General features: G+C 44.0%; 1 protein-coding gene across 1 annotated transcript; it reads left to right on the forward strand.

Annotated features, from left to right (window-relative positions):
- The first annotated feature begins 2,814 nt into the window (after positions 1–2,814).
- SLC14A2 (solute carrier family 14 member 2) lies at positions 2,815–58,596 on the forward strand. The gene is made up of 19 exons (XM_033837946.2): positions 2,815–2,976; positions 11,964–12,144; positions 13,115–13,304; positions 15,808–15,936; positions 20,321–20,513; positions 24,394–24,541; positions 25,820–25,954; positions 27,488–27,537; positions 28,033–28,207; positions 43,374–43,496; positions 45,867–45,949; positions 47,005–47,164; positions 47,953–48,142; positions 48,462–48,590; positions 49,460–49,652; positions 52,555–52,702; positions 53,338–53,472; positions 54,540–54,589; positions 57,548–58,596. Exons 1-19 carry the CDS (start codon positions 2,821–2,823, stop codon positions 57,746–57,748), a joined length of 2,769 nt encoding a protein of 922 aa, XP_033693837.2. The 5' UTR covers positions 2,815–2,820; the 3' UTR covers positions 57,749–58,596.
- Positions 58,597–72,089: the final 13,493 nt, after the last annotated feature.

Raw genomic sequence — 72,089 nt, forward strand, 5'->3', positions numbered from 1 at the left:
ATATTATCTGCATACAGGAGGGACTCAAAGGAAGAGAAGATGGAGCCTTTTTGGAGACACTCTGGAGAGTATTTCCGTTGTGCAATCATTCATTCTTTCCATAATCATTAAACATATATTGAGGGTTTATTATGTGTCAGGCTTTCTGCTGAGCAATGCAAATACAGAAATCAACAAGGTAACAGGCCCTGTTCTTAAAGGGCTCATAATATACACACACATTTTTCATCAAAAAAATATATAAATGTTTGAAGTCCCGTAGTTAGAAAACAATTCCTACTCCTGAGTATTCCTGAGCCGCATCACTATGATTTTTATCATGTTTCCTTGATTATATAATATACATCTTTCTCATATTTTAACATTTCTTAACTCAGGGTGCAACCTGCAATTTTAATTGCCAGCATTTTCTTCTTTCTTGGTTATATATGAAACAATGATACATCTTACAGTTGATAACATCTTAGATTCAATGAAATATGTTTGGGGAAAAAACTTATTTTTCAACTGGATTTTTAATGTAATTCACAGCCACTGAATTTAATACACGATTTTTCCAGAACATTTCTAGTTCATTCAGATATATAGTGTCATGCAGATCGTGTGTCTAGATATCTCACTGCCCCTCACGTTGTCAACTAGGTGACTTGGAAGGAATCGTACCAACAGGCTGGGATGCTGTATCACCTCTTGGCCACCAGAGGGAGAGAGTGCATTGGGAAGGGACAGATTCTCAGGCTTGCGGGCTTTCCCTCTCCTAAACCTTTCCAGGGTGCCCCCTCCAGGGCAGTCTGAAACTCACTGAAACGCCACCTGCAAACTCAGAATAGAGGAAAGGCCCTCTTTCAGAGCCATGGCAGAACGAGAAAGAGGAGTTGGTTGGATCTGAATGATGTTTGCTGACCCATGCTAAAAATCACCCATGGTTCAAATGAGCTCTTCCTGGGAATGAGAACAAGTGCTAGACACAGCAGAGTTTTGCCTCAAAGTGCAGAGCTGGTGGGCAGGCCCACACCTTCTTAAACCATTCAACACCTGAGACCCACAGTGATTTGTAAACTTCCCCCACTCTAGCAGTTACCTGTAGCTTTCCACCCTTCCTTCCCCCTTTTCTTCCTTCCCTCCTTCTCCTTCACTGAACTACTTATTTATCGAATACCTACTATGTGCCAGGCTCTGTGCTAGGAGCTGGGATACAGCAGTATAAGGAAAAATACTGGGTCCCATGAGGACATGTGACAGGAGACCATCAGGGAACGCATCACTGATAGGTGATAATTGACACAAAGGGAAAAGTAGGAGTCACCCAGGTAAAGAATGAGGGAGAAGCCTTCCAGGCAGATGGACCAGCGTTTACAGAGACCCTGAGGTAGAAAGTGCTAGAAGGAGGCCAGTGTGGAGCCCAGTGGCTTTCCCTCCGTAGCCACTGAAGGGATTTAATCAGGAAACAGACATGAGTAGTCTTGAGTGTTAATACGACAACTCTGACTGCCTGTGGAGCACGGCTTGGAGGAGAAATTTGAGAAGAGGTAGAGGTGATCATTTGAGAGGTTATTGGAGAAGTGACAAGAAGTAATGACAACTAAGTGGTGATACTGTACATTAAGGTGTATCTTAGAGATAGAATTACTGGATTTGGAGAGTGGAAGAGAAGGGAGCATGAAGTTTGACTCCTGAGTTGTCTGAAGGAGCAGCTTGGAAGGGGGAGGGGACTTTTCCTGGGATGGGCCCCTTTGAGGGAGGAGGACAGGACTTGGGAAGGGAACATTATGAGTTGTCTCAGTGTATTAAGTTTAAGCTGCTTCTGGAACATCCACATGCAAGTATGAAGTAAAGAATTAAATCTATGAATCTAGTGCTCAAAACTGGGCTGGAAATGTTAGATTTGGGAGTTACAGGTATGTAGATGGAAGGTTAACCCATGGCAGCACGGACCAATGAGGAAAACTCTAGCTCATACTGAGATGAGACTGTGTGCAGATCCAAAACCACCTCCCAAAGAAGCAATAAAGTCAAAGTCAAGGAAGACGTAATTGAGCTGGAAGAGGCCAAGGAAGAATGGCTGAGACAGGAAGAGGAGAAGTACAGAACTACGAGGGGGCAGGCAGACTAAACTGGAAACTAAGGACGCTGGGCAGAGGTTGTTTAAAACCAAGTCCTGGCATAAGCCCTGGCCCAGTGGTGAAAGGAAAAGGAGCCCCACATAGAGGGACCGGTGCACATAGCCTCCAAGAGATCATACCAGAGCTGCTTACTGCTCCTGGGGAAGGGAAGGGGGGAGGAGCTGGAAAGGGCACTGAGGGCAGAGGGGAGAGAGGGGGCACTGCAGGCCAACTGTCAGCAATATAAGCTGCACAGCAACTAAGAAAACAAATCTCTCTTAGACCCCCATTTTGTTGGAAGACCCAGATCCACATGTATGTATCAAGGGGAAAATATATGTACAACTAATTACCACAATAAGAGAGTACAATAGACGATATGAAAGGTAGAGAAAAAATATTTTAGTGATCAGAAAAAAAAAAAAAGAGATCTAGTCTAACTGGGTGGTCAGGGAAATCTGCACAGCAGAAATGGACTTTCTTCTGGGCTTGGAAGAATGGGGGGATTTTGAAAGGTACAGGTCACGTGGGTTGAGGAATGGCTTCAGGCCCCTCTGGAGACTGGAGGAGTAGGTCCCTTGTGTCAGGACAGACCTCAGTCCTCCTGGGGCCTCCATCCAGCCTTGGTCAAGTCCCTGAGGCCCCATCCTGACTCACCTGTTCTTTCCCTTTCCTTTCACCAGTCACATGATCCATGAGTGACCGCCGCATGGAAGAGATGTCTGACACTCACATTCACAGCAGTCCTCTCCTGCCAGAGCCTCTTTCCAGCAGACACAAACTCTATGAGTCAGAGCTTACCAGCCCTAGCTGGCCCTCAAGCCCCCAGGATACACATCCGGCTCTGCCCCTCCTGGAAATGCCTGAAGAAAAGGTGAGGAACGTCCCTCCCAGGGTGTTTCCCAGGTGGATAGTAGGAGAAAGAGTGTAGAAAGATGCTGCCTCCCAGCACATGTGACCTAATGCCATGGAAGTGTCACCGCTGGGGAGATTCTGCCCCCCATACGTGCTCACACCCACAAGCAGCCCTACTTGGCCTTAGATGGAAAATGTGGCTCTGTGTGCGACATGATTTTTAAGGACAAGTAGAGAATGCACACACACACATACCAGTCTTCCAACCAGTCCCCAAAATCTTTCCCCTTACACCTGCACCCTTGAATTACTCTACTATCTCCAAAAGGAAGCCCTCATTCAAACACAGGCCTTCAGCACTCCTTGGACCCAGAAGCACCAAGGCAGCCTGGCTAGCTACAGATTCAGTGGAAGAGAACCCAAGACTGCTTAGGTTTTTTTAACGAGATGTAATTCACGTACCGTAAAATTCACGCCTTTCAAGTATACATTACAGTTTTCTAGCATATTTACAAAGCTGTGCAAACATCATCATTATCTAATGCCAGAATATTTTTATCACCTCAAAAAGAAAATCCGTACTCATTAGCAGTCGGTCCTCATTCCATCCTCCCCCCAACCCCTGGCAACCACCAATCTACTTTCTGTCCCTATGGATTTGCCTACTCTGTACATTTCACATAAATGGAATCATATAATTTGTGGCCTTTTGTGGTTGGTTTCATTCATTTAGCATAATGTTTTTGGGTTCTTTCAGTAGATCATTCCTTTTTATGGCCAAATAATATTTCATTGTATGAATATACTGTATTTTATTTATCCATCAGCTGATGGACATTTGGGTTGTTTCTGCTTTGAGGCTGTATAAGTAGTAATCCTACTATAAGCATCTGTGTAGAAGTTTTTGTGTGGACACGTTTCTATTTTTCTTGGGTATATACCTAGAAGTGGTATTTCTGGGTCATATGGTAAGTCTATGTTTAATATTTTAACAAACTGCCAAACTCTTTTTCCAAAGTGGCTGCATTAGTGTATATTCTCACCAGCAATGTGCACATCGTGCCACTACACCTCCTCATCAAAATGTGTTGTTGTCTTTTTTGTTACAGCCTAGGTGAATGTGAAATGGCATCTCATTGTGATTTTGATTAGCATTTCCCTAATGGCAAATGATGTCGAACATCTTTTCATGTTCTTACTGGCCACTTGTATATCTTCTTTGGAAAAATGTCTTTTCACACCTTTTGCCCAGTTTTTAAATTGGGTTATTGGTCTTTTTATTGTGGAGTTGTAATCATTCTTTTTATATTCTTGATATTAGACCCTGTCCAGATATATAATTTGCAAATAATTTCTCCCACTCTGTAGGTTATCTTTTCACTTTCTTGATCATGTCCTAGAAGCAGAGTTTTTCAATCTGATTAAGTCCAATTTATCTATTTTTTCTTTGATTGCTTATGCTTTTGGTGTCATATGCAAGAAAACATTTTCTTATCCAAGGTCACAAAGATTTACTCCAATGTTTTAATCTAAGGGTTTTATAGTTTTAGCTCTTACATGTAAGTCTTTTATCCATTTTGAGTTCCCTTCTGTATATGATATTAAATAGGGGTCCAATTTTAATACTTTACCAAGTGGATGTCCACTTGTCCCAGAATCATTTGTTAAAAAGATTATCCTTCCTCCACTGAATTGTCTTGATATTCCTATCAACAATCAATTGACTATAAATGTATGGGTTTGTTTCTGGACTCTCATTTCTATTGAACTGATTTATATGTTTATCCTTATGGCAATACCACGCCACCTTGATCACTGTAGCTTTGCAGTAAGTTTTGAAATCAGAAAGTATGAGTTCTCCAACTTTGTTCTTCTTTTCCAAGATTGTTGTATCTATTCTGAGATCCTTAAATTTCCATATGAATTTTAGGATGCAACTTTCAATTTCTGAAAAAAAATAAAAAGGCAACTGGCATTTTGATAGGGATTGTGTTAAATCTATAGATCAATTTGGAGAATATTGTCATCTTAACAATATTAAGTCTTTCAGTCCTTGGACATAGGTTATCTTTCCTTTTATTGAGTCTTTAATTTCTTTCAATGATGTTTCGTAGTTTTTAAGTGTACAGTCTTGCACCTCTTTTGTTAAATTCATTCCAAAATATTTGATTCTTTTTCATGCTGCATAAATAGAATTGTTTTCTTAATCTTATTTTTCAATTGTTCATTGCCAATGTATAAAAATAAATTTGTTTTGTATATTGGTTGTCTATCCTGCAAACTTGCTGAACTCATTCATTATCTCTAATAGTTTTTTGTAGATTCCTTAAGGATTTTATGTATAAAAGGATGTTCCATCTTCAAATAGAGATAGTTTAAATTCTTTCTTTCCAATATGGGTCCCTTTTGTCTGTTTTTTTCTTACCTAATTCCTCTGGCTAGAACTTCCAGTACAATGTTGAATAGTAGTGACAAGAGCACACATCTTTCTCTTGTTCCTGATCTTAGAGGGAAAGCATCCAGTCTTTCACCATTAAGTTTGATATTAGCTGTGGGTTTTTATTATTAGGTTGAGGAACTTCCTTTCTATTCCTAGTCTGTTGATTGTTTTTTATCAGGAAAGGTTGCTTAATTTTTCAAATGTTTTTTCTGTGTTTATCAAGATAATCATGTGAGTTTTTTTCTTTATTCTATTAAACAATCTGTTGATAGTTTTTATAGGTTGAAACAGCCTCAAATTCTTAGAATTCTCTTTTGGTTATAATCTTTTTTATATCCTGCTTGGATTTGTTTTGCTAGTATTTTGTTAAGGATTTTTGCATCTATATTCATAAAGCATATTGGTCTGTAGTTTTCTATCTTGTGATTACTTTGTCTGGTTTTGGTATCAGGATAATAGTAGCCTCATAGAATGTGTTAAGAAGTGTTCCCTTCTCTTCTACTCTTTAGAAGATATTGGTATTAATTATTTAAACATTTGGTGCAATTCACAAGTGAAGCCACCAGGACTTGGGGTTTTGTGGGAAATTTTGGTTTGGTTTGGTTTGGTTTGGTTTTTAACTAATTCAGTTGCTTTACCTTGTTATATGTCAATTCAGATTTTCTATTTCTTCCTGAGTCAGTTTTGGTAGTTTGTGGCTTTCTAAGAATTTATACAGTTCATCTAGGTTATCTAATTTATTAGCATACAATTATTAATTTCTTTATAATCCACTTCCTTATAATCCTTTCTTTTTCTTTAAGGTTGGTAGTAATGCACCCTCTTTCATTTCTGATTCTAGTTATTTCAATCTGCTCTTTTTTTTCTTTGTAAAACTAGTTAAAAGTTTGTCAATTTTGATCTTTCCAAAGAACCAACTTTTCCTTCCTTCTACTTGCTTTGGGTTTAATTCGCTGTTATTTTTCTAGTTTCTTAAAGTGAAAGGTTAGGTTGTTGAGATATTTCTTCTTTTTTAACATAGGTATTTATATTTACAAATTTCACTCTACTCAGTGATTTAGCTGCATCCCATAAGTTTTGGTGTGTTGTGGTTTTGTTTTCATTCATCTCAATGAATGAAATATTTTCCAATTTCTCTTCTGATTTCCTCTCTGATCCATGGATTATTTAGGAGTGTGTTGTTTAATTTCCACATATTTTCCAAATATCCTTCTATGTTTGATTTCTGATTTCACTCCATTGTGACCAGAGAACATATTGTGAATGATTTCAATCCCTTTACTGATATTTTTATCAGTAAAAATGTTTCACTTATTTATGGCCTAGCATGGTCTATATTGGAGAAGGTTCCATGTGCACTATAAAAGGTATATTCTGCGATTGCTGAGTGAAGTGTTCTATAGATATGTATTAGGTCTAGTTAGTTTATAGTGTTGTTCAAGTCTTCTATTTCCTTGATCTTCTGTCTAGTTATTCTATCCATTTTTTCAAGTGGAGTATAGAAGTCTCCAATTATTATTATTGAGTTGACTTTTCCTCCCTTCAATTCTGCCAACTTCTGCTTCATGTATTTTGGGGCTTTGTTAGGCATGTTAGTGTTTATAATTCTTATATCTTCTTCATAGATTGATCCTTTTATCATTAAAATTGTTTTTCTTACTCTCCAGTAACAATTTTTGTCTTAGCAAAAGGTTTATTTTGCTGATCTTAGTATAGTCACTCCAGCTTTTTTTTTTTGGTAACGGTTTGCACAATATTATCTTTTTCCATCCTTACAATCTATTTACATATTTGAATATAAATTGTATCTCTTGTAGACAAGATATAGTTGTATAACTTTTTAAATTCCGTTCTGCCAATCTCTGTCTTTTAATTGAATTGTGAATCCATTTATATTTAATTTAGTTACTGATAAGGTAGGATTTATGCCTGCCATTTTGCTATTTGTTTTCTATGTCTTTTTTCTGTTTCTCTATTATTTCACTATGCCATCTTTTGTCTTAAACAGATATTTTCTAGTGTATCATTTTAATTCTTCTGTCATTGTTTTCTATATGTTTCTAGTTATTTTCTGAGTAGTTGCCCTGGATATTACAACTAAACATCTTAATTTATAACATTCTAGCTTGGATTAAAACCAACTTAATTACAATATTATCCAAAAGCTGTGTTCCTATGTAGCTCTATCCCCACCTCCTTTGTGCTGTTACTGTCATACAAATTATATCTTTATACACTGTATGCCCACCAACACAGACTTACAATTATTTTATGAAGTTGTCTTTACATCAGAAGGGGAAGAAGAGAATTACCAAAACTACATTTATACTGTCTATTATATTTACCTATGTAGTTACCTTTACCAATGCTCTTTATTTCTTCTTGAGATACTAGTGTCCTTCTTAATGTCCTTTCATATCAGCCTGAAGGACTCATTTTAATATTTCTCATAGGCAGGTCTACTAGCAATAAATTCTCTCGGTTTTCATTTATCTCAGAATGTGTTAATTTCTCCTTCATTTTTAAAAATCTGTTTTGCTGAATATAGAATTCTTGATTGACAGTCTTTCTTTCAGCACTTTCAATATGTCATTCCACTGCCTTCAGACTTCCATGGTTTCTGAAATTGGGTGTTAATTCTATTGAGAATTTCTTGTATGTAATGACTTGATTCACTCTTGCTGCTTTCAAGAGTCTATACAAAATTACTCTTGTCTTTGACTTTTAATAGTTTATGATATGTCTAGGTGAAGATCTCTTTGAGTTTATCCTACTGGAAGTTTGTTGAGCTACTTTGATGTGTCTATTACTGATTTTCATCAAATTTGGGAAGTTGTCCAATATTCCTGCCCCTTTCTCTCTCCTTCCCTTCTGGAATGCCCATTATGCATATGGTGGTACACTTGATGGGTCCCACAGGTCTCTGAGGCTATGTTCATTTTTCATCTTTCTGTTTTCTTTCTGTTCCTCAGATTGGATAATCTCAATTGACTTGCCTTTAGGTTTTCTGATTCTTTCTTTTTTGTTGTTTTTTTTGTTGTTTTTTTTGCGGTACGCAGGCCTCTCACTGTTGTAGTCTCTCTCGTTGTGGAGCACAGGCTCCGGACGCGCAGGCTCAGCAGCCATGGCTCACGGGCCCAGCTGCTCCGCGGCATGTGGGATCTTCCCAGACCGGGGCATGAACCTGTGTCCCCTGCATCGGCAGGCGGACTCTCAACCACTGCTCCACCAGGGAAGCCCTGATTCTTTCTTCTGAGTGCTCCAAGCTGCTGTTGAGCTCCTCTAACAAATTTTTCATTTCCATTTTTATACCTTTCAACTTCAGGATTTCTATTTGTTTCTTTTTTATAATTTCCTCTTTATTGATAATCTCTATTTAGTGAGATTGTTCTCATATTTCTCATACTCTCCTTTAGTTTTTAAACATGGTTTTCTTTTGTTCCCTGATGATATTTTAAGGCGATTTTAAATCTTTGTTGAATAAGTCTGGCCTTCCTCAGGGACAGTTCCTATTGATTGCTTTATTTCCCTTGTCTCATACTTTCTTGTTTCTTTGCATGTCTCATAATTGTTTGTTAAAAAACTGGATGTCTTAAATAATGTGACAACTCTGAAAATCAGATTCTTCCCTCTCCCCAGGTTTTGTCGTTGCTAGCTTCTTTGTTTAATGGCTTTTCTGGACTAGTTCTGGAAAGTCTTTATTCTTTTGTCATTTGTAGCCACTGAAATCTCTGCTCAGTCAGCTTAAAGTTTAGCTAATTATTGGCCAGAGATTTTCTTAAATGCCTGGGATCAGTAAGCTTCTCAGTCTTTGCCAAGGAGAGCTGTCTGTGTGTTGGGGCATCTTCAACACTCACCTAGGCAGTTTTCAACTCCACCTAGCCTTTAATTTCTGCTTTCATAGAGATTCAAACTAAGCCAGAGGTGAGAGCTTAGGGCATTCTCAGGTCTTTCTTGAGCATACATACTGTCCTGGGTATGTGCAAGCCCTACACATGCATGAGGTGTTCTAGATTCACAGCAATATGCCCAAGGCTTTTAAAGCCCCCTTTGGATATCTCATTCCCCAGTTTTTCCTTTTAAGCTTTTTGATGAGCTTCTTGTTTTCCTCAACTGTTATCCACCACCTCCAGCACATTTTTTTCCAATGTTCTCATTGCCTTAATGGAAGAGAGAATTTGAGGAGGTCCTCACTTCACCATTTCTACTGACATCTTCAAGACATTTAAGTTTTGATGCAGTGATGAGGTTAGAGAAAGCTGTAGACCATCAGTATACAATAGTAACATAATATGAGCCACACATGTAAGTTTAAATTTATATTAACTACATTTTAAAAAGTAAAAAGAAAAAGAAGTGGGCTTCCCTGGTGGCGCAGTGGTAGAGAGTCCGCCTGCCGATGCAGGGGATACGGGTTCGTGCCCCGGTCCGGGAAGATCCCACATACCGCGAAGCGACTGTGCCCGTGAGCCGTGGCCGCTGAGCCTGCGCGTCCGAAGCCTGTGCTCCGCAACGGGAGAGGCCACAGCAGTGAGAGGCCCGCGTACCGCAAAAAAAAAAAAAAAGAAGCAGGTGAAATTAATTTATTTTTTTATTGAAGTATGGTTGATTTACAATGTTGTGTTAGTTTCAGATATACAGCATAGTGATTCTGTTATATATATAACTATATATATATTATTGTTCAGTTTTATATATATATATATATATATATATATATATGTTCTTTTTCAGATTCTTTTCCCTTATAGGTTATTACAAAATATTGAGTGTAGTTCTCTGTGCTATATAGTAGGTCCTTGTTGGTTATCTATTTTATACATAGTAATGTATATATGTTAATCCAAACTAACCATCCCTCCCCCCACTTCCCCCTTGGTAACCATAAGTCTATTTTCTAAGTCTATGAGTCTATTTCTGTTTTGTATATAAGTTCCTTTGCATTATTTTTTCTTTAGATTCCACATATGAGCAATATCATATATTTGTCTTTCTCTGACTGACTTACCTCATCTAGTATGATAATCTCAAGGTCCATCCATGTTGCTGCAAATGGCATTATTTCATTCTTTCTTATGGCTGAGTAATATTCCATTGTATAAATATACCACATCTTCTTTGTCTATTCATCTGTTGATGGACACTTAGGTTGCTTCCATGTCTTGGCTATTGTAAATAGTGCTGCAATGAACATTGGGGTGCATGTATCTTTTTGAATTATGTTTTTCCCCGTATATATGCCTAGGATTGGGATTGAAGGATCATATGGTAGCTCTATTTTTAGTTTTTTCAGGAACCTCCATGCTGTTCTCCATAGTGGCTGCACCAATTTACATTCCCACCAACAGTGTAGGAGGGCTCCCTTTTCTCGACACCCTCTCCAGCATTTATTGTTTGTAGACTTTTTGATGATGGCCATTCTGACTGGTATGAGGTGATACCTCATTGTAGTTTTCATTTGCATTTCTCTTATAATTAGTGATGTTGAGCATACTTTATGTATCTTTTGGCTATCTGTATTAATCAGGTGAAATTAATTTTAATAATATATTTTATTTAGCCTAATATATATAAATACATATATTATTATTTTAATATTTAATCAATATAAAGTATCACTGAGAACTTTTACACATTCTTTTTTCGTACTAAACCTTCAAAACCTACTTCGAGCACATCTCAGTTCAGATTAGCCACATTTTAAGTGCCAAGAGCCATATGGATACTATATTGGAAAGCACAGTTTTAGAGCAAGGAGTCCTGACCCAGGCATCCATAGACAAGATTGATGGGGATATGAACTTGGATGGAAAAACTAATTTATCTTTATTTTCACTAACCTCCAATGAACTTTAACATTTACTTCAATTACAAATATAAGCAAAGAACAGCCGTATTAGTAGTACCTGAGATTTTTGTCATTGTCACATGATTGGGTTCCCTGAGAAGAGGAGAAGAGGAGATGGAGGGTTGGATGTAAGAAGTTTACTGGGGTGTATCCTTGGGGTCAATACTTGTAGAGAAGTAAAGGCAGCAGAATTAGGCAGAAGTTGGGCTGTGATGCAGTCACAATAAAGGCCTCAGGTGAGCCTACGGTGAGTTCTGGAGCTAGAATGGCCCTATAGAGTTGTCCTGAGTTGTTATCCCACATAGTCACTCATCAATGCTTTAAAATTATAATTGGTATTGGATCTGCTGCCCCTATATGCATAGCAGGTTTTTTTTTTAATACTGTGATAACTGCATTTCAATATAATTGGTTTTCATTGCAATCTTATTTATTTTATTCATTTACAAACATTCTGGAAGGAAGCCCACAGGCCTACCAAACTGCCAAAGGGGATCCATGGCACAAAAAGTTAAGAACCCTGCTATGAGGAATGTGTAGAAGTCCTGGGAAGAGCAGGCCTGCGTGGGGCACTCTAGACAGCATTGCACAATGGACATTTATTTGTCTCATGATCCTCTACCTTTATCAAAAAATCTGACAATCTTCCCTACCCCCAAATGCCCCTGCTCTCAAAAAGCTATATTATTTGATGTTTTGTCATGGCTTCTCCTTAAAGGATCTTCGGTCATCCAGCGAAGAAAGCCACATTGTGAAGATTGAAAAACCCAATGAAAAGGGTAGAAGAAGAGAAAGTGGGGCAGCCCCTCAGGGCTCTTTGGGCCAAGGGGGCATCAGCCTCTTTCAAGCTGTGGGCTACCTCACAGGCGAGATGAAGGAATGCAGGAACTGGCTGAAAGGTAGGCCAATGCCCAGGGAAGAAGCAGCCAGGCCAGGCCAGAGAGCCAGCCCTCCCTCTGGCTTGGACTGAGGAAGCTGCTCCCACACTCACCCATGGCAGGGCCCCCACATTTGAGGTCCCCCAGCTCAGGGCTGGCTCTGGGTGGCCGTAATGTATCCTACTACCTGAATTCCCATGGTTTCAGAATTCAGTGCATTCCACTGATTTTAGTTCTTTGCAAATTCTTCACTCCTACATGGAATAGATATAGAACAACCACATTAGCAACGTAGAAGTCATTTTCAAACAAACTGAATGGTCATTCCTTCACTTATTCCACAGTCATTTTCTATGTGCCAAGAAAATATTGGCCTCAGCCTCCCCAATGTTCCAGATTCTTCCCTTTTAACATCATTCTTCTCCTAGTTTCCCTAAACTAAATGTTGCAACAAATATCCCTAACCTACCCTCCCCCACTTGCCCCCCACTTGTATATATTGTCCTGGAAACCAAACCAGAGAATGAGACAGAATGCATGTCAATACATAACTCAATGCTGATTTCACAGCTGGGCTAAAATCATTTCTTTCCAAGCCTTCTTTTCTCCAGACTGTATTCTTTGCTGCTCAGATACCAGCCCTCAATTGAGTCATACAGCTCTACACAAAAAGAGTTTCCTTCCCTCCCCACCTCTTCCTTTGGACCAATAAATTTCCCTTGGAATGTTCCTGGGGCTTCCTTACCAACCAAGGCGATGGCTGGAATAGCGTTAAGTTGGTCTCAGCATGGTGCCTCAGTCTGTATGGCAAAACTGACACCACTGTGGACTGATTGTCAGGCCACGCAGAGATTCGGGCTGGGCGCCAGACTGAATGAGGGAAAATGTCCTGGCTAGTGCATCCCTGTCTGCCTTGGTTGCCTCGCCAACCAGTGGTCCAGCAGGGAAGCACAGGCTGATCCCTGCTGATGACTCTGCTTATCTCTTTCAGATAAGCCCCCGGCCTTCCAGTTCACAGACTGGGTTCTGAGGGGGGCCGCTCAGGTGATGTTCGTCAACAACCCTCTCAGCGGGCTCATCATCTTCATAGGGCTCCTGATCCAGAATCCCTGGTGGACAATTGCTGGGGGTCTGGGGACAGTGGTGTCAACTTTAACTGCCCTTGTCTTGAGCCAGGACAGGTGAGTTCCTCTCTCTGAGGGTCTTGGGTTCTTGGGATAGACAGGTGGAGAAGTGTTTACTTGAGTGACCTTATCCTAGTGTCAGCCAACCACAGTCTCCTGAGTATCAGCTTTAAACATGTCACTGGAGTTCTTTACACAGTTAAACTTCTCCTAAGTTCACAACAAGTGACAGTACCAGGCTCCATCTGACTGTAGAGACTTCTGGAAACACTCCCTTGAAGGCAGGTGCAGAGGAACACTTAAGCTGCTCTTCCTTCATGGAACCTACAATCTAGTTGAGGGAGATAAGACTAACAGATAAGATATGTCTCAGAATAATACAAGACAGTATATACTGGAGAGCTCAGAGAAGGCAGACCTCATTAAGTGTTGGAAAGTTTAGAGAGGGCAGCCTTGAGCTAGTAACATTGATGTGGGAGAGAGGAAGGCGAGAGGAGAGGGCAGTGAGGGCGTGGGGGGGTGGCATGGAGAAGGGAACAACAGGAGCTGAGAGGGGGCAGGTTGGGTCGGGGGGTGGGGGGCAGCTCTGCACCAGTGGTCACAAAGCCCAGTAACAACAACAAGTGCATTTTAGAGAACGGGACCATTTCCTCAGACTTTGCCGTATGTTATTCCAATGGTTCCCAAACTTTCCTGATGGCCAGAAACACCTGGAGTGATTGTTAAGAAATGTAGTTTCTCAGCACCGCCCCAGTCCCCCTCCCTCCCAGAGATATTCCCATTCAGTGGATCTGGAGGTGGGCGGTGTTTTAAACAAGATTCTCCTGGGTAGTTCTGATGATCAGAGAGGTCTGGGAATGCCCAGAGTCTCAGGTTTTTTTAAATTTGGTGGTCACCACTTCATTTGTAGATCATGAATTTTTAAAAACAGGATTTTTTTAAATTAAAATAGTAGAGTAAAATAAAACAGATTAGAGTTATCCATATGTAGTAAAGGTAAATATTATTTTGTGAAATTTTTGTTTCAATCATGTTGGGTGTGTGTGGGGGGGGTGAGAGAGAGAGAGACAGAGAGAGAGAAACTGGGCCATACTATAAAATATGAACACGTTCCTTCCTTACCATGGGGTACTGTAAAAATATTGAAAAACACTGTCATGCCTTGTTACCTGTGATTCTTCCTGCCACTTCACAAGGCAGACAGTGAAGGTAAGAGGGTCCACATTTTGCAAGTGAGAGAAAGAAGGCTAGAAGGAGTAAGGTGCTCACGGAAGGAGCCACAGCCAGTGGATGGCAGGGTTCAGGCTTGGACACGTGACCTGCGTCTTCTAGGCTGGAGGTCAGTGCTCTCCCTGGCACGTGGACAAAGTGGACAGCAGATCCGGGGGCCCCTGGTGACCGCAGAGCCTGGGGAGTAATCCGAGTTGCTTGTGTTATAACCAACGCTGCACTCCTCCAGCCCCCCTGACATTCCAGCTCCACCAAGGCACAGGCGTGGGTTGACTTGTCTCCCATGAGAAGTGTCAGTGCCCCTCTAACGTGGCCTTGGGGGACCACGCCAATTCTAGCTGGGAGACCATACGAGATCAGATGAATAAGAGGCTGAATTCTTTGAGGTGTAGCTCTGGTAGGTGACAGAAGAAATGGGCTCCAGCCAAGATTTGTGTCTCTGTTTCAAGCAGTGGGTTCCCTATTCCTTGCTGCCACTCACCAGCCTCACGGAGAGCTGGCATAGAAATGGCCTCCAACAGGATCAGCTCTTGTCCTACTGTTCCATCACTGTTCGCCAAAACTGCCCTGAGGTGAACTCCATCCAGCCCACCTACAGGTCACCTTCAAGAAGCCTGTGTCCCTTCCTGCTCTGACAGTCTAATTTGCCAACTTCCCTCCTGACCATAATCCACTGGAAAACTTGCCAAGCCATTCAAAGAGTTGCTCCATGGACTCTTTTTTTGCTCCCAGTTTTATGAGGGAAACACACACATTCCCTGCCTAATCTTCCCAAATATCCTGATTAAGAATCTAAGACAAGTGTGCAGTAGCTAAAAACCCAATCCCTCAGCTTGGTTTCCAAAGCCTTCTCTGACGGGCTTCACCCAACCTACCATGTAGCATCACACTCTTCCCAACTGAGCATTTTTGCTTCGGCCTAACTAATTCTACCCTTCCTTCAAATCCCTCCTCTGCCAGGGAGCCACCCCTGACTACCCCAGTGCTCTCTGAACCCTCCTTTCTCTCTGAAAAACCACACACACACACACCCTTTCCCCGTGACACACCTCAGGTTTCTCTTAGATTTCCCTCTATATAAAGCAGTCTAGACTCCCCTGAGAAGCAAAGGGGAGCTTAGACACAAAGTGCATTATTTAATTCTAGATCAGTAAGGGTAATCAAGGGGTGTGTGTGTGTGTGTGTGTGTGTGTGTGATCTAGAAATGTGCCGGCAGCTGTGTGACTACCCTATATTCATTGACTAAGCTGACTTTTTTCTGTGAGCAGCAGGAGGAACAGACCCAGTAAGTGCCAACAAATTCACACAGTACCTCTGTTTTCAACCCCAGGACCACCATCGCCTCGGGTCTCCATGGGTACAATGGGATGCTGGTGGGAATGCTGATAGCTGTGTTCTCCGAGAAGTTAGACTATTACTGGTGGCTTCTGCTTCCTGTGACCTTCACAGCCATGTCCTGGTGAGGCACCCCCTTCTTTCCGCTCTCTGACCTACAGGGCCCCAAGGTGCTGTATCTGACACTGTCGTGGGGCCCAGTGTCTTCATAGTCAACCTGGTTTGTCTCTATCTTGCAAGAGTCCATGAGTTGAGTTGCAACAGAAGAGGATCATTTTGAGTTTGGAATAACATGGACCTTTCAAAGAGCAAATGCTACATTTTTTTTTGCAGTACGCTGGCCTCTCACTGTTGTGGCCTCTCCCATTGCGGAGCACAGGCTCCGGACGCGCAGGCTCAGCGGCCATGGCTCATGGGCCCAGCCGCTCCACGGCATGTGGGATCTTCCCGGACCGGGGCACGAACCCGTGTCCCCTGCATCAGCAGGAGGACGTTCAACCACTGCGCCACCAGGGAAGCCCTGCTACATTTTTTTTTTTTTTTTTTTTTTTTTTTTTTACTGTGCTGACAACCTCCTCTGAATGATAGGCTTAGTAATAAAGGCTAACATTTACTGAGTATTTTCTACATGCCAGGCACAGTGCTAGGCAAGGGAGGACTATTACTGTCCCCAATTTACAGAAGGGAAGGCTAAGGCATGCAGAGGCTATGCAACCTGCCCCAGATGATGAACCCAGAGTCTGCACTTTCAACTCCAGCCTACATGGGAATCGTCTATCCCGTGGCCTAACCAAGACCCAAAAGCTGAAACTCACTTGTGATAGAATCAGAGAGCTTTCTTGAAACAAAATGTCTATATTTAAAGCATAGAATCTTTGAACAAGAAGCATCAGTTGAGGTCTTGCTGTGCATTTGCCTCATTTTTCAGAAGGAATAAAATTCAAGATGAAGGGTGTTAGCAACAAATAGGCCTCTTACATATGTAATGTTCAGCTCACTTGAACCTACAGTGGTTCCTATAGTGTTCCTATAGGTTCCTATAGGTTCCTAACCTATAGCGTCAAGGGGTCTGGTCTCACCCACTGTCACATGGTAGCAGGAAGCCTGAGGGGAGCCCATGTCCCCCAACCCCCTGAACTCTACCACTCTCTGACATGTCGACTGATTTTTAACATCTTTCTTTGGTTTCAAAGTCTGGAGTTACTAAAACCAGTTAGTTTAATTTAGTTTAAGTGCTGTTCCGTTACTTTTTAGGAGTGTTTGCAAATAAATTACTACATTAAGCATTCTGGGCAATTTACATTTCTTCTTAGGATTTCTTCGTTAATCTATCAAGACAAAATGCTAACACAGTCATTTCTGTGGGGATTTCCTTAATGTCCCCCACACGCCACGCCTGAGGAGGAGGAGAACTTGTCTTCATTTGCATACATTTGGTTTATAACTACATAGATTAAGCCCCTCAGACACAGTGCACTGGGTGGCAGTGTGTCTACCGTGCCCCCATCCCCACCCTCACTTCCCAATTTAAAGTGAAAAAAAAAAAAAAGAAAAAACATTGGACCCCTACGCTGGCTGAGCTCTGTGCTACTATCCGGGCACTTCATGAATCCACTCACACAATCCTGGAAATCCAATCCACAGCGTAGGTACTAAGTAGTGCTGGAGTTATCCAACAAACAAAAATTTGCTGAGGGCCTGCTAATGTGCAGAGACTATTCTAGATGTCGGGGAGAGCTGTGAGCAAGAGAAAGTCTCCATCCTCTGGGAGCTGACATTCTTCTTGGCAAAGATAGAAATAAACTCATCAATTGTTCAGTAAAATGATCGTTTCAAGATATGATATGTACTTTGAGGAAAGCAAAATGGAGCAAATGGGACAAAGAGTGATCCCAGACTTGGGTGGTCAGGGAAGGCCACTTGGAAGAGGAGACATCTGAACTGTCACCTAAATAAGAAAGTACCTGCCATCTGAAGATCTGGGTGAAGTATATTGCAGGCAGAACCAGTGGCATATGCAAAGACACCTACTGGAGAAGTATGATGTGTTCAAGAGAAAAGACCAGAGGGGCTGAAGCCCAGTGAATGAAGGAGGGGTGGCAGGAGGTGAGGGCAGAAGTAGATGATGGCCAAGGCCCATACACCTTGTGGATCTAGTAAGCCTTTCTTTTAATTGAAATATAGTTGCTGTACAATGTTATATAAGTTATAGGTGTACAATATAGTGATTCACAATTTTTAAAGGTTATACTCCATTTATAGTTATTATAAGATTGGTTATATTCCCCGTATTGTACAATATATCCTTGTAGCTTATTTTGTACCTAATAGTTTGTACCTCTCCAGTAAGCCTTTTGAGTTTTACAACTGTGATGAGAAGCAGTTAAAGGGTTTTAAGCAGAGGAGTGACAGGATGTGGTTTAAATTTAAACAAATCACTCTGCTGGTAGTGTGGAGAATGGATTTTAGCTGGAGTGGGAGTGGATGCTAGAAGCATAGTTAGGTCTGCTGCAATAACCCACAGAGGACAGGAATGCTTTAACCAGGGTGATGTCCATGAAGGTGAAGAGAAGTGGTTGGGCTTGGGGTATATTTTAAGGAAGGTAGTTGGCAGGACTTTCTGGGAGGCTGTGGAGTTTGGGGGTGGGGGTGAAGGAAGACTCGGTGCACTCCTATAATTTGCCTGAGCACCTGGGTTGATGGAGGAGACGGAAAGAAAAACCAGTTGATGGTGAGGGACAGGGCACACGTCAAGAGTTCTGTCTGGACATATTAAACTTCAGCATTCTGAGTAGAGATACTGAGAAAGAAATTGGATGTGCAAATCTGGAACTTAGTGATTTGGTCAAGATTAGGAAGGCAGAAGCATATGGAAGATATTTCATCCTTGAAACTAAAGGTTATCACCCAGGAGGAGAGGATTCCAAAAGAGAAGATCCAAGACAGAGCTGTAGGATCTTCCAAGATTTAGATGCCTGGCAGAAGAGTGGAAGAACCACTGAAGGGGATTTGAGAAGAAGCTAGAGAAGCAACTAAGTGCAGTGTCGTGGTAGCCCTGACAGAAAGTGTTTCGATCCAGGCGGAGGATCCAACTGTCAAATGAAAGGGCAGAGAATGACCACGGCAAGAGAGATGTCATCGGTGAACTAGACAAAAGCCATTTCTGTGGTGTGGGGAGAACATCCACCTGACTGGAGTGGGTTTAGGAAAGAATGGGAGTAGAAAAATTGGGGACAACAAAGATAGACAAGTTTTGAAGAGTATTGTTGTGCAGGGGGCAGAGAAAAGGGGCAATATTTGGAGCAGAAATAAGAAAGGGGGAGGATTTTTAAGGTAGAAGGTACTAGAACACATTATGTATTTATGAGAGTGACCTGGAGAAAAAGTAGAGGTTGAAGCTGCAGGAGAGAAAGGAGAGAATTGCAAGAATGAAGTCTTTGAGAGACTGGATCCCAAAGTACAAGGAAAAGAATTGGCCTGATAAGGGAGCAAGGACACTTCCATTATATGAAAAAGGCAGAGAGGAAGAGTATGTGGGAACAAAGCAGTCGGAGTATGAATCTTATGGTCGGGAAAATGAAGCATTTCTCATCTTGTCATTTCTGTTTTCTTAGTGGCGTAAAGCAAGGTGGTTAGCTGAAACTAAAGGGAAGCAGAAAGTGAAGAATTGAGAAAGGAGAAAATGCAAAATTGTTGTCTCAGCAAGTTGGAGAGTTAATTTGCTAGGGACGTATACTAGGGATTTCAGGCAGTCTTAAATGCCCAACTGAGATTCATCGTACTTAATTAAAAGTGAGCCAATCAACTGCATCACATGAGTTCAAGTTTTGTCCTGCAGCTCACTGCTTGTGAGAGATGTAGAGTGTTGGGTGCCAGGTGGATGGCCCTTTCAGAGGAAACTGAGGCTAAGGAAGGTTAATTTCCTAACGCAGCTCACTCAGCCTGTAAGTGTAGGAGTTAGGATTTGCACCTCGCTCCATCTTTCTCCAGAATCCACTCTCTCCCCAAGGAAGACACCAGGAAGACAGAGGACACAGTCAACTGAAGGTTTCATTTTCACATGGTGGCTCCTAGCATAATTCCAAGTACTTCAGCTGAATTGCTATATTCGTAGCAGCCTCCTCTTAGAAGGTTATCTAAAGCATACAGTCTAAATGTTATCACAGCCCACGATACGTTGTGATGTACATTGTAATGATCCAAAGGCAATACATGACATTTTGTAAGGATAAGATTTTGTTTAGTTTTCTTGGTTTAAGAAACAAGGAAATATATAAATTATTTTATAACATTTTCTATTGAAAACAAGTTATAAGACTTTTAAGTTTTGTTTCCCAAAGATGTAGACTTATATTGAACACCTTATTTCCAGTCCCAGGTAAATGGACCACTCGAGTCTCAAGGGAGCCAGGAATGGCTGTGCCAAGGAGAGGGGATACAGAGCTGACTAGACAGTATAGACTGAAGGATGAGCACAGCGATTAATCCTTTGTCCCTTCCATCTCCAGCCCTGTCTTTTCTAGTGCCTTGAGTTCCATCTTCAGCAAGTGGGACCTCCCGGTCTTCACACTGCCCTTCAACATCGCAGTGACCCTGTACTTGGCGGCCACGGGCCACTACAACCTCTTCTTCCCCACGACGCTGGTGGAGCCCGTGTCTTCAGTGCCGAACATCACCTGGTCAGAGATTGAGATGTCTTTGGTAAGTCACCAGTGGCAGGTGTGTGGGGCCTTGTTTCCACTGCAGACCGTCTCACTCACCACTTTGTGGATTACTCAGGCTCTCATTTTCTCTAGATGCACCTCCAGCAGATGATGGGTCTTAGCAGAGAGGAGGACAGGAAACGGTCACTGCCACCTCCATATGTTCTTTCAATAAACCCCTACTGAGGACCTTATCAGACACTGGGAATACATGGAGAACAAAACATCATCCCTGCCTTCATGACGCCTACACTCTGCACAGGGAAACAGATAATAAACAAGTTTACAGATAAAGGTTAAGTTGACAAGACAGAACGGTGGGATTAAGGGGAAAATATTAAATAAAACAGATAGTTGGGTGAAGGGTCAGGACACTAAAATAATGTTTAAAATTAAGATTTTAAAGATATTATCAATAGAAGATGGGGTTAAATTTTTGTTTATTTTCCATATCAGCGGTTCTCAAGCAGGAGTGATTTTTGCCCTCCTGGGGAAGGCAAATGTCTGCAGAAATGTTATAATTATCAAGACTGGGGAGAAAGGGTGCCACTGGCATCTAGCGGGTAGAGGCGAGGGATGCTGCTAGATTACCCACAATGCACAGGTCAGCCCCTGTCCCACAGCAAAGAATTAACCAGCCCAAAATTTCAGCAATTCCAAAGTTGAGAAACCCTGCTTTATATTCTACCGCACATGTACATATTCATTTATTCTACTGATCTCTAGACATCAGAGATCAAGGGATATAATAAAAACCTAACATAAGTTGAGATATACAGAATCGTAAAATTTTGCCTTTGTTAATGAATATAGAGATAGCTAACAGCTTACACTAAAGCAAGTTTATTATGTATCAGACACTGTTCCAAGCCCTTAGCTTACTAACTCATTTAACCCTCATCATAACCCAATGCTGTAAGTTCTATCATCATCCCCTTTCACAGACGGGAAAACCAAGGCACAGAGAGGGTTAGATCCCTGAGGTCAAACTGTAGCTAGTGCCTCAAATATTGTTCACAATATCTGATTTCTGAGCCCTCCCACCCCCCCAGCCAAGTCCTTGTCTAGATGTGCTTAAACCTCTGGGTGGCCCTGGTGCCGGGCAGACACCAGGTGGGGTGGACAGCACAGGCCCTGCAGCGTCAGCCAAACTCCGAGCCTGAACCTGTCAGAAAAGGAAAGGCTCCCCTGCCCCTCATGGCAAACACTACTGCCAGCAATGCCAACCTTTTTCAGGCTTTTGTCTTTTTAAAAGCTTTACCTGAGGCTGAGGTTAGAATGGGATCAGAAGCAGGATTAGGGTCTAAATTCAAGACAATGGAAAAGACAGAGCCCTGCATTTAAGCAAAAGCCCACCCTCTCAAATGGAAAACTGCCGGGGTCAGAGCAGGGACAAAACTAATTTTGAATCATCAATGATCAGCCATCTGGCGACTGGACACACACGGCCTCAGGGGCACAACCCGCTATCCCTGAGCCCTAGGGGTGAGTCTGAGTGACAGCCACAGGGACATGTGGCACTGCCAGAGAGAAAGGGCCACTAAGTCCCCCACCCACCCTGCACGGTGAGGCTGTACTGTCCTGTGCTGAGGGGACCAGAGTGGAGACAGCCACACTGTAGAGGTACCTCTTGTTCATCTTCAAAACAAACAAAGTGGTAGGAGCCAAATCCAGATACCCTGAGGCCCAAGCACACCCTCTGAATTCCCCACCACCACCACTCTGACCACTGGCTCCTTTTCTTCTGCACATCCAGATCTGAGTTTTGAAGAATCAATGCCATTTCCCTCTTTCTCTTCAAAACAATGAGGGGAGTGACTTCTGTTTTGTTTAACCAGCTTGTTGTTGTTACACAAGGATTATCCGGAGTACATAGGAGGCCGGTCCTTAGTAAATTTCCACCGCACACCTGACTGCACTGCGCACCAGGGTATTGGCTGTGGCCCGGAGCACAGCTTGGAGGGACCAGGGCCACCATTCGCCAGGCTGAAATTTGGAAACCGGCAGAGCTTCATTCTAAACCCAGGCTTCACTCCAAAGCAGCTTGTCCCCTCATTCTTCTCATTCTTGCCTGCTTGGGCCTTAAACCTGGGTCCCCAGTTGGGAAGGTGGGAGTCGGATTCCCCGCAGCATCCTGCATTCCTCAGATGTAGGGAAGTCATGGAATATTTACTGAGTAGATTTCCAACCTGTTCCCACTCTGAAGCTGAGCTCCCTGGACTGGTACAAAGGGTTTTCAGGGTTTCTTTAAATAAGACGGGGCCCCTACCCTATGATTCCTTGCAGAAGTCTATAGACTCTGGCCCAAACAGTGCTTGGTGATTAAAAGGTCACCCATTCGGAGACAAGAATGGGCATAGTTTAAAAGCTCTCTGGGACTCCTCAAATTCTCTAAAGAAATCATACTGACTCCAGAATTAAGTCAAGTTGTTAAAAAGAACAAAATTTCATCAAAGGGAGAAATGCAATGCTCCCAACATCTACAGTAGATTGTCTGTAGCTAATCCATTGGTCCCCAAGCTCTGTTGTACATTAGAGTCACCAGAGGCCCCAGCCATGCCTCCTGACCCCCCACACCAGTTAAAACAGAATGTCTGGGGAGGGGCCAGACATCAACATTGTTTTAAAAGAACTTTAGGTGATTCCAATGTACACAAGGTTTGGAAACCACTGAGCTAACCAACACATATTTATTAAGCACCTATTATGGGCCCAGGTAAAGGAGGCCTGTCCTCAAAAAGGTCATGTGAGCTGGTAATGGAGAAAGGAGTTGGCAGAACCTTAAAGCTGGAAGATAGTCGGCTAGGACAGCCTCCCCATCTTACGGAGGAGGCCACCAGAGCCCAGATTAGGAGGCAACATGCCAGCGGTTACACAATGGCCTCCTGCAGAGCCCCTAAAAGCTAGAGCTCTCGGGCTTCCCTGGTGGCGCAGTGGTTGAGAGTCTGCCCGTGAGCCATGGCCGCTGAGCCTGCGCGCCTGGAGCCTGTGCTCCGCAATGGGAGAGGCCACAACAGTAAGAGGCCCACGTACCGCAAAAAAAAAAAAAAAAAAAGCTAGAGCTCTCGACTCCCAAGCCAGTCCTCTCCCTGCCCTGTCAATCTCCCTCCTTTCCTTTTTGCCCTCAAAGAACTTTTTGCCAAGGTGTGGGTGGTTCAGCTAGGGCAAAAAAAGGCTATCTGACATCACTGCCAAATCAATCACCTCCAATTCCAGCGCCACCCAATGACTGTCAGGCCCAGGGATTTGGGGCTCCATGCTGTTCTCCAGATGTTCCTCGCGCTACCTTTCTGCAATGCGAAGTGCTCCTCCAGAGCAGGGGAAGTGGCTTCCCCTCCTTCCCAGGGTCCCACCATCCCCCAGGTAGCACTGAATGTGAGGCAGCCACCAGTAGACTAGGGGTCAAGCTCAGAGACTCTAGCCTGGGCTTGGCCACAATGAGCTGCCTGACCTTTGGTCAAATCATTCATCAAAATGGCCTAGAATATTTCTAAAATTCCTGGAATATTTCTAGAATTTCAGAAGGTCTAGAGGAAATCCCCTAGTGCCTGAAATCCCCAGTGGCAGTCCAGGGAGGTATCCTCTGGTCCCCTCAAAGCAAAAGCCATGTGTCCCTCAGAAGCACTTCTGTCTGGCCTCTGTGTTGGGGGACCTGCCCGGTTTTGCATGAGGGATGCTCAGATGCCTGCCAGGTGGTGGAGTGAGGAGTTATTTGTTCCAGTTTGTGCCCTCCCACGTTCTCCCACACACTGGAGGGCACAGCCATCCTTCCGTTCCACCCCATTACCCACCCAGGAATGGCTCACTCCTGGCCCTAGGGCCTGGTCCTTGCATTATCAGCCCACGCTCCAGTGACCTGGATTCTGTTGACTTTGCAGCTGCTACAATCCATCCCCATTGGAGTCGGACAGGTGTATGGCTGCGACAATCCCTGGACAGGTGGCGTGTTCCTGGTGGCCCTGTTCATCTGCTCGCCACTCATCTGCTTGCATGCAGCCATTGGCTCAATCGTGGGGATGCTAGCAGGTAGGACAGGGCCCCCTCTCTGCAGGGATCATTTTCCTGGGGTCATTTTTCCCCAGCACACAGCAAATTGTCTAGACTTATCTTCACTGGAGTTTTTAAACACTGTCAGGGCTTGAGAATTATTTTTCCATTTCTCGAGTCCGCAAAGGGAGCAGATTGCAGTAGCAGGATGTGTGGAGAGATGCAAAGGGACTGAGACGTGTTGGCCTGTAAGCTGAGCCCCTGGGAGCTGAGGGGTGGGAGGAGGGTAACCCAGTGAGGGTGGGGGCCAGTAGCAGACCAAGCAGAGGTATAAATGACCCAGCCCTTCGAAATTTTGACTAAGCTAAAAGGAAAACTTTTCTCAGAAATTGAATTACCATTTGACAAATGTCATTTAATTTCTATATATGTGTATATATACACACTTATATATGTAACTGCAGACAGTAGAGTCAGAAATAGACGTCGGGCGCTTTAAGAATAGGAGCCTGTTGATTTATCGCAATATTTTTCAAAAACTTCTTGGAAGCACAACTTTAAAAATAAATTGTTATATTTGGAAAGAATTTCAAACTTATCAAAAATTATGAAAATAGGGCTTCCCTGGTGGCGCAGTGGTTGAGAGTCCGCCTGCCGATGCAGGGCACATGGGTTCGTGCCCCGGTCCGGGAGGATCCCACATGCCGCGGAGCGGCTGGGCCCGTGAGCCATGGCCGCTGAGCCCGCGTGTCCAGAGCCTGTGCTCCGCAACGGGAGAGGCCACAACAGTGAGAGGCTCATGTACCACAAAAAAAAAAAAAAAAAAATTACAAAAATAAAAATAGTCCAAGAGGCACCCACAAATTCTTTACCCAGATCACCTGCTGTTCACATCCTACCCCTTTTGCTTCCCATTTCTCCAACTGTATATATAGATATAGCTATATCTGTATATACATAATGTTTTTCAACCAGCTGAAGCAGAACTTTTTCAACTGAAATCTTTCTTGCTAAAAATGCAGCTGCTCTGGCCAAAGGAGTGGGGAGGGCCTAGAGTCCACCTGTTTGGCTTACCCTCACCATAGAAGTAGTCATACCTCTGAGTGAAATCTTTGAAAAACAGTGGAAACCACTGCTCTCCTCCCATTTTTGGTTTCCTAAGACCAGACACTATTTGCAGAGGCTCCTCTGATGAGTAGGGGTAGCAGGTGTGGGGGGAACGATGGAAGAGAGGCCACCTGAGACCTGGCACCAGCATGGGGTGATCTTTGCACTGTGACCCTGAATCAGCCAGAAATGCAACACCTTGTCCCACAGCCCTGACGGTGGCCACGCCCTTCAAGACTATCTACCTGGGCCTCTGGAGCTACAACTGCGTCCTCTCCTGCATCGCCATCGGTGGCATGTTCTATGCCCTTACCTGGCAGACCCACCTGCTGGCCCTCATCTGTGGTGGGTATCTGGGAAAGCTGGCAACCAAGCCACTCTGCTGTTCCTTGCCCTCCCCACTCCCCTGGTTATGTGACATCCATGGTGGCCACTAATCAGTACTGAGCAGTAGTGATGGAAGGACTGTGGCTGGGGTCCTATCACTAGAGGGTTTAATGGTAGGGTCCCTAACAGCTGGGGGATTTGAGGCTCCTCCACTGTCAGATGGAGTCACCACCACTATTACTGCTACTATATGTACACAGTGTTATAAATTTCACAAGGAAATCCCACACACGTTTCCTCATGTGCTAGTGGCAGTGTTCCTGCCCTGAATAACTCTTCATTCAACCACTATTTGTAAGGCACCACTAAGTTCTAGGCCCTTGGCTAGGCATGGAGAATACAGAGGTGACCACATCCTCATGAAGCCATGGTCTAGCAGAGGAGAAATAATTGCACAATTATTCAGGCTAAGATATCTAAAAAGATGGTTGGAAAAATCCAGTGAGATGATGTATGTACCTGGCAGCACTGAGGTCCCAGAAAATGAGAACATAGCGCTAAGGAAGCTTGATTTCCATAGAGTAAACAGAGAAGAGAAGAGAAATGGGCCACGATCATTACACCTGCACCCCAGCACCATGCTCTTAAAGGGCAGAATATCATCTAGAAGAGCTTTTCCTGTTTTTTCCCCACTTACGTGTGGGGACTGTAAATGACTTCCATGTCTCTCGTATCCTCCTCAGCATCCGGCACAAGGCTGGGCTTGGAGACAGTGGGCTCTGTAAATATTTACCAAGTCAAAAGTGCCGGGTATTTTGAGGTTCAGACTGTAACTGTCTTTGTCCTTCAGAGGAGTGGCAGATTCCTGTGGCTGGAACCATCTGGGAAGGCTTCAAGAGGAGGCTGGGGTTTATCTCAACACTTTCAGGGTGGGATTTGGATGGGCAAAGATGGGGGAAAAGGTGCTCTGGACAGAGAAACAGAGCAAAGGTACAGCGGTAGAAGGAGCTTGTCCAGAGGCACCAGGGGTATGGATGCGCTCCCCTAACTGTCCAACTACTCTCATCCTATGGGTGAACCCACATGCCTGGCTCAGGGACCCAATAAGGCCCAGCCGTGGTGGGACTTGATTAAGGTCCAACAGCATCACAGCAGCTCAGAATCTTGGACAGGTAGGACTTTATCCAGAGCTCACATAGTCTGACCGCTCACCCCCAGACAGATCAGCCTGTGCTAGACCATCACCAAGGTCAGTGTGGACAAGTGAAAGATGCTTATTGACCCCTGACTCTATTCAAGGCCACCATGGAAGTGGGGAGGGGATAAAGGGGTATGTAAGCTTTAATCTCTACCCTCAGAGAACACACAGCCTGATGGGAGATGGGTCACATCTACCTGCAAAGATAACTAATAATGTCAGGCAAACATGCCAGATGTCAGGGTATGGTGCAAACACCAAAGCTGCTGGAGCCAGAGCGGAGCCCTGCTCTTGGGGAGGGCTGGGGGTGGACCCTGGAAAGCTGACTCCCGATGGTCCTTGTTTTTCCACAGCCCTGTTCTGTGCATACATGGGAGCAGCCCTCTCCAACATAATGTCAGTGGTAAGTTTGGGGTCTCCTGACACTACCCTAAAGTGCCCCTCCCCAGCCAGGACTTCAGGACATTTGTAGTCTTGTGATTGTGTTCTGGTAGCTAGCACTCCATACAACACCCTTGTCAAGGTTTATCCAGGGTCTGTGCAGAGAAGGACTGGCAATAGCATACATGTGCCTCTGAGGGTGTGTGTGTGTGTGTGTGTGTGTGTGTGTGTGTGTGTGTGAAAGAGAGTATTGTAACTAGCAGTGGAGAACATGGATGGACAGATGGAGGTATTCATGTTTGGCCAGATATGGGAGATCATCCCTGGGGGATTTTCAGCTCCATCATTAAAAGATTCTGATTGTGCCCAAAGGTACAAACACCTCAAATTCAGACCAACTACTCTGACATGATAAATCCAGAAACCAATGCCCCATCCTCAACCCCTACCGCATCCTTCTCCCCCAAGGTCCCTGGAACCCAGGAACATTTTCAGATCCCAGTGTTTTTGATTTCAGGTTGGTGTGCCACCAGGAACCTGGCCCTTCTGCCTCTCGGCACTCACCTTCCTGCTCCTGACGACCAACAACCCGGCCATCTACAAGCTCCCGCTCAGCAAAGTCACCTACCCAGAGGCCAACCGCATCTACTACCTGACAGTGAAAAGCAGTGAAGAAGAGAAGTCCCTCAGTGGTGATTAACCAAGTTACAGGCAGAAATGCTCTTTGCCTGGACCTGGGTCTGCTCCCTGTAATCTCAACTCTGGGTCAATCAGCTGCAGCACTCACTTTCTTTGCTTCTCTTTGTACCCGTGTGGAACCAAACACACCTGTAACTCCCTTTCCCTGGTGCTGATTTTCTCTTCCTGCCCAGATCACCTTAACTAACCATTGTGCATCGTTAGAGGAAGTTGGTGAGGAGCTTGCTGGCACTAATAGTAAGGGATGTGTTTTCAATGTCATTGGCTTAAGTCTTTTGGAAAGGTGATTAAGAGATGATCTTTTGGCATGTTTAACTAAATAATAGATGCTGTGAAACTGAACTTGCTGAGTGGTTCCTGAGTGGGTGAAAATTCGGGGGATGCAGGCACCACGGTGCACGGAGCTAATGGCTGATGGGCACATACAGCTTTCCATTAAAGAGAGGAATTTCACACAGGTAGTTTTAAAGTAAAAACAGGGACAGCTAGGGCACTGAAAGTGTCTAAATAGGGAGTCTTGAATGTTCAGGGGTCAAAGTAAAGGACGAGAGGGTATTCCGTAGCAGGAAGGAATCAGTAAGTTAGAATCCTATATGACTCATGATGAAGGATAAGCATTTCTCAGTGTAGGTCAAGCCAGCAACTTTGAGCAGGGAATTCAGTTGAGGAAAGTACCTGAGCTCAGTATGTGAGAGGCTGGGGAAATTTATTTCATTTTCCTGTCTGCTTGTGGGTGTTGGAAGCTTTATGAGATTTATGATACTTTAAACAAAGGGTTAGGCTTGAGTAGAAGAACAAAACTTATCCATGAATTTCATAATTTGCCTTCCCAATTATAGGCATTAGCTTACATTCAATCTTTATTTATATATAGATCAGGGGTTGTCAACTTTTTCCCAGAAAGTGTCCAATAGTAAATATTTTTGGCTCTGGGGGCTATACAGTCTCTTACAAACACTCAACTCTGTCATTGTAGAGCAAAGCAGTCTTAGACAACATGTAAATGAATGATGGTAGCTGTGTTCCAATAAGACTTTATTAAGCAAGCAGCTAGATTGGGCCCACAAGCCATAGTCGGCTAGTCCCTGATGTAGATGATCAATATAGCAATGCTTAGGAGCTGGAGATCCACATAACAGTTATAGGAGCTGGTGGGAAGTGGGCAGACCCAGAGGACACCACCATGTTCTTTACACCAGATAAAGCCACAAGGCATTTCCATGCTGGGTGATAGTGTGAAGATCCTTAGGAAATGGAGAGCACTCAAGAAACAGTGATCAGTGTGACCGGAAGCAGGAAAATCTGCCCTGAGGCTCTTTCAGAGACAGACAGGCCCAGTGATGAGCACCAAGAGGCGCAGTTTTACACGGGGACTTCCTTCCACACACGTCTGGGAACCACCCCAAGGCTCACCCTCTCCGGCCCCTCGCTCTCTTTCCCCTCTGCCAGCAGGTACACCACCACGAGAAGAAGAAGAAAACTCAGGCCCTTCAGTGCAGGGGTTTCTAGGCAGGAAGAGGAGGGGGGCTCTGGAATCTCAGGGTTATAAGGGAGCATGCAGGCCAGGTTGTCCCACCATCCCGTGATGAGTGATCCCCTCCATATGGAGGATGAAGGCTTCTGGGGCTCAATCACCCAAAACGGAGGGAGACACCCCACCCCCACTCCGGCTATTCTAACAAGAGATAGAACCAGAAACCCTATTCATTCATTATGGGCAAATTGTCATAGGAAATCCCCTCTTCTCTCTGTTAAGCCCTTGAGAATCTCCATCCAAAGCACTGGATCTGATGGGAACAGTCCTTCAACCATGCTTTCTATTGGATTTTCAGGAGAGGAAAACTATTTGGACATGAAAAATGCTTTCAGCTCAACTGGACAAGATTATCTCTCCCCCTCCTTTCTCTCCCCACACCACTTCATAGTTTGTCATTTACAAGGTACCACTTTGGTCACTGGTATCTGGGTTGTTTTTCCCTCCCAAGTTCCCCCTTTAACCCCTACAGGAATTAAAAGTTAACGGTAATACAAGCTGCCAAACTCATTTGGAAAAAAATGGATAAAAGCTAAGTTATTCAGAGAAAGGAAAAAGTATGTCCAGCAAGTCTGGAAAAGCCACAGGACCCCAGAAACTCTATAACGCACTGTGATCAAGATGGCCAGGTTATATATGTACAAATAAAAAAACACATTATCTGCTAGTGTGATGTAAGAAAGAACCGCCGGGGCCAAGTATTATTAATCACTGAATTCTCTGGCCAAGAGAAGTTGTACAGGAGTGATAAAATGTTTAAAAAAAAAAATCTTTGGGGGCTAAGAGGCCGAAAATTGATGGTAATTTTTCAAATTTGGTCAAACAATCTCCTTCCAGAGGCAGAACAATTCTCATTAAGCCAGGCTGGTGGGCAGAAGCGGCATCTCTCTCTCTCAAGTATGGATGAGGGTGGGGTAGAAGTGAAAATCCCCACCCCTCTAAGAAAACTCTGCCCAGTGCAGGGCACTCTTCCCACAGGCCATAGACAGATGCCCAGATGTCCTCTGAAGTAGCCCAAATAGCCTTTTGGGACCTGAGAGCTAGCTCCCTAGAGTGATCTTGTCCCACCTTCACCAGAGCTTTGCCAACTACTGTCCCCTTGAATGAGTATGTCACGAGCCCTAACCTTACAGATTCTCACCACCAACATGGGGTTGCTTGGGAGCAGGTCCCCAGGAGGGAAGGAGAAGGGCTTCAGGGAGCATATCATAGCTGTTTTCCTACTATCACCCCAAACTACCAGCAGCAGCCCTTGGGTATACAAATGATAGTTGAACATAAGTATTTATGGATGAACAGAAATAAGCAGTCATTAAAGAGAGTAGGAATGTATGTGTGGGGTTGGGGATAAGGGGGCTTTAGAGGAGGCACTGTCTTAAACTATCTTTCCCCAACATACCCCTTTCTCCCTCTCTCCACTGTCTCTTCCCTCTGACCTGGCCATTTCACCCTCCCATTTTCATCTTCTCTCCTACAACACTGATGAGTTCTACTATCACTGTGAAATAGTTTTGTTCTATTTTTAGAACAAAAAATTCTATTTTTTGTTCTATTTTTTTTGCTGTATTTTTAAATAATCTTAAATCATCTCTCCTGTCTTCTTCTTCTATGATAATTGACATAATAATTTTTTTTACTTCTTCTTGGTCAAACTTGGGAGTTTGCTAGGGAATAATCCATTTTCTTTAATTGTAAAATTTTGTTGCCATACTATTACTCATAATATTCTCATGATAATCTCTATCTCTCCTGTTATCTGTTGCTTTGTCTCCTTTTTCATTTCTAATCTTATGTAATTTTGCTCTCTTTTGCTTAATCAGGCTTGTGAGGGCTTCATCCATTTTATTGGTTTGTTTCAAAGAAACAGTTTAGAATTTATTTGTCCTTTTCTACTCATTTTGGTTTTTTTTTTCTATGTCTTTTTCCTATTTTCTCATGGTTTATTTAAATGGTTTTCTTCCTAATGTTTTAAAATTCATATAAAGTTCCTTTATTTTAGATCTTTCTCTTTTAACAACAAAGGCATTTTAAGGCTATTAATTTCCCTCTGAGTACAGCTTTAGCTGTGTACTGTAGGTTTTGGAATATTCTACTTTCATCAGTTTTAAACAGTTCATAACTTTACTTTTTATTTCTCTTTGACGCAAGGATTATTTAAGAATGTGTTTTTTTAATTTCTAGCACTTTAAACTTTTTGATATTTTTTAACTTCTTATATCTAGCTTTATTGGATTATGAGCAAAGAATATGGTCTGTTCAATCTCTATTTTAAAATGTTATGCATTTTTCTGTGTGGCCAAGTATTTGATTGATTTTGGACATACAAAATGCAGATTTTTGATTTGAAGGAAATACATATTAAATTCATTTATTAATTGCATCATTCAACTCTTCTATGCACTTATTTATTTTTTGTCTATGAATCTTAATTCTGAAGTGTTTATTAAAATTCAACTATAATTGTATAGTTTTATTAAACTCTCTTTATATTTCTGAAATATTTGTCTCATATATTTAGCAGCTACATTGTTTGGTGCCTATGGACTATGACTGTCATTTTTTCTTCTCAAATTTTATCTTTTACTATTACAAAGTACCCATTTTTATACTCATTAGTGCCTTTAACCAAATTCCAGCTCAGCTGACATTTATGTTGCCATACTTTCTTTCTGGTATTTTCTTTTTTTTTTTTTTTTTCTGGTGTATTCTTATCCCTTTATTTTAAACTTTATCATTTCCTTTTAACTTTATCATTTCCTTTTAACTGTTTTTCTGACTTCATTCACTCATTCATCCAGAAGATACTGTATGGGGATCTATTAATATGTTACTCAGGCCCCCCTGACAACAAACCAGGAAAGAATCAGACCAGTTCCTGCCTTCAAGGAATTCACTTTATGTGGATTTGCCTGAGCAGGTGATTAGTCTCACCTGAAGTAAAGGTGAGGCTGTCACCACAGACTACCTGTGCCACATAAGGTCACAGCACCAGTTTCATGATTTTGAGTGAATTATCTTGTCGAGTTAGTCTTCTGTTTAGGAAAAGTATCAAGCATGATATTAAGGGTTTAAGGAAAATTTCTATGCCTCTTCTGCTCTTGTCCTCTATCTTGCCATTATCTGCTGCCCAAACATTCCCAGCCATCCCTTCAGTTCAAGTCTTTGAACCTGTTAAAATGTAAACAGTCCTGGGAAGGTAACACAGTAAGCATGATCAATCACTTGCATCTTAGTTTGAAGGAGTCATTTCTGAGAATAGGTTGGATGAAAAAAGAGGGGAGAGTACAAAGGAAAAAATGGGTAGCACATTCTGAGAGCATCTTTGGCAAGGGAGGGCATGCTGACATGGGGCTGGGCTGGGTGAATGAGGTCTGGAGGCCCCTTTGTTTCATCAGGAATGATGATGAAACTGTCGTATTCGGCTTGGAGAAGAAATGTCTGGGGCCATGACTGTCCGTAGTATGAGGTAACACATGTGGAAGAAGAAGTCAGTTTACTCAACAATACTTCAGAGCATGGAATACGGACTACTACATGGGAGTGTTAAGCAAGCAGATATTGAATCAGTGGAGAGGAGTGCTTTTTCACAGTGGAAGTTGACTGAAAAATGGTTGTCCTCTGAGACCCTGAGCTCAGGAACAGGGCTGGGGGCCTGTTGGAGATGCTTGCTTTGGGTGGATGTAGACCAGCTGACAACTGCAGCCTCTCTTCCAGCTCCAAGTTTCAGTGATTCTATAGCCCTGAGTTCCTACAGAAGAATAAGGGGGAGGTATCATTAAGGTGGCAAAAAGGTAAGAACATAGAGATAAATATATCAAAAGTATACCATTGCTGCCATTATAGCTTTTCCTAGAGCTTGACTAGTTAGCCATTTGGTCAGTCTACCAAAATGCTCAACATGGCTGCTTGTGTGAATGCAAACTGAGGGGCCAGCATCACTCAACTGTGCCTTGTCCTTGACTTTCTCCTCTTCATCACTCTCCCCTCTCCAGGGATTCTTCTTCTGGTCAACCCTCTAAGATCTGCCCATCAAAAAACTTAATCTTCCTGGCCTACTTCTGTGGCTACATCAAACCTGTGTGCCCCAGTTTGTTTGTGCTTCCTGTATGAGTCTGAGCTTTGTCTCCTCAGGTCATAAATGCTGTGAGGGCCTGGGGACAACTATTACCTAAAACCAGCTAGGAGCTGGCAGTTTCAGTGTGGGTATGATTTCCACCCAATAAACCACAGTCTCACCTGACAACTTTAAAAGGTATTCACTTTTTAATGTGAGATTTTTCAACTTGCCTGGGCTTCCCTGCCTCTTGCCATTCAGAGAAGATAGAAGAATCCATAGAGAACACTTCTGTCCCTAATGGAACTAGAATTCCAAGGCCCCAAGGAGGGAGGCAGGGGGCATTGCTAAATAAGTCCTTATTCTCTGTGAACTGATAACTAGGAGTTGCCAGCCCCTCCTACAGCTACACAGGCTGCTGGAACAGAATGAAGTAAAGGAAGTAACTCTCCGGGGGAACTTCTAGCTTGGCTTTCATTTATTCCACAGGAACTCTAGGCTTTTCCCCTGGAGGAATCTGACCTCCCCAAGTTTGGCTCCTGGAGGTCAATGCAGGCTCCTCCCCCTACGAAGTTGGAAATGCAGAGTTGAAGCCATGAGCATTATGAAGAAGACTTAGTTCTGAAGTAAATTCTGATGACCAAGCCCTCCAGGAGATAATCTGTACGCATAGATTATCTTGGGGATGCCGCAGAATCTGAGCTGTGGCCTCTGGTAAGACCCTCAGGGGACAAGGGTCCACCTCAGTCTTCTGCTTTCCAGGAGCACTCGACTGCCCCTCCCTAATCTAGTGTGCGTGACAGATACTCACCACACTTCTGAGTACACAGCTCCATTTGGCTCATGGAACGTGTGAGAATTTCCTGGATGGCTCCTCCCTCCCAGGTGATCATTTCTTGTCTTTTCAAACTGTTTACATGTTGTACGTGGGTAGCATCTCCCTGTCACTTTTAGATGCTTAAGGGCTGGAGTGAACACACCACAGGAAGTTCAGGAGCCTTCAAGGAGAGGCTAGAGTAAGAGGTCAAGAGATGGGCCTCCAGAGCTGAGCCAAGAGACCAGCCAGCTGGGGGGACAAGGAACGTGTCCTCAGCAGACAGCCATGGGCCTTGAACTTGCAACACCAAAAGAAGGCCCCCTGTGCAGGAAGCTGACCTCTTGTCAGTTCCCCACCCCTCCCTGGAATGTGGGTCCCTCCGGGGCTCCTCCCTCACTCTTTTGTTTGCTTTCCTTCTTCATGAGGCCCTCCGTAATCAGGACCCCTCCTCTGCAGTTCCAAAACACCTGGCCTGGTGAGAAGGGGGCCTTTGACGTCAGTGGGGAGTTTGTCTACTCAGGTGTAGCTAATATCCTCAGTGTGAGGTTCTGTTTCTGAACTTGGGTAGCCACCTCACACCCTGTCACTGAGGGGGGTTGGGGGTATACATGTGCAGGGGTGGGGGTGGGTATACAGTTGATGCTTGACCCATCATACTCACAAAGCCAAACAAAACATGTTTGGATTGGGCCTCATCCCCAGACTCCAGCCCACCAGAGCCCCGCCCCCCCAAAGGCCTCATGGGACTTGGGAGGGCCACTTCCCTAATATATAGAGCTCAGAGTCCTTTCTGGATGCGGGGGTTAGGTCATGCCCTTCTTTCTCTGAGACAGACCCCAGGACCCAGTCAGCAGAAGTCAGAAGGAGGAAAGGTCTAAAAATTTCCACAAAACCAGAAAGACAGCACCTAGTATTAGGCTGTGCAGAAATAACCATCAAGACGCTGATGGCAATACTGTTCCCCAGCCTGTGCCCTGCCTGTGGTGGGGGGAGTTAAGGGAGTTCATTGAGGTGGGAAGGCAAATTGGCACCCTGAGGAGACAACACTTAGGTAATTGCTTTAAAGGCAAATACTGGAGCAAGAATTCTAAGCAGAGGAGTAACTGGGAGGTGATGCTTGAGGGAGGACAGGGAAGCTATTATCAGGCAGTCCAGGCTCTGGCCCTTTAAAGGAAACCTGCCTGATCAAACCAGTTTGGAGGAACCATGGTAGCCAAACCAGTCTTCCCCGGGGAGTTTAGGAAGGTCGGAGAGTGAGCAAGCTGCAGGAAGAACGTTGTCTTTCCTCTCCGTCTTCCTCCATGGTACCCTTCCTCAAGTGGAAGGCGTGCACAAGGCATAGGGTTAGGAAACACAAAGAGAATTTACAGAAAGCCAGTAAGAGGATGAGCTGTGGGCTCTGGGAACCGAAGGGGTTCGGCTTTAGGGAGAAGTCCAGCGCCTGAGTTGAGGACCAGAGACGCCGCCCAATTGGAAAGGAGCTTCTTCCCAAATCCTGGTGGTCTAGATTCCTCCAGCCCTGTGCAGAAAATCAAAAAGAGCTCAGGTAAGAGGTCCTGGGGGAGAGAAATGAATCAGATAGAGCCCTAGCCAACAGGACCATCTATCTGACTTTTCAAAGGAAGAGAAAAAAGGTAGACCAATCTTTTTCCATTCCTTTCTTCTGCTGAGCTGCAGGAGGGCAATCCTGGGGTGGGGGACCTTATTAAGAACTCCAGAGAGAGTTCAGATCCTGGAAGCTTGAAGCTGGAAGGGCTCTTAAATAGTTATAGTTCAAACCCTTTACTTTTAGATGAGGAAACCATGGCTTGTCCAGGAACCTGCCCAGGTGATAAATGAGCCTGGACAAATGCCCAGGTGTTCTAACTCACAACCCTGAGCTCTTCTTGCTTATCTAGTGATGGATCCAAGTTAACCCATCAGCCCTCAAATCCCCTTACCACCTTCCTGCCCACTGGATGAGCCTTCATATTATTTATCATCCTTTCCACAACTCTGTAACCCACAGCTCTGACATCAGTATGGTTCCCAGGGCAGCCCCTTGTTGAGCTGACTGTGGGATGCTAATGAGGTAGATTTGAAAACCTTCTTCCCAGGAGTCCTTCCTTACCTGCTGCTTCCAGGGTGGAGGCACCTGGTCCAGGCTCCTTAGCCTTTCTCCTCAGGTCCTGTACACCTTCCACAGACAAGCCAATAGAAGTAGAGCATCTCAGGAACCACAAATATCTTAACATCCCAGCTTAACAACCCATCTCCTCAATGGCCCTCTCTTACATGGCCATCTTAGATTACTTTAGACATGTTGTGTGTAGCTACAGAGAGTGGATGTAGAAACATCCAGAAGGAAACAGATAGCCATGCCATGAGGAACAACATTCCAGGACATTGAAGTTAACTGATCAGAGAATGGGATCTCCTCAAAAACTGGCCCCAAAGGATATGAGCCTTGGTGAACTTGCTGAAGTTAGGCCATCCTGTGAGTCTTGGAAAGCCCATGGCCAGGCCTCTGCCTACTGTCACATACCCCTTCTCTCAGACTTGTATAGCATCCACACCCTCATTTAAGATTAGAGGGGAAAAATAAGTTTACTCTCAAGTGTCAACTGTGACTAACTGCTATTGGTTGTCTGGAGCTTTGTGTTAAGAAGGATTCTGAGGCTGTATTGAAACTTATTGGGAAAGAGTGCTATGATCAGTTAGCTATGTTTGCCATTGGTAATGCAAAGAAAGGGTGGCAGGGAAGAGGATGTGGGGAAAGGGTGTATGGAAACATTGCCACAAGAGAAGAAGCTGGTATACAATGGCCCAGAATTTCCTTGGGCTTTCATTGGATGGCACAAATGCAATGGTACACAGGTGGGTTCTTTTTATTTGTTTTTGGTGACTTTTGTTACTCCTTTTAGGGTATGATATACTTCATAATTTTTTTTTAAATAAAAAAGTCACAAGTCCATTGGTATCATTTGCGAAGGCTCCAGCTATCTGTAAAACACCTACACTACATGGGAAAAGAATCAAAACCAGGACGTCAAAATCTAGCTCCATGAATAATTAGCTGTATAGCCTCAAGGAAGCTACTTCTCTTTGGGCCTCAGTTTTTTTCTGCTAATGCCTAGACCTAAAGTTCACTTGGTTATAAAGGATTGATAATTTCAGGTAGTTTCATTTGATTGGAAAATTTTCATGTGCATTGTAACTATAAAAGTCCACCATGGCCCTAACTCCAAAAGATGGATCTAGGGTACCTTCTGCAAATAATGGAATGATCCATGTGGCCAAATAAGCCAAGGATGGCTTCACGGAGGAAGTAGAACATAAAGCAGACACTGAAGGGTGCATAGAAACTAGGCAAGAAGAGGCACAGAGGGCCAGAGATAAGGCCAGAATGCCAAGGCAGGGTGTGTGTTGGGCAGAGAAGGCTGAGCAGGTTGATGAAGTCAGCTGTATTGTGGAATACCTGGAAAGCATGGCAGAGGAGTTTGAGCATTATTGTACTCTTGGCAATAGGGAGCCATGTAGATTGTTGAGTAACAGAGTCATGTAATGATATGGTCTAACAGTTGACGCACAGAATGGATTGAAAGGAGGGAAACTGACAATGTACACAGGTAATGCTGAGGTGTGAGCTCGGTGTAAATAGGGGAAGGAGAGTGAAAACTCACTCTAAAGGAAGGTCAGTCAGGTGTTACCCCAGTGACAGAATGGGCACTCTGACCTTTGCACTCTCTTCAGCCTCATTCATGAGGTTGTAAATGAGGACCAACTCATATATGCTAATTAATTTCTTCACGGCATGAGACAGAGACACCAAAGTCCCCCCAATACTCCAAGCCTTCATTTCCTCCTCTATGAGGGGGCGGGTACTCGGTGGTGGGGGGACTGTATGAGAGGGCTGGACTGGATAATCTCTAAAGCCTTTTCCAATTCTAACGTTCGATGCCTCTGATAGTTTATAGAATGATCTTTGAAAATGTCAGCTAAACACAACTTCACAGAAAAAGATAGCACCTCATTTACCACCCACAGGTATCTATATCACACACACACATACACACACACAGAGTAGCCTTGAAAATTACACATCACAGTGCAAAGCTCAACTTCCACATGGGGAAACATATGCCTAAATTGCGGCCAAAGTGTTATCCTGTAGAACTGGGTGTAGGAAGAAATCAAGTTATGTACTATTGTCACTTCAAAAAATCCTGCTGGCATAGTAGCTAGGAAATTACCTCCTGGTGTGTGGTTGTGTCTGCCACAGTAAGTTGGAGGAATAAGAGACCCAGTGATCTGGGGAGGGATGACAAAAGGGTCTTGATAGTAGGTTCCAGATCCTCTATATGTTGGGCGTTGCTAGTGATAGATGGACAGTATTGGTCCACCTCCAGGAGACAGGAAAACCTGTTCAAAACCTGAGAAAGACAGCTTGTAGAAGGAGTATAGGTAAAGGCTTGAGTAAAGGTTGATTTTAGTAAAATAGACTAGATCATTTTTCTTCTGAAAGGATGTCATATATGGTTTGGGTTTGTTTTTTTCCCTTCAAAGAAATTGCAGTAAGCTTCAAACTTGTATTTGACAGGTGGGCTCTTCTGTAAAATGTTTTTTACCCAGGATATTTGAACGGATTGCATTTTCTGTATGTTAGCAGTCAGTAGAGGTGTGGGTACTATGGGATACTACTCTCCAGGAAAAAAAAAAAAAGTGCTTCTGAACAAATCATTATGGCTCATGACTATTCTTTTCTTCTCTGAGTCAATGGGAGGAAAGCATCACTGGACTCTTGCCTGTTAAAACACAGGATGGTGGCAATCCTCAAGGGCAGGGACCATGCCCCTGAAATGGTCCTGAACAGCCCCAGTGTGAAGCTACACACATTGGGACACTTGAAAGGCTTGTTAGAGAAGGAGGGGGCAGCAGTTCCTACACCAGGTGGGAAAGCCGAGGAGTTACTCAGCTGCTAAGGTTTACCTGCAGGTTCTCAAGGACAGAGCTTCTCAGCACGTATGTAGCTAAGCCACGAGAGCAAAGCCCTTGGTCCTCGAAGCAGACAGAGGTGGGCTGGTGAGGCCAGAGTCCTCAGGCCCAGGCCATAAACATCATCATCTGTTTTCTGCACCATGCCACACAGTATTATTTTTATGTGTGCCATGATGCTGGGGGGCAGGGGGAAGGGGAAGCTGGAAAGAACTCCCCAGGGTGAGTTATTGTCAAAAAAAAAATTTCTTCTTGGGCTTCAGAACACCCAGCTGCCCTCTTCCAAGAAGCTTTGGGGTTTTCAACCACCTGGTGTAATCTCTTGTTAACCAAAGCAAATCCCATCAAGCAAGATCTCTGTCTTCAGTGGCCTGTTTTATTCTCTCTCATTAACTGGGTTCTTCTATCCACTCATGAAGGATTTCTGGGTTTCTGGTTGGTTGGTCATAGATGGCCAATCACTTTATCACATCTATAAACTTCCCTTCTTTTCTCCAGGTACTGCTGGAGATAATCAGCTCTTGCCCTGAAACTTCTAAATCCCTACACAACTCAGCTATTACCATCGTTAACCTATGAAAGGCTCACTTTTATTTCAATACTTATCAAGCATTTAACATTTACGAGATATATTATTTTTTTAATAGTTCATGCCCCGAAATAGCCAACGGTTGTTCATTTTACTATTCAGAAATTAAAATGTGTAGGATAATTATCCCTCATTAATGTATTCAACAAACACTTCTGAGTGCCTACAATAGGCCAGGCCCATGCTGGGTGCTGGAAGCGCCAATATAAACCTCTGTAACCCAGGCTGTCAAGGATCCCACCGTCCTGTGAAGGTGACAGACAGGAACACGAGGTAGGAGTGGGTGATGATAGGTATAAAATGCCAGGCCTGCCCTGACTTAAGGACCCACCCTGCCCAGAGCACAGGCTGTTCCAGAGACATGGCCTCCCTGAGGAGATACTGACATGAGCGCTGCAAAATTTTCCCCAACATTTTGCAAGCATTAATTTCATCTTCATAACAATATGAGAACGAAATAGCAGGTACCCTCCGAAATATCTGTCATCATTCTATAGGTTGGGTTTGCAAGGTCAGCTCTACGGGGTCTGTATATCTCCTTCTGAGCGCCGTGCTTGCAATGAGGGAAACTGTCGATGAAATTACTTGACTTGCAAAATGCCGTGCAGAATGAGCGATGCTGGTTCCCGGCCAGTGTTATCGTTGTTTTCTTTTTTCCCCACCACACCAATGGAACATTTATTTCTAGAGCATTTGATAGATGTGTTCATGATATTTTTGAAATTGCCTTTATCCATTATGAAAGCCCTGAGAATCTGTCCCAAAGGTAGTGGTAAGTTGCTATCATCTTAGCTTTAAGTATTTTCACAGCCTCAGGAAATGTGTTACTTTCTCTCCAATCTTCCTTGTGGCATCCGTCCCACCTGTCATCCTCACCGCTTAGCCGGCACATCTGGAGGGGCCATCGCCCTCCCTGGGTGGTTGGTCTACAGCTCAGCACTCCCGTCCTGCCCACGGGAGGTCCAGGAGCAACACGATGTCAGACCACATTTGGGGCTACCTCCACAATCACCCCAAATAAGAAAAAAAAATGTGTTCAAGGAAAAGAAAGATACTCTTCATTTTTGTTTCTGTGGCTGGGACATCGATTCTGGGAACACGTAGTACTGTGGACCCTGACCCACTTTCCTGGGCTCTGAGCAAGCAGCACAATCTAAGTGCTGAAAGCGAAGGGCCAGGGCAGGAAACGGGAGCCAGGTCTTCTGCGGCCATCCGTAGAGCAGCGAACTGGGAGTCTGGAGACCTGGGTGCAGCTCCTGGCTGTGCCATAATTAATAAGCTATGTGACTTGGGTGGGGCGAGGTGATTTCTCTGGATATGGGAGGTAGACTGTGATCTTGAAGATCCATGCAAGTCTGAACCTATGATGCTAAGGTCAAAATATGGCTCTGCGCAGGGCGTGGCTAGGGTGGCTGACCATTGGCACGTGAGAAATGAGAAGCATTGAGCCAGCAGAGGTGCCCTTCCAGCCTGGGAGGTGTACACTGTGGACTGGCTATGGGAGAATGCCCTGCTTTGCCAGATGATGCAATAATACCCCCTCGGTCCTCACTCCCCTGCCCAGAACCTATCTGCAGAGGTGCCCTACGGAAGGCTGACCTTCCACGTGTGTCTTAAGCACAGGGTCAAGGGGGCTTCTCCAGCCTCTGGAGTTATGGCTCCATGGTGACCCACGGGCAGGGTGATGAGTGAAAAAGGAGCTTTTTTCCCATTCCGAGCCTAGAGGGAAGGGACACAGTCACATGTGTGACCTTTCAGTCTGAGAGTATAGACAGAATACCTTCTTTGCTCACACATGTCCCACATACTCCGGTTGTTGGTCCTGCTATATTCTCAGCTTTGCTAAAGTTGTTTCTACATGAGTAGTGTGAACTAGACCAGTTTTTTCAAACTTTAATGTGCACACAAGTCAGTTGGAGATCTCATTTAAAAAGAAAAAACAAAAAACTTATTCCAATTCAGTGGGTCTGAGATGGGACCTGAGAGTCTGCATTTCTGACAAGCTCCCTTGGATGTCCATGAAGCTGGTCCACAAACCAAACGCTGAGCAACAAAGCTGCAAAGAGGACTGAGGGCTGAGAGCCACATGGCTCACTGTTTGTAGGATGCTTCAGAAATCATCTGAGCCTCAATTTTCCATCTTTTGGAGATAACAATGCCCAAGTGAGTTAACTTACAGAAGTGTGCAAATGTAGTAACAGTGTGAAAGCTCTCCAGGCAGCCACTTGATCATCTAACTCTAGACTTCACTGGAACCACAAGCAGAAAGTGTCAGAAGTGTCTGTCTCAGGGACCACCACGTACTCCAATTAGTCAGTGTGGGCCGGGTGTAGTAGGGTTTGGGGCACGCATCATGACAAGCCGTCAGGTGACCTGACACTGTCAATTCTCAGACCCAGTTTGAGAAACTCTGTGCCACGTGGTAAGCTGTTCTGTTCTCCACAAGGGTAGAAATGTTTCTTGTAGCTGATTGCAGCTTCTTAGCTCCCCACAGAGCAAAGCAATGTGCACAGAAATCACCTGGGGAACCTTGTTGAACTGTAGATTCTGATTCCATCAGCCTGGGTGGAAAATGAGATTCTGTATTTCTAACAAGCTCCCAGAGGAGGCTGCCGGTCCAGGGACTACACTTTGAGCAGCAAAACCCTAGATGAGAGGTTCTCAGCCCAAACTGCACCTTAGGGCCACCTCCTAAAACATCTTGGGCATTAAAAACTCCAATTTTTAAAATGGGTCTGGGGTAGGGGTCAGGCATTTTTTTAAGCACCCAGGTGATTCTGATGTGCAGCGAGCACTGAGGACCCACACACACAAACTCCCTACTGCAGGCGGAGGCCAGGCCACCGGCTGAAGGACGGGAACGGGCAGTCAGCTCGGGCCCACCATCCACGCCAGTCCGAGACCAAGTGAAGGAGGTCTTAGAGCAGTGTATTACTGGGGAAACAAGGCAGGCTGGCCTGTCCATATCTTGACACTGATAGGTGTCTGGGATGCAGTTTCTGTGAGGAAAGGAAGTTTCATCGGGAGGAATGGAAAAGAGGGATTTTTCCGCAGAGACTGGTGCACTCACTGCTGCAGCTCATGCCACGCTGCTCCTCTGGCTCTGCACATGATTTCCCTGCACTCTCTGCTTGCCCCTCGGGGGGTGGTCCAGGGTGGGACACTGACCTGTCTTGTTTTGCCCCCGCCAGGCAGCGCTGCGGGGCCGCCGCCCACGACGAGCCCAAAGGCAGATGAGGGCTCGGAGGCTGTGCACCCCAAGCCCAGGAACGTGTTCCACATCGAATGGTCATTCATTCGCAGAAGGAGCAAAGGTGTGCGCTTCCCACTACCCCCCACCCCTGACCCCGCTCCCGGGTCCTTGATCTGCTCACCTCTAAAATGGGGACCATGGCAACACCTCCATCACAAGGTAGTGGGGAGAGCCACAAGGGTGAGGTTCAGTCTCATCACCCTCGACCTCTGACCACAGCCACGGGTTCCAGGGTCTAGACGCCCTGGGGCAGGGAGACTGGAGCCACGACAAGCAGCTGACTCTGTCAGTCTAGGCCAGGAGGTTGCAAACTTCACTGCACATTGGAACCACCTGCATCTCATTCCCGGAAGTGCTAATCCAATTCACCTGGGAAGAAGCCTGGGCGGCAGAAGGAGCTTTAAAAGCTCTCCATGAGGGAGTTCCCTGGTGGCCTAATGGTTAGGATTTGGCCCGTTCACTGCAGAGGCCTGGGTTTGATCCCTGGTCAGGGAACCATCCCATATGCCGTGCAGCACAGCCAAAATACAAAAAATAAAATAAAAATAAATAAAACTTTGCACTTTTAAAATGACCCCAAAAAAAGCTCTCCATGAGATTCTAATGTGCTGCCAAGTCACAACCACTGATCCTGATGCTACTGGTCCTGATGCTGATGCTGGTCCTGATGCTAGACAGTGGTGATGTCTAGACAAGGGAACAGATGGAGAGCCCTGGAGGGGAGGGGCTCCCAAGGTCAAGAGGAGGGTCTAGAGGGCAGCCAAAGCGGGGAAGCCAGAAACTTGAATTTGGACGCTGAGGACATGTTGTGTCAAACAGGGAAGAGCTGGCAGTGGGGGAGGGGTGTGGGGTCAAGTGGGGGTCTCCCCAGTCAGATGCACGGTGGGAGCAGCGTCATGAAGACCCAGGGCAGAGGGGCAATCTAACTTTGCCCTCCAGAGAAGGGAGGCGACTTGCCCAGGGTCACACAGCTGCTGAGGGCATGGCAGGGATAAAACTGATTCCTGGGTTAGCGTCCTTTTACAGTATCACATGCTTCCCAGAAGCATGTGACTTTCTTGCCCCAGTTTGTCTGAGCCTCCTTGTTTTATAGCCAAAGTAGCCAGCCAGAGAAATGGCCTGGGGTGGTCTGGGAAAACCTCATACACTGGGGAGAGGGCACCAAATTAAATCAAGGACCCCTTTAGCCCAGGAGTTTGTGTTTGACAGAGGCCCCAGGGCATCCTCAGGAAGAAAGCATAGTTTGCCTCAAAAAGTTAACAATCTCCCTGCAAACATATGCTTAGGATAGTGGCTGGGGGCTGGGGTGAAAGAGGGCCTAGCAGAGAGCCCCACGCAAAGGAGCCTGGGAGGCGGGTTAGCAGAAGCTGCTGAAGAGCTGGCGCTTCAGACAGAAGCAGAGAATCCATCAGGATATCAAACACACTAGCCTCACAGTCTAGAGTCATCCTCTTTGCTTCCTACTCTTCCTTTCAAACTTCCTTAATTTGTTTCTCTTACATAGTGTAACTTCCCAACCACACTGGTATTTGCAGTCCCTGCTCCTTCAGATGGGGGAGCTCAGAGCCATTGACGGGTCTCTTCTAGTGTTTAGGTGCCTTGAAATCTCATGAATGCAGACAGAATGGCCAATTGAAGATACAGGGCATTCTGAGCCCAGACAGCCATTCTCACACTGGACCACAAGAGGGCACCAGAGCATAAACAGCAAAACCTCCAAGGGCCTTCTTTCATGTTACTTAAAACCTTTCTGAAATTACTCACCTTTACAAATAAATTATCTTGTAATAATGAAAAATACATTCAGAGCTACTTAATAACAGTTTTCTAGAATTACAAGGACATGCCAAAATCTGTGTCAAGTGACAACACGGATATCACTTGTCTTAATCCAACAAGAAGCTGCTGCTAAAATACCTAAAATTCTAAGACATACATCCTAAAAATACCAAAACAGCTGAGGTTATCCAGTTGGAAAAAGTTGTCGTATAATTTGAACACAGACGTATGGTTCAGGCAGCTTAATGCTTTATGAGCAATAATGCCTCATAAATACCAATCTTCGTGTTCATGTGGAAAAAGAACCCTGGGTTCAGGGCTCACAGACAGCTTTGTTTCCTCACCTAAAAAATAGGGGAGTTGAACAAGATCAGAGCCTCTTAACTAAAAGTCAGCTGAGTCTCTGAATTCCCTAAATTCTTGTAAAATGTCCAATTTACATGAAGATGTGAATTTTTTTCCCCGAAGAGCTTGCCCAATTGGGTGTGTGCAGTAGCAGAGGAGGGGGTCCTCCTGCCCCAGGCGCAGAGGCTGGGGCATCCTCACTGGGGTAGAAAGTGCTGAGTATTCCAACTTGAGCCTTGCAGGAAATTTGCTGCTAAGGTGCCAGGGTAGAGGTCCTAACAGATGATGTTCTCCCTGCCAACTCCAGTATTTGGAAAAGGTGAACACCAGGAAAGGCGCACCAAAGACCCTTCTCCCCACCAATACCGGAAGCCCACGGTCGAGCTGCTGGTGAGTAAAGAGTGGCCCGAATCAGGGGCAGCGCCCACATCACATAGTCCGCAGCAAGGTAGAGAGCTGAGGTCCAGAAAAGACGTCCTCTGATTTAGGCAAACTTTTCTTGAGTTCATATTTCCAGAAACATAATTATGTGGGATAAAGATGTCTACTTTTCAGTTTACTTTATAAAGTTTCATGTTTCTTTTATTTTGATTATTTCTTATCCATCTTCCTCTGAATCCAGCATTCAAGCACTTAGGAAATAAGCTGGTGCCAATTTTCAAAACAGAACATTTACTTGTTTAATTTTATGGACAGTTAAATTTTAAAGACTAGACATGCTAGGGTGGGAGGGGATACTTTCTTCTGGAAAGAGTATGGTACAGTAGAAGTAATATTTGTTTTAAAAAAAGAATCTAAAAATCTGTGGGTAAATCTAAATTCTATCATTTGACCTTGACTTTTACAAATGAGAACCTCTCCATCCATGCCTGAGACCTCATCCACAGAATGAGGATAAAGATGTTGTCTTGTTATACTACAGTCATGAGGGATTGGTTCCAGGACACTTGATGTGTACCAAAATCTGTGGATGCTCAAATCCTTTACATAAAATGGCATAGTATTTGCATATAACCTACGCACACCCTCTGGAATACTTTAAATCATCTCTAGATTACTTACAATACCTAATACAATGTAAATGCTATGTAAATAGTTGTAAGTACAATGTAAATGCTATGTAAAAAGTTGCCAGTGTGCAGCAAATTCAAGTTTTGCTTTATGGAACTTTCTAGAAATTGTTTTTGAGTATTTTTAACCTGAAGTTAGCTGAATCCATGGATGATACAGATGGCTGACTGTGCAAGGCTGTTGCCCATATTAAATGAGGTAAAAGATCAAACAAAACAAAAGATATTCTGGTCTACAGAAACAAAAATGATTAAATAGCAATTTCACTAAATACCAAGTGAAAATCTTAGCTTGTCCCCAAGCAAACAAGTCACTCCTCAGTGTGAGAGCCTCAGAATGTGGGAGCTTCTTGCCCGTCTCTTGTCCCTGGACAGGATCTGGACACCATGGAGGAGAGCTCCGAGATAAAGGTAGAAACAGACATCTCCAAGACTTCCTGGATTCAGAGTTCCCTGGCTGCCAGCGGGAAGAGTGTCCGCAAAGCCCTCGGGTACATCACAGGAGAGATGAAGGAGTGCGGAGAGGGACTTAAAGGTAAAGTTTCCGTGAGAGCAGCCCCTGCTCCTATCCCTAAAAATGTCCCCTCTGGTCGTCCCCCAGGAAACACGCTGCACAGATCTCTGTAGATGAGACTGAGTCCCATTTCCATGGATAGTATAGGATAGGATAGGATAGGGTAGGGTAGGATAGGAGTTTCACTCTATGACAGACACGCAGTCTCTCAGGATGTAAATGCCAATACATGTAGGTATACAAGCTCTCAGTTCTGAACGTAACAGTCATGTGCTTTCAAATATCCCCTCAGAATGTCACATTGTACACAGCATTGCAAAGCAACAATACTCCAATAAAATTTTGTTTAAATAAAGAATGTCACATTGTAGGACTGGGATTCTAGAGCCAGCATTCTAGAAAAATGCCTGCCCTAGAGATGGATCGTGGGAGAGCCATGTCTACTATTCCAATAGGTTCCCGTTAGCAATCCTCCAGACCTCAGGCCATGGGTTTGATGCCTGCTGGGCTGCAAGAGTTTTCTTTCTGGATCCCTCCTCTTGAAAATTCATGCCACTCTCACAGGAGCACAGGTCGCACAGGGTACCCACTGCCTGAATGACAACCTAAAGACCACAGCCAGCTCTCAGTGGGTCTGAAGGGTTTTCTGGGCAGTCAGATGCCCCCTCAGGTTCTTGGTGTACCTTCCTCTGTGGCAGGTGACAGCAGGGAGCTGAACCCACCTTGGACGCCCAGCTTCCCTCACCCCCTCGCCCTCTGGGGCCTCGCCTAGAGGTGTAACAGCTGAGCCTTGACTGGTTCTATTTCAGACAAATCCCCAGTGTTCCAGTTCCTCGACTGGGTCCTCCGGGGCACATCCCAGGTGATGTTTGTGAACAATCCCCTCAGTGGCATCCTCATCGTCCTCGGCCTCTTCGTCCAGAACCCCTGGTGGGCCATCTCGGGCTGCCTGGGCACCGTGGTGTCCACCCTGACAGCCCTCATCCTGAGTCAGGACAAGTAAGTCCCAGGAAACCCAGGGTCCAGGCCTGAGACCACAGGTAGATCCCCGTGGGGACATTCACCAGCCTCACATCCCCACTGCCTGGCTCCCAGCTCAGAAACCCCTCACAATAAGGTCACTAATCACTCAAAACAACCATTCCCTGGTTACTTTTAACAACCACACATTGTCTAGGGGACTGTGAAGGGTTGATGGTTTGAAGGGGTGTGTGGTCAGGCTCCAGCTGAGAAAAGCCTGACTCAGAAGGAAAATCAAGAAGGCAGTGCCCTGCGTCAGGCCTCGGGGAACCCCTTCTTCACCAGCCCTCCCCCCCAGGTCCGCCATCGCAGCCGGACTTCACGGCTACAACGGGGTGCTGGTGGGGCTGCTGATGGCTGTGTTCTCGGACAAAGGCGACTATTACTGGTGGCTTCTACTCCCCGTCATCATAATGTCCATGTCTTGGTAAGTTTGCTTTCAAGGCTGTGGGTGTAGATCAAGGGCTGCCAGCCTTTCTACCCCAACTCCGTGACTGTCTGTCCAAACTGGAGTTTAAAGAAGCATTTCCTTAGCTTGCACATCAGAAACAGCCACTAGAAATACTTACTGATGTTAGACAGCAACAGCACCACTGTGCTAGGTGGTCTGTACACAGTATCTCATTACATACCCTCCTTCACTCTTCATTTTTGTAAGATCTAAAAGAGCCCCTGGTCCTACCCCGGCAGAGCACAGGGAAGAGAACTGAGGCCCACAGAGGTTAAGAGCCATACTATGGGGTCCTGTCAGTGTCTGGAGATCTTCCCATCCCTCCTGCTCCCCCAGTGCTACCCTGTCCTTGGGCACCCTGACCAGACAGGGACAACCTCCCAGTGTGGGCTGCAGGCCAAGCCCTGCCCAGAGCCCTCATACGGCCAGGCTCCAGGTCCTTACTCACCTGCAGAAACCACAGGGCACCCCGGCCAGGAGTGCTCTCTGCCTCAACAGACATTTGCTGAATGATTGAATGAATGTGATTCCCTTCACCATCAGCCCCTTTCCCATGCCTGCACAGGGAGCCATGTGGTTCTTCAGGGAAGGTCTGTGGCTCCCCGCCTTAGGATCTCCCCTGAAAGCCCTCCTTCTGAAGTTGAGTCTGGGCGTCCACCCTGTTGCTATGCAGGGGCAGAGGAAGGAGGTTCAGGGGAGGAGCTGCCCAGGGCCAGTCAGGCTGGGAGAGGGAGCCAGCCAGCTGCTTTTCCCTGGGAAGGCACAGGGGGCCCCCTAAACCCACTCAGGCTAGTGTCAGGGCCAGGGGGCATCTTGAACAGCATCTCCTGTGCTTCTGCCCTCAGCCCCATCCTCTCCAGTGCCCTGGGCACCATCTTCAGCAAGTGGGACCTCCCGGTCTTCACGCTGCCCTTCAACATCGCAGTGACCCTGTACCTGGCGGCCACAGGCCACTACAACCTCTTCTTCCCCACGAAGCTGCTGCAGCCCTCCTCCTCCATGCCCAATATCACGTGGTCGGAGGTCCAAGTGCCCTTGGTAGGTATCGTGGAAGGTGGAAGGGCAGCGTCTGTCCAAACTCAGTGTTAAAGTGGCATTTACTTATTTTGCATGTCAGAAACATCCATGAGGGGCTTTCCTGGTGGCACAGTGGTTGAGAGTCCGCCTGCCGATGCAGGGGACACGGGTTCGTGTCCCAGTCCGGGAGGATCCCACGTGCCGCGGAGCGGCTGGGCCCGTGAGCCATGGCCGCTGAGCCTGCGCGTCCGGAGCCTGTGCTCTGCAACGGGAGAAGCCACAGCAGTGAAAGGCCCGCGTACCGAAAAAAAAAAAAAAAAAATCCATGAGTAACAACTATTACCAATTATACAGTGCGAGACACTCTACCTCAATATCTCATTAGCCACCAGCTTTTTCTTTCCTCTTTTTAAGAGCTAAAACGGCCATTTTTGGCCACACAATGTCCTATCATAGCACAGGGGGAGAGACTAAAGCCAGATTAAGAGACTGCCTGAGGTCACATGGTTAATCAGTAAGGAGCAAAGTCAAGACTAGAACTCCCGCCTCCTGACTCCTAGACTTGGGTTCTTTTATCTTTTTTTTTTTTAAAAAAAAGCCTTTTTGATGCTTTACTCCAGTTTCAATCCAAGCGACTCTGTGTATTTTTTTCCTCATTCAATGTCATTGAATCATTGAAGATGTGCACATCACACACACTGCCATCTGTTGGCTCGACAAGTCTCTGCTCCAGCCTGGGGAGCAGCTTCCCCTTGCTCTCTGGGGCATCCTCACACTTTAAAGCACAGGTGTTGCTCCACTAAGAAATATCTATATAACAGAGATTTTTACGCTTTTGGCAAGTATTCTGTATATACTGCTGGCCGCTGGAAGTCTGCCAAACTAAATAAGAAGCTACTCTAAAAGCGTTAAGTCAGCCTGGAGAACTATGCCCATCAGCCTTCTTTTCTAACTGGGCACGTTTTCTCTGAGGTCCCCCTACTCTCTGTTACACTAAATGACTCCATAGGCTAGAGCTCACTCTGAACTTTGTTATTGGCAATTCATCATCTAACCACAAAGCCACCTGGGCTTGTTGAAGGGAATTTGTGTCAGAAATAATGGTGCCTAGTTTCTCTGAACAGTTCAAGGAGACAGCAGCATGGCAGGGCAGAAAGAGCCCTCCATTTGTCCAAGACGCATTATCTAGGAAGAGACGTATTCACATTAGCCCCATCCTTGTTGGTGGGTGTGTGTGTGTGTGTGTGTGTGTGTGTCTGTGTCTGTGTGTCTGTCTGTGTGTGTCTGTGTCTGTGTGTGTCTGTGTGAGTGTACCTTCATGAGCCAAAGGTGAGAAAAGGTGCTGTTAGCAGTTCAGCCCCTCAGGCTTCCCTTTCACGATATTAAACCAATCAGTATCTTTTGAAGTCAAAATTGCTCTAATTGTCGTGCTATGGGGAAATGATGGTAGAAAAGGCAAGTTTAAGATATTTTGCATGCTCCAAACCACATTTTCAATTGAAAAGATAACCAGGAATTTTGTAAAAATGAAAAAAATGGAAAATATTGTACAAATGCTTTAGAACCCCCAAATTTCCAGGAAAGACAAATTCAACGTTTGGTGGTTATTCTTTAAGAAATACTTTTCTGGCCAATTTTGAATGGATTGTGGTAATAGTGAGTATGTTTTGTCATTTTGACAATTATAACTAGAGCCTTGAGTTTTGGGGAAACAAGTGGTAGATGTCAGAGAGAGGGTCTAAAGCTCCCAACGATTTTGAGGCCCCACAAGCTCCTCTGCTCTTTGGTGAGGGGAGAGCGTGCTGGAGGGTGCAACCGGCTGGAGACCAGAGGAACCAGCACCACTGCCTCTGCACCAAACTCTCTGCCTGTCCCGCCATCCCCCGCGTGGCAATGCCGGAGCCCAGTCTTGCTCTCTGTCCTGGGATAACGGGGGACGGAGCCCAGAGGGTTGCCCACAAGACTACCCTGCAGTCCTGTCACTGCACACTCTCGTGTGGGGCGAGGGCCCTGGAGCTACAGGACCTCCCTCCCCTGCACCCCAGGAGGAGTCCTCAGAGGACTTGGGCTGAGGGAAGAACTGCCTTATCATGAAATATACACAAGGAGAAGGATGGACCCCAGTGCATCCCAGCAGGGCCCAGAGCCCCTCCTGTAAGCGTTTCTTTGCTCAAGGGCCTTTGGCCAACCTTCCAAAATACAGGACCCAATCTCAGTTGCTGGGGAAGCCCACGTGCCCTGGATCCTTTTCCCAAACTCCAGAGTACGTGTGCAAGTGCCCACTCGACATTGCACCCTGGCCTTCCTGTCTCATTCACACACAGGTCTGCTACCTGAGACACACGGAGGCCTAACACATCAGGGTTCTCCTCCATCAGCCATGTGACAGGTTCATCAATAAAACCCGCAGATGCCAAGATACCACCTGCCCAGGTGCTGCTTTGTGGATACGAGTCCAGCTCCTCGCCCAGACGACGGCACAAACGTGACCACAGCCCAGACATGCTGTTCTTGGAAACAAAAAGGACCATTTTTCCATCTAATATTTAGCCTTCTAGTCATGTTTTTAGCTTTAAAAAAATGTTACAAGAGTTTTTCAACCCCAACTTTGGTTAGACATCTATTACTTTTCTAATGAATAACACCCTCATTTGAAGTATTCAGTTTCTCTTCACTGAGAGTTTAGTGCCTTACACTCATGTTTCTAAATAAAGGAAATGACATTTTAACCCCTTACTGTTCTAAGAACTTAAGATTAAAACAATAAATCTTGTGTGCCTTTTAGAGTGAACCTATTTGAAAATATCTTGGAAAACTGTTGCAAAATATTAGTGTGGAGGGTTTGGCCCCAAACCTTTTCCAGCCAAGCTTCAAGTTGTCTCTTTTGCCTCCATAATTGCATGTGCTCTTGTTGGACCTGCAGCTTTTGAGAGCCATCCCTGTTGGAATCGGCCAAGTGTACGGCTGCGATAACCCCTGGACTGGAGGCATTTTCCTCATAGCTTTGTTCATATCGTCACCTCTTATTTGCTTGCATGCTGCGATCGGATCCGCCATGGGGATGTTAGCAGGTTAGTGTCATTATTAATTAATGGGCCCCTTATTAATGGGCAATAAGGATGCTGTATCTGGGGCCTGCTCCAAAGAAAATGGTGCCATGTGTCTTCCATGCTCCACCGGCTTATTCCTATAAACTCTCCCTCCTTCCATTACACCTGTCTTTCCATTTTGGGTGCCGGTGCCCTCCTACTCCCCTGAGCTAAAGCTGTCCTCAGGAAAGGCTCTGGTGTTAGTCATTTCCACCTCAGTATAAATTAAAAGCTGGGGAGGAGTTGCTTCCAGGCATGTTTATATTTTAAGTCTTATCTCTAATCACGATAAGAAGCATTTGTCCTCCATTAGAGAACATTAAGGTTCTGTTAACCCGCCTTTTTCTGGCAGGGAAGGGACCTTCTCTGGACTGCTCACTCAGACTTCAGATCACTACTCAAAAGGGTCTCTTGTACCCATACCAGCTTAACCACTGATATGCATGTGACCAAGGCCATTTGTTTCCTTTAGATGTTTTTTCACTGAATAGTCAGAAGTCCTTTTTATACATACTTTGGTGTTGATAACTGGTCTGGGTTGAGGACTGTGGAGGGCTTTGGGGCTGGTGGGTGGGCCCACGCGACCTGCACAGCACTCAGCCTGTCTTCTCCCCCAGCCCTCACTCTCGCGACACCCTTTGACTCCATCTACTTCGGGCTGTGTGGCTTCAATAGCACGCTGGCCTGCATCGCCATAGGAGGCATGTTCTACGTCATCACCTGGCAGACGCACCTCCTCGCCGTCGCCTGCGGTGGGTATTGCCAGCGGGATTCCCTTTCCACCTCCGATGATGCCGGGGTCCATGCCCACAGGGAAACCGCCCCGCGGAAATTCTGCTGGTCCTCCAAAGATAAATGGGAGGATGTGTTTGCTTTATAAAAGCGTTTTTATTTTAAGCTGTTTTGAATGGTCCTTTAGTGATTAGTACATTAAAAACTATTCTCAGTGAACACTAAGTGTTCAGCCACATGGAGGTTGTTCGGTTGTTGCCCGTGGGCTGTCTGCTGTGGTTGCTGCTTTCCGTGCTGGTGATTGGAACTTTCCGACAGAGCAAGTCTTATGCAAATTAATCTTTATATGTGGAATTGGGCAGTTTACATCAGATACAGCAGTTAACCTTATGCACCCAAACATTAACCACAGAACCTTCAAATAATGCTTGTAGGAATGCTGAAGAATGTGGTCAGGGCACTCAGTAACTCTCTGATAAAGGTTTGCTGTTGTTAATATCCTAGGGACCATTGGGATGGTTTTAGTGGAGAAAGTGAGAGCTCAGAAGCAAAGCCAAATTACTGTGGCCCGTTTTCACGGAACCTCACCTCTCACCAGCACTTGGGTCTTCCCAGTGGCCAGCCTAGTGGTACCCTCCACACACAAAGCCCAGAAGATGAGGCAGTAGGTGTATTTGGTCTTCCTCAAGCTTAAAGAATGCTGTTCCTCCCTGGAAACCCATATTATGTTAATAACTTGTGATGAAATATCACAGCAGGGAGTTCTGGGATTCACGTGCCTTGGCTATATAGTAAAATGTTCATTTATGGTTTATGCTCCTAAATGTTCCTTTGCTAGAATGCAAGGTGGTAGGACCCAGGAGAACTGTAACAGCTAAATTCTGGTCCTTTTCAACAAAGTTCATCTGCTGTCTTAGTTGTGCTGGAATTTGCATGGAATTTAACACTTTTCAAAGCTGCCAAGCAACGGAAACATAACTCGATTTTTTTTTAACCTGAGAGATAGCATTTGTGGCATGAAACGTATGGGGGGAGAATATGTAAACTCGAGACACTCTTAGTCACCTATTTCTTGGTTCTTTTGCAGCTCTGTTTGCAGCCTACCTGGGTGCTGCCCTGGCTAACGTATTATCTGTGGTGAGTCAACATGGGCTAGGAATGTGCATTACACCCTCCTCTGTATTCTCTCAGCTCCCCAAACCCCTCCTCCAGGAACCCCTTCTCAATCCATCCCTCATGTCTCAAATCACGCTTCCCTCCTTCACAGCCGCAGACAGAAAGAGCTGGGCCTCAAAAGTGTTAATGTCAACACTGGTCAATCAGATCCTGTGGTCAGTGGGCCAGTGGGGCTCCGTATAGAAGGACAGTCTGAAGAGCATTATCTTGTAAATCAGACTCGTTTCTTGTAAATCAATCCTCTGCAACTAGTTTTAAATCTTCATATTTAATTTTTTTTCCTATGTTTCTAGATCATCTACCCAAGTAGCTTGTGGGCCAGTGTACATCTTTGTTCACCCCATAGCTACTACCAGGGAGTCAGGAGTCACGAGGCAAGGCTTCCAGGAGGACAAGGCCAAGCCCGAGGGAAGCCAGAGCTGGCGGCTGAGGGCCTGTGCAGCAGTCTGAGAGCCCTTCTCTGCCTGAGCCCCAGTGCAGGTTGTGTGTGAGGTTGGGGGAGCCACATGGCCAGCCCAGCCCCCAACACACACAGGAGGGACACTGGCCCCATCGCAGAGCACACAGGGCTCAGCCTACAGTCTATGCCTCCCCCTCCATAAAGGTTCAAGGCCCAGCTCACACAGGCAACCAGGAAAAGTCCCATTGGTCCTGCAGGTGGAGGTGGAGATGGGCATTCCACTAACCCGTGTTTAAATTCCTCCTCCATCCTCAGTGAAATTGCATGGTTTGGACAGAGCATAGAAAGGAATTTTGTAAGCAATAGAATTCGACTTCCCTAATACCATCCTGTGTCCCCCAGTGGACTAAGTCCCTCTTCTGGGCCCCATCATGTTTTGTGTTTGTATCTGCTACGACGCTTGACAACATTGTGACAAGTCTAGTACACACCAGTCTTCTTCCACCTTCAGCCCTTGTGCTCCTTCGAACAGGGGCCCGGTTGTATTCTTATCTTTATCTCTAGTACCTATTATAGTGCCCAGCTCATAGTAGGTGCTCAAGAAATGCAGAATGAATGAAACCCTAAGGTAGTGAGTCCCCACCATGGGATACATTAGAGCTGGGGCTAGATAGCCGACCTTCAGAAACAGGATGGAGCCTGGCCTCTGAGGCTCCTGTCTGCCTCAGGCTTTCCCACCTCTTCTTGCCCCCATCCTTTCACCCAACTGTCCATCCAGTAAATACGTGTCACGTGCCTTCCTTGGACAAGGTACTAGAAGGGATGCAAACGGGACACTTTGGTTCCTGATCATAGGAATTTACAGGGTAACTGGCCCCTTCATCTTGTGCAGAGAAGTTACAGGTTATATCACTCTACCTAGACATTTTTCAAAACAAAATCATGTTTATTGTCTGTGTACCTACTATGTTTAAGACACTGTACTGCCCACTCTCAGGGATACAAAAAAAGTGCAAGCTATTAATTCACTCTGAAGGAATTTCCAGTCTCCTTGAGGAACAGGATATAAAAATGTTGAATGACATTTATGAGACCGTTCAAGCCTCTACAGAAGAGGGCACTTAGGAGCCGCACAATTTTGCTTTCTAATCGGCTCCTGCATGTGCAGCCCCGTATCTTCAACAGCACTGCCCTCTGCCTCACGACAATGACCACAAACTGAGGACCATTTACTGAGCGCTTAGTATGCACTAGGCACCAACTCTGAGTAGATATCTTTATCCCTATTTGCTGTTGAGGAAATAGTTGTCAGAAAGAGGAAATGGCTCCAACAAGGTAACCAGAGCTGAGATTTGGATTTGGGTCTGTGGAACTCCCAGCCCACATCCTTCTCACGGTAGGACTTGAAGGAGATGCTTTCCAAAACACCCTATGCAGTCTTAGCAGGGCTTTGGTAAGACTCACGGAGTAGAATTCTTCAGTCATGGGTGTTCCTTAAGGCTACAGTTCTGGTACCAGGCTGCCATTGCTCCTCCTAAAGTCCCACCCAACAGGGCCATCTTTGACCACACACCAAGTGGAATCACTCCTTCAATGGTACTCCCTGAGGCTTTTACTGCTTATGATAAAAGGATGTTTGGGGGAGAAGGGGCACTGATTTGCTCGGCTTCATAGTTGAATTCGTAGGCTCTTTGCTAACAAGCTCTCCAGGTTATCTCAAATGAAGAATGGGGAGGGGTATGTAAAAGCCTCAGGGCATCTGAAGATACAAAAAACAGGGGAACATCATGAGAAAGGCTGTTGGGAATGGGAGAGCCCTTGAGGAGAGAGGTAGCTACTCCTGATCTCCAGCTCCCTGGGACTAGGATGTGACATCTCTGCCTCTCTCCATACGTCTGTTCTGTTTCTGTGTCTCTCTGGGATGGGTTTCTTCTGCTGCACAGAGGCCCCCAAATATCCACCCAGCACTGGTTGGCTCTCTAGTTTTTTCAGATCGAGTCTTTGGACACAGTCTCTGTATCTCTTAGCTCAAATTCTCAAGACAGGGATTCTATTCCCAGGTAGCCTGCCTATGGGAAGCTGCATTTGGGTCAGGTGCTCGCTTATCTCTAGTGCAAGCAGACATGACCAAAGAGAAAAAGGTTTTGAACAAAAAATGGCTGCCGATGCTGTTCCTTCCACAGGGGCTTTGGGAGAAGGCGGGGAACAGCCACAAGTCCTAGAGTGGGAGGTAGAGCCTGGCCAGACACCCAAGACAAAATATGTCTTCCACATAAAGGCATATTATAAGAGGGTTCCAGCGGCTGCATTTTGAAGAATATGTGTCCCCTGTTACAATGCAGACTGACCCCAATGGAACGATTTGATTTATGTTGGTCATGAATTAAGTATTATTCTGCTCAGTGCCCACCAAGCCTCCCCTCCTCCACCCAGGACCCTAGGTGATTGTGAAGGGCCGATGAGACGAGCACAGGCATCTGATGTAACCAAGGCTTCTCTTGTGATCCACCTCCCCCCAGTTTGGATTACCGCCCTGCACCTGGCCCTTCTGCCTCTCGGCACTCACCTTCCTGCTCCTGACGACCAACAACCCGGCCATCTACAAGCTCCCGCTCAGCAAAGTCACCTACCCAGAGGCCAACCGCATCTACTACCTGTCCCAGGAGAAAAACAGAAGAGCATCGACCATCACAAAGTACCAGGCCTACGATGTCTCCTAAGTTGCCCTTTCCAAAACATGTCACTGTAAATTCAGCCTTCAGCAGGCTGTCCAGGTCCCCAGGCTGAAGGCCACTTAAACTCTCCTTCTGATGGTTCTGTGATTCTGCCCCCAAGCAAGCCTATACCCCAGTTATTCCCAAGAACAGGGAAATAAGCGTGCAGTCCCTATTCAGGAAGTTCTATGTTCTAAGATGCACAATACTTATCAAAAACATGGTTAATTTAGACCTTATACCTATAGCTCACTCCACAAGAGCTCTCTTTGTGGGGAATTTTCTCTCTTTTGCAAAATAAGCCACACCCCTAAAGAGAATTCACCAGGAAGGGGACAGAGATGGGTGACATTGTTAGCCAACTCAGTCATTTAATGCAGTGACATAGTGTCAGGAAATCAGTCTACAAGGCAAAAGGGCAGGTCTACACCCAGCTCTGCCATGAGTGAACTCCAACCACTTGGGTAGGTCCATCCCCCCTCTCAGCCTCAATTTCTTATTGGTTTCATGACGAGGAGGGGCCCTACAGTCCCTTCCACCTCAGAAGTATTGATTCTTCTCTTTCCTATAAACTGACAAAATCAGCATGACCAATAAATAATTACTTTAAGTAAAAGATGAAAGGGCAGGAGAAGAGGCAGGACAATTTTAATGTTGTGTGGAGATTTATTCTTGAGTCATGAGATGTTCTCCAGACTTGGGATTAGGAACCTAAGTTCACTGGAAATTCCAACATGCCTTCCTTTACGTAACAATTATTACTAGAAATGTCATCAGATGAAAATTGATCTTTTTCAACATTTAAATCATATTTTAAACAAATGTGTTTCCTTTTATAATATTCATAAGCATACTCTCATTAAATGTTTAAGGTTGCAAGTTGGTGTCAGGGTTTTCTTAAAATGCGGCTCAGCTACATTGTCCACACCGTGCTCATTTGAGGGGCTTTCCACGGTCAAGGATGTGTTTGAAAAGAGATGAGGATGAATAGATAAAATGCATTCTTACCTCTTTCCACAGAATCACTTGCCACCCATTCTGTCTTAACACTGAAAAAGAAACAGCTATGTATTCACTGTAATGACTGTATTACATAAAGTCCAAAACAATAAAAGATACCTCTTCCAAAAAAAAACAGAGAGAGAGGAGGGTGGGTTGAAAGTTATCAGAAGAAGGTTTGATTTGCTTACAAAGGGAATTATACAGTAATGACCATGGTCATTGTTTTCTGTTTCAGTTGAAGTGCAAGTGGTTGCAACCCATCTCATTTCTTAGGGGATAGTCTTGCACCCTAAAATTATTAATCCAGCCCTTCTTGAATGGCCAGTAACTCTTGTTATTTAGTTGCTCTGGTTATAGCATTGAGCTCCTAAAACACAGGGTCCCTTTTTGGGAAGCCACGTGGCTCAGCCTTCCCACCCCTCCCCCAAAAGACAGGGATGAACCACTTATAGTGCCTCAGTGCCCACCCCCTGCACCCTTCCAGGTTAGCATTGTGGGGTGAGGACATAAGGCGGGAGATGAGGGAAGGAAACAAGGGGGAGCGGACAAACTATAAATCCATCATTTAGCAAAAGCTGGTGTCTACGTTTATATTTTCTTTCCTCTGTCAGCCCTGAGATCCCAGCCCTCTTCCATCAGCCCAAAAATACTTGACTGCCTATTTCTCTTCCAGATTATATCTATCCAATTATGGCTTCTCCAGGAAAACAGAACACTTCTCGCTGGAAACAAATGCCCCACATAGGAAATGGGAACAAGTCACACTCCAGAGACTACCTCTGAGTTTGTGATCACACCTTGAGGCCGAGAAAGTCTCAGGCTCTATTTTCATGACCAGTGAGTTATGGCTGTCTGAGGATCAAGCATCCGAGAATTTCACCAGAAGGCTGTTTATGCTCACAGCTCACTCAGCTGCCCCAGAACCTCTAAGTGATGACATAGAACAATTAAAATACCATTTTTCATGCATTTTCCACCAAAGTGTTATAATCTGGTTTTATTAAGAGCAGGAAACCCTCCACATGCATGCCATTCTGATTATTGACCACTAACAAATCCATTCAGTTGTTCTAAGTATTTCAATATCCTCACCTATAAAGCAAGTTGAGTTGGCCCAGGATACCAAGCAAGGTGGAAATAGATGGGATAAAAGAATTTGATTTATGAAATGTATGACATCTAGAGGTTACCAAAGGATTTCTCCTCCAGCCCTTCAATTCCATGTCAGCAGTGGAGAGGGGAGACAGCTCCAACCAGCTCCTGAAAGCTGGTTACCCAAGTGAGCATATCCCTCCAGTGCCACACTTAGTGACATCACCTTGGTAGCTGGAAATCAGAGAGGGTGGGAGTATTTACACCCCAGAAATTACAAACCTGATCTTTGTTTTCCCAGATGGCCAGTTCACCAGCACACCACTGACACATCAGTTTGGTGAGAAGGAATTCATGTAGGCTTCCTAACCAGAGACTCCAAGACTAGGGCCAAAATATTCAATCCAGCGATGCTACATGGATGCCACTCTACATACAGGAGGCAGCTGAGAGAATAACAAAAGTGTTCTCAATCATAAGATTTACCCACAGAAGCCTGTACTGAAAACACTTTGAGTGGAAGCATCCAAATAAGGAGAAAAATGAAACCAGGAAATGCTGCAAAGGACACAAGAAGTGTAAGGTGATCAAACATGTTTATTGTTTATTAGGACCAAAGGGGAAAAACAGAAGAAATAGACTTACAACTGGAATATCAAATGATGGTGGCAGGGTGGGTGGGGGAAGAGGCAGGAGAGCCTATTAGAGTATTTAGCTTGTACAAAAATTCATACGTTTACAAGGTCCACAGGGAGGAATAAACATGGGTGATAAGGGCAACCACCATGAGAACAAAATCAGAATTATAAATTTTAAACCAGAGGAAAATTCTCTTTGCAATGGAAAGTAAAAAAGGAGTAAAATATTATAGAAAGTCTCCTTCCAAAAAAAAAAATAAGCACAAAAAAATAAGCAGAAGGTAGAAATTAGTCATAATATGACCTTAATTGACCCTCAAAAAAAGTTAACTATTAAATTCACCACTGAAAGACAGACTCTCAGGCTGCATTTTTTTAAAGACTGAACAATTTTCTATTTACAATAAACTTTTTAAACAGAAAGACATAAATGTTTGAATACGAGAGGATGAAATAAGATATACTAAACAAATCCGGACTGAAAGAAAGCTAGGGTATCAGCCATAATACCTTGAAAAGTGAAATTAAAGCCCAAAAATAAAGGACAAATAATGATGTAAAGGGAACAATAAGCCAAGAGCACACACTCATCATCAACACTTGTGACCTAAACAGTCAGTCTCAAAATACATCAAGCAACAAATGACTGAACTGCAGGGGGAAACAAACAAATTAATAATTGTAGCTAAGATTTTACCAAAACCTCAGAAACAGATCTATCATGAGAACAAAAGATGAGCAGAGATATCAGGGCTATGAACATTACAATTAATAAGTGTGAGCTCTTATGTACATGTAGGATTCCAAACCCTCCCACTCAACACCCCTCAAAAAATGTGTTCTCAAATAGAGAACAGATGTTCTTTTAAAGCACTCATGGAGCAAGCTTGGGGTCCTCATGAGATGCTGGTGGGAAATTGAACACTGTTGTCTTTTGGAGAGCAGGTCCTCAGAATTCAGTCATGTTGAGTATCTACACACCTTGTGGCCCAGAAATTCCTGGCCAGAGTATAAACAGTTCCAGATGGGGCTATTCACCATGGCCTTGGTTGCATTGCAGAGAGCTGGAGAGAGGGCAGAGGCTGAGTGGGGTGCTGCACACCAGGGAGCCAGCACAGCAGGTAGAAGCCCAGAACCACACATAGAGCCATGAGGATAGATCTTAAAAACATAGTGCTGGCATAAAGAGGAAAATGACATTTATAATCATACCAATTCATAAATTTAAAATGCATGCACACAAAATAATAGATATTTTGCAAGCATGCAAACAAAAAAAGAGGTACACTGGAATGTGAGAGAGAAAAGAGAATGGAGCATAGAAATGAAAAGACACACAGACCTTCACACATTCAAGAGAGGGGCTTGCACAGACCAAGAAGATAATATGGAGGGACTAAGCCACATGATTAACTCAATCCTCGGTCAGAAGAAATTATAAAAGTGGTGGGGCATAGTGTGTGCTCTGCTCAGCTCTGTCAGAGCCTCAGAGTGAACGCAGAATTGGGTGGGGTCAACCTGCAAAGCCTGAGAGCATCCCATCTACCTCCGCTAGCATATGGAAGCACTCTGGCCACATTACAAACTGAGATAGATAGATGATAAATAGATAGATAGATAGATAGATAGATAGATAGATAGATACTTAGATGATAGATAGATGATAGATACTTAGATAGATAGGTAAATAGATGATAGATAGATAGATGATAGATAGATAATAGACTGATGATAGATGGGTAAATAGGTAGATGATAGATACATAGATACATAGATAGATAATAGATGGATAGATAGATATAGATAGATAGGTAGATAGATGGATAGATACATAGATGATAGATGACAGATAGATGAGAGATAAATAGATAGATGATAGATAGATAATAGATAGAGGATAGACAGATACATGATACATAGATAGATAGATATGTATTAGATAGACAGATGATAGATGGGTAGATAGATGATAGATAGATGATAGATAGATAGATAGATAGATAGATAGATGATAGATACTTAGATGATAGAGAGATGATAGATGATAGATAGATACTTAGATAGATGATAGATAGATGATAGATGATAAATAGATGATAGGTAGATGGATAGATAGATGATAGATAGATATAGATGATAGATAATAGATAGATAGATAGATGATAGATAGATAGATATAGATGTGAAGATTTTGCACTTCACCTCCAAATTAGTTGAACATATTTTAACCCCTAGAAGAACAATAGTAAAGAATGTATGTTTTATTTCTTCTTTTAGAGTGTTTTAGAATCTCTGATGAATGTAGGAATAAGAGGAAATTTTTGTTGCTGTTGAGATTGCAGAAAGGTGGGAAAGAACATTTCTAAAAATGAAAGATGTAGGAATTGAGGATATAAACTGAGTTCAGAAAGATCATGAACCTACGAGAAAGATAATAAATTCACAACACCTCCTACAGTCATCAAACCTAGTTGGTGAGTCAGAAGGTCGGTATGAAGAGGTCCCAGCTGTGAACTAACCTGGTTTTGAATCCAGTCCTTACAGGCTGGGAGGTTATCTCAGAGCCTGCAGCTCATTGTCTATGAAACGAGGGCTGTACCTGCCTCAGAGGAGTGTTCATGTGAAGGCTACTTAAGAAGCCTTGGGGTCAAGATGGCGGGGTGGGAAGACGCGGAGTTTGCATATCCCCACAACTAGGGCACCGGCCAGACGCTGGTGGGGACTTCGACACCCAAGGAGATGGGAGGAACCCCCGAGTGACCGAGTAGAACGTTGGGGGGAGTGAGGGGAAGGAGAAGTGAAGACCAGACAAGACTTGTGCCCCTGAGTGGTGGCTGGAAGAGGCGAGGGGTTCCCATGCCTGGAGGGACCCTCAGGGGCCTGGAAGATCAGACGGACAGGGGAGAGCACAGCTAACATTTCCCCTGCCCAATTGGACCCCGGGAAGCCTGCTGGGCTCCTAGGACTGGTCCTCTGCCCTCCAAGGCCAGAGGCACTCCTGGGCCCCTCTTGTGGCACTGAACCTAAGCCCCACCCCCTACCCCCTCCAGGGCCGCCTTTTCGGGCAATGTGGGTATTAAGCATAGGCCCCGTCCCCCACCTAAACTCCATCCATGCCTAAGCTCCACACCCCACCGACCAGGCCTTTTCTGGCTTTCTTTTTTTTTCCTTCGATAGCTACTTGCAAATATAATAAAATACTTAAGAGTAACAATTTTATTTTTTTAATTTGAATTTTATTTTTTTATACAGCAGCTTTTTATTAGTTATCTATTTTATACGTATTAGTGTATACATGTCGATCCCAATCTCCGAATTCATCCCACCAAAAACAACAACACACCCCCAGCTTTCTTCCTTTGGTGTCCATACATTTGTGCTCTGCATCTCTATCTCTATTTCTGCCTTTCAAACTGGTTCATCTGTACTATTTTTCTAGATTCCAAATATATGCATTAATATACAATATTTGTTTTTCTCTTTCTGATTACTTCACTCTGTATGACAGTCTCTAGGTCCATCCACGTCTCTACAAATAACCCAATTTTGTTCCTTTTTATGGCTAAGTAATATTCCATTGTATATATGTACCACATCTTCTTTATCCACTTGTCTGTCGATGGGCATTGAGGTTGCTTCTATGACCTGGCTATTGTAAATAGTTCTACAATGAAAATTGGGGTACAAGTGTCTTTTTCAATTATGGTTTTCGCTGGGTATATGCCCAGTAGTGGGATTGCTGGGTCATATGTAATTCTATTTTCAGTTTCCTAAGGAACCTCCATACTGTTCTCCATAGTGGCTGTATCGATTTACATTCCCACCAACAGTGCAACAGGGTTCCCTTTTCTTCACACCCTCTCTGGCATTTGTTGTTTGTAGATTTTCTGATGATGCCCATTCTAACCAGTGTGAGGTGATACCTCAATGTAGTTTTGATTTGCATTTCTCTAATAATTAGTGATGTTGAGAAGCTTTTCATGTTCCTCTTGGCCATCTGTATGTCTTCTTTGGAAGAATGTCTATTTAGGTCTTCTGCCCATCTTTTGATTGGGTTGTTTGTTTTTTTAATATTGAGCTGCATGAGCTGTTTATATATTTTGGAGATTAGTCCTTTGTCCGTTGACTCGTTTGCAAATATTTTCTCCTATTTTGAGGGTTGTCTTTTCATCTTGTGTATAGTTTCCTTTGCTGTGCAAAAGCTCTTAAGTTTCATTAGGTCCCATTTGTTTATTTTTCTTTTTATTTCCATTACTCTGGGAGGTGGGTCAAAAAAGATCTTGCTGTGATTTATGTCAAAGAATGTTCTGCCTATGTTTTCCTCTAAGAGTTTTATAGTGTCCAGTCTTACATTTAGGTCTTTAATCCATTTTGAGTTCATTTTTGTGTATGGTGTTAGGGGGCGTTCCAATTTCCTTCTTTAACGTGTAGCTGTCCAGCTTTCCTAGCACCACTTATTGAAGAGACTATCTTTTCTCCATTGTATATCCTTGCCTCCTTTCTCATAGATTATTTGACCATAGGTGCATGGATTTATCTCTGCACTTTCTATCCTGTTCCATTGATCTATATTTCTGTCTTTGTGCCAGTACCATATTGTCTTGATTACTATATCTTTGTAGTATAGTCTGAAATCAGAGAGTCTGATTCCTCCAACTCCATTTTTTTCCCTCAAGATTGCTTTGGCTATTCAGGGTCTTTTGTGTTTCATTACAAATTTTAAGATTTTTTTGTTCTAGTTCTGTAAAAAAATGCCACCGGTAATTTGACAGGGATTGCAGTGAATCTCTAGATTACCTTGGGTAGTATAGTCATTTTCACAATATTGATTCTTCCAGTCCAAGAACATGGTATATATCTCCATCTGTTTGCATCATCTTTGATTTCTTTCATCATTGTCTTATAGTTTTCTGAGTACAACTCTTTTACCTCATTGGGTAGGTTTATTCCTAGGTATTTTATTCTTTCTGTTGAAGTGGTGAATGGGATTGTTTTCCTTAATTTCTCTTTCTGATCTTTCATTATTACTGTATAGGAATGCAAGAGACTTCTGTGCATTAATTTTGTATCCTGCAACTTTACCAAATTCACTGATTAGCTCTAGTAGTTCTCTGGTGGCATCTTTAGGATTATCTATGCATAGTATCATGTCATCTGCAAACAGTGACAGTTTTATTTCTTTTCCAATTTGGATTCCTTTTATTTCTTCTTCTTCTCTGACTGCTATTGCTAGGACTTCCAAAACAATGTTGAATAATAGTGGCGAGAGTGGACATCCTTGTCTTTTTCCTAATCTTAGAGGAAATGCTTTCAGTTTTTCACCATTGAGAATGATGTTTGCTGTGGGTTTGTCATGTATGGCCTTTATTATGTTGAGGTATGTTCCCTCTATGCCCACTTTCTGGAGAGTTTTTATCATAAACCGGTGTTGAACTTTGTCAAAAGCTTTTTCTGCATCTATTGAGATGATCATATGGTTTTTATTCTTCAATTTGTTAATATGGTGTATCACATTGATTGATTTGCATATATTGAAAAATCCTTGCATCCCTGGGATAAATCCCACTTGATCATGGTGTATGATCCTTTTAATGTGTTGTTGGATTCTGTTTGTTAGTGTTTTGTTGAGGATTTTTGCATCTATATTCACCAGTGATATTAGTCTGTAATTTTCTTTTTTTGTAGTATCTTTGTCTGATTTTGGTATCAGGGTGATTGTGGTGTCATAGAATGAGTTTGGGAGTGTTCCTTCCTCTGCAATTTTTTGGAAGAGTTTGAGAAGGATAGGTGTTAGCTCTTCTCTAAATGTTTGATAGAACTCACCTGTGAAGCCATCGGGTGCTGGACTTTTGTTTGTTGGAAGATTTTCCATCACACTTTCAATTTCATTACTTGTAATTGGTCTGTTCATATTTTCTATTTCTTCCTGGTTCAGTCTTGGAAGGTTATACCTTTCTAAGAATTTGTCCATTTCTTCCAGGTTGTCCATTTTATTGGCATAGAGTTGCTTGTAATAGTCTCTTATGATGCTTTGTATTTCTGCTGTGTCCGTTGTAACGTCCCCTTTTTCATTTCTGATTTTATTGATTTGAGTCCTCTCCCTCTTTTTCTTGATGACTCTGGCTAAAGGTTTATCAATTTTGTTTATCTTCTTAAAAAAACAGATTTTAGGACTTCCCTAGTGCTGCAGTGGTTAAGAATCCGCCTGTCAATGCAGGGGACACAGGTTCGAGCCCTGGTCCAGGAAGATCCTACATGCCATGGAGCAACTAAGCCCGTGCATCACAACTACAGAGCCTGTGCACTAGAGTCCAAAAGCCACAACTACCGAGTCCACACGCCCTAACGACTGAAGCCCGCACACCTAGAGACCATGCTCCGCAACAAGAGAAGCCACTGCAATGAGAAGCGCTCGCACTGCAGTCAAGAGTAGACCCTGGGCTTCCCTGGTGGCGCAGTGGTTGAGAGTCCACCTGCCGATGCAGGGGACACGGGTTCGTGCCCCTGTCCAGGAAGATCCCACATGCCGCAGAGCGGCTAAGCCCATGAGGCATGGCTGCTGAGCCTGTGCGTCCGGAGCCTATGCTCCACAACGCGAGAGGCCACAGCAGTGAGAGGCCCGTGAACCGCAAAAAAAAAAGCAAAAGGGTAGCCCTTGTTTGCCACAACTAGAGAAAGACTGCAAGCAGCAATGAAGACCCAACATAGCCAAAAGTAAATAAATAAAATAAAATTTTTTCGAAAAACAGCTTTTAGTTTTATTGATCTTTGCTATTGTTTTCTTTGTTTCTATTTCATTTATTTCTGCTCTGATCTTTATGATTTCTTTCCTTCTACTCACTTTGGTTTTTTTTTATTCTTCTTTCTCTTGTTCCTCTATGTGTAAGGTTATATTGTTTATTTGAGGTTTTTCTTGTTTCTTGAGGTAGGATTGTATCGCTATAATCTTTCCTCTTAGAACTGCTTTTGCTGCATCCCATAGGTTTTAGATCATCGTGTTTTCATTGTCATTTGTCTCTAGGTATTTTTTGATTTCCTCTTTGATTTCTTCTGTGATCTCTTGGTTATTGAGTAATGTATTGTTTAGTCTCCATGTGTTTCTATTTTTACGGTTTTTTTTACCCTGTAACTGATTTCTAATCTCATAGAGTTGTGGTCAGAAAAGATGCTTGATATGATTCCAATTTTCTTAAATTTACCAAGACTTGATTTGTGACCCAAGATGTGATCTATCCTGGAGAATGCTCCATGTGCACTTGAGAAGAAAGTGTAATCTGCTATTTTTGGATGGAATGTCCTATAAATATCAATTAAATCTATCTGGTCTATTGTGTCATTTAAAGATTGTATTTCCTTGTTAATTTTCTGTTTGGATGATCTGTCCATTGGTGTAAGTGAGGTGTTAAAGTCCCCCACTATTATTGTGTTACTGTTGATTTCCTCTTTTATAGCTGTTAGCATTTGCCTTATGTATTGAGGTGCTCCTATTTTGGGTGCATATATTTTTATAATTTTTATATATTCTTCTTGGATTTATCCCTTGATCATTATGTAGTGTCCTTCCTTGTCCCTTGTAACATACTTTATATTAAAGTCTATTTTATCTGACATGAGTGTTGCTACTCCAGCTTTCTTTTGATTTCCATTTGCATGGAATATCTTTTTCCATCCCCTCACTTTCAATCTGTATGTGTCCCTAGGTCTGAAGTGGGTCTCTTGTAGACAGCATATATATGGGTCTTGTTTTTATATCCATTCAGCAAGCTTGTGTCTTTTGGTTGGAGCATTTAATCCATTCACATTTAGGTAATTATCAATATGCTTGTTCCTATTACCATTCTCTTAATTGTTTTCAGTTTGTTTTTGTAGGTCCTTTTCTTCTCTTTTGTTTCCCACTAGAGAATTCCTTTAGCATTTGTTGTAGAGCTGGTTTGGTGGTGCTGAATTCTGTTGGCTTTTGCTTGTCTGTAAAGCTTTTGATTTCTCCATCGAATATGAATGAGATCTTTGCTGGATAGAGTAATTTTGGTTGTAGGTCATCACTTTAAATATATTGTGCCACTCCCTTCTGGCTTGTAGAGTTTCTGCTGAGAAATCAACTGTTAACCTTATGGGAGTTCCTTTGTATGTCATTTGTCATTTTTCCCTTGTTGCTTTTAATAATTTTTCTTTGTCTTTAATTTTTGTCAATTTCATTACTATGTGTCTCAGCTTGTTTCTCCTTGGGTATATCCTGCCTGGACTCTCTGAACTTCCTGGACTTGGATGGATATTTCCTTTCCCATGTTAGGGAAGTTTTCAACTATAATCTCTTCAAATATTTTCTCAGGTCCTTTCTCTCTCTCTTCTACTTCTGGGACCCCAAAATGTTAATGTTGGTGCATTTAATGTTGTCCCAGAGGTCTCTCAGTCTGTATTTATTTCTTTTCTTTCTTTTTTCTTTATTCTGTTCCATGTCAGTGAATTCTACCATTCTGTTTTCCAGGTCACTTATCTGTTCTTCTGCCTCATTTATTCTGCTACTGATTGCTTCTACTGCATTTTTCACTTCAGTTATTGTATTGTTCATCTCTGTTTTTTTGTTCTTTAATTCTTCTAGGTATTTGTTCTTTAATTCTTCTAGGTCTTTGTTAAACATTTATTTCATCTTCTCGATCTTTGCCTTTACTCTTTTTCCGAGGTCCTCAATCATCTTCACTCTCATTATTCTGAATTCTTTTTCTGGAAGGCTGCCTATCTCCACTTCATTTAGTTGTTTTTCTGGGGTTTTATCTTGTTTCTTCATCTGGTACATAGTTCTCTGCCTTTTCATTTTGTCTATCTCTCTGTGAATGTGGTTTTTGTTCCGCAGGCTGCAGGATTATATGTCTTCTTGCTTCTGCTGTATGCCCTCTGGTGGATGAGGCTATCTAAGAGGCTTGTGCAAGGTTCCTGATGGGAGGGACTGGTGGTGGGTACAGCTGGAGGTTGCTATGGTGGGCAGAGCTCAGTAAAACTTTAATCCACTTGTCTGCTGATGGGTGGGGCTGAGTTCCCTCCCTGTTGGTTGTTTGGCCTGAAGCAACCCAGTACTGGAGCCTACAGGCCCTTTGTTGAGGCTAATGGCAGACTCTGGGAGGGTTCACACTAATGAATACGTCCCAAAACTTGTGCTGCCAGTGTCCTTGTCCCCACAATGAGCCACAGCCAGCCCCTGCCTCAGCAGGAGACCCTCCAGCAGTAGCAGGTACGTCTGGTTCAGTCTGCTATGGGGTCACTGCTCCTTCCCTGTGGGTCCTGATGCACACACTACTTTGTGTGTGCCCTCCAAGAGTGGAGTCTCTGTTTCCCTCAGTCCTGTCAAAGTCCTGCAATCAAATCCCACTAGCCTTCAAAGTTGATTTTCTGGGAATTCTCCCTACTGTTGCTGGACCCCAAGGTTGGGAAACCTGATGTGGAGCTCAGAACCTTCACTCCAGTGGGTGGGCTTCTGTGGTATAATTGTTTTCAAGTTTGTAAGTCACCCATCCAGCAGTTATGGGATTTGATTTTATTGTGATGGGGCCCTTCCTACCATCTCATTGAGGCTTCTCCTTTGTCTTTAGATGTGGGATATCTTTTTTGGTTAGCTCCAGTAGCTTCCTGTAGATGACTGTTCAGCAGTTAGTTGTGATTCCAGTGGTTTTGCAAGAGGGAGTGAACGCACGTCATTCTACTCCACCACTTTGAACGAATCTCATTTTGTTATTTCTTATGGTTGAGTAATAGTCCATTGTATATATGTACCACATCTTATTTATCCATTCATCTGCTGATATACATTTAGGTTGATTCCTTATCTTGACTATTGTAAATAGCGCTGCAGTGAACATTGGGGTGCATGTATCCTTTCAAACCATGGTTTTCTCCAGATATATGCCAAGGAGTGGGATGGCTGGATCATATAGTAGCCCCAGTTTTAGTTTTTTAAGGAACTTCCATATTGTTCTCCATAGTGGCTATACCAACTTACATTCCCAACAACAGTGTAGAGGGTTCCTTTTTCTCCACATCTTCTCCAGCATTTATTGTTTGTAGATATTTTGATGATGGCCATTCTGACTGATGTGAGATGATATTTTCTTGTAGTTTTGATCTGCATTTCTCTAATAATTAGTGATATTGAGCATTTTTTCATGTGCCTCTTGCCCATATGTATGTCTCCTTTAGAGAAATGTCTAGTTAGGTCTTCTATTCATTTTTTGATTGGGTGGTTTTTTGATATTGAGCTGCCTGAGTTGTTTGTAAATTTTGGAGATTAACCCCTTGTGGGTCTCATCATTCGCAAGTCTTTTATCCCATCCTGTGTGCTGTCTCATTGTCTTGTTTATGGTTTCCTTTGTTGTGCAAAAGTTTTGGGGTTTAATTGATCCCATTTGTTTATTTTTGTTTTTATTTCCATTACTGTAGGAGATGGATTGAAAAAGATATTGCTGTGATTTATATCAAAGAGTGTTCTGTCTATGTTTTTTGTTAAGAGTTTTATAGTATCTGGTCTTATATTTAGGTCTTTATTCCATTTTGAGTTTATTTTTCTGTATGGTGTCAATGTTCTAATTTCATTCCTTTACATGTAGCTGTCCATTTTTCCCAGTACCATTTATTGAAGAGATTATCTTTCCTCCATTGTATGTTCTTGCTTCCTTTGTCATAGATTAATTTATCATAGGTGTGCGAGTTTATTTCTGGACTTTCTATCCTATTCCATTGTTCTATATTTCTCTTTTTGTGCCAGTACCTTACTGTTTTGATAACTGTACTTTGTACTATAGTCTGCAGTCAAGGAGCCTGATTCGTCCAGCTCCGTTTTTCTTTCTCAAGATTGTTTTGGCTATTCGGGGTCTTTTGTGTTTCCATATATTGTAAAATTTTTTGTTCTAATTCTGTGAAAAATGACATTGGTAATTGGATAGAGATTGCATTGAATCTGTAGATTGTCTTGGGTAGTATAGTCATTATACTATTCTCAGTATTTTACAGGTGAATATCTACTTGTCTCAGCACCATTTATTAAAGGCCACTCTTTCCCACCTATTGGAGTTTTCTTTCAGAACTCAGAAAAATCTTTAATTTGCATTCTTATTATTCTAGGGTAGTATTTCCCAAGGTGGTCTGTTGAGAACTTTAATAAACATGTTAATAGAAAAAAGGGAAAAAAGTCACATGATCCAACAAGTTCCAGGTACATTAAGCTAAATAAAACTAAACATCTCCCTTTATTCTAGGCTTCTCGAAGACTTTAGTGCCAGCATGCTTTGATGGATCTCTCACCCTTACTTTATCAGTGAAGGCTTTTTATGTGGCCGCATATTAACATCTCTAGAAGCACACTTCCAGAACACTCCCTAACACCATACACAAAAATAAACTCAAAGTGGATTGAAACCCTAAATGTAAGGCCAGACACTATAAAACTCTTAGAGGAAAACATAGGCAGAACACTCTTTGACATAGTGTTCACAGCAAGATCTTTTTTGACCCTAGAGTAATTAGAATAAAAACAAAAATAAACAAATGGGATGTAATTAAACTTAAAAGCTTTCACACAGCAAAGGAAACCATAAACAAGACGAAAAGACAACCCTCAGAATAGGAGA

Source organism: Tursiops truncatus, chromosome 13, assembly GCF_011762595.2.
Source record: "Tursiops truncatus isolate mTurTru1 chromosome 13, mTurTru1.mat.Y, whole genome shotgun sequence".
Lineage (NCBI taxonomy): Eukaryota > Metazoa > Chordata > Mammalia > Artiodactyla > Delphinidae > Tursiops > Tursiops truncatus.

What these genes read in the sequence shown, in the direction of transcription:
- SLC14A2 (XM_033837946.2), top strand. Translation starts at nt 2,821, where the DNA reads ATGTCTGACACTCACATTCACAGCAGTCCTCTCCTGCCAGAGCCTCTT. An exon ending in TCTCCAACATAATGTCAGTG is followed by an intron (nt 27,538 to 28,032) that starts GTAAGTTTGGGG and finishes TTTTGATTTCAG; the next exon opens with GTTGGTGTGCCACCAGGAAC. An exon ending in CTCATCCTGAGTCAGGACAA is followed by an intron (nt 48,143 to 48,461) that starts GTAAGTCCCAGG and finishes CCTCCCCCCCAG; the next exon opens with GTCCGCCATCGCAGCCGGAC.